The 72,026-nt window shown below is 42.3% G+C and overlaps 1 pseudogene; it reads left to right on the forward strand.

The window, feature by feature from the left end:
* The first annotated feature begins 36,733 nt into the window (after window positions 1-36,733).
* On the forward strand, window positions 36,734-52,129 carry LOC143415130 (uncharacterized; annotated as a pseudogene).
* Window positions 52,130-72,026: the final 19,897 nt, after the last annotated feature.

Here is a 72,026-nt window from a genome sequence, read left to right on the forward strand (position 1 = left end):
GTGTTCCTGTCTCTGCGTCTCTCTGCCCCGCACCCCTTTTGTATGGTCTCAGGTTTGTCATTTAGTTCTCCCAGTTTAGGTTTCTTCAGTCGTTTTGTCATGCCTCACTGCCTGTTTCTGCCATTGTCACTTTGTAAATAAACATCACTCGTATCATCAGTCACTGCTGCATTTTGGGTCCTCCCTTTCCTCCACGCCACACGGCTCATTCCGCCAGCCGTGACAGTACGAGCCGACCAAACATGGACCCAGCAGCTTTGTCTGGAGAGAGCGACCTCGCACGCATCCGACGCCTTATGGACTGGGTAACCCACACCACCAACGCAAGGGCACAAGTGGTGGGGTTAAAAGCCATCGAAGCAATCCTGGAAGAAAATCCCTACCTCTGCCAGCTTAAGGGAGTTTCAGGCTTAATTTGCAACCTGCATAAAGCCCGGGGGGTGGTGCGAGCTCGGGAATCCACAGACTTTGTCCAGCAGCAGACGACAAGGAGAACTGTGTGTTGCTTGCTCATTCTCCTGCTGAGCTGTCTTTACCTCGTTTAGCTGCACAGCCGCAAGCAACTCGGACTCTGGTATCTCCGCTAGCCCAGTCATTCATGCCGTCTCCGTCTTCACAGACTCCCTCTGTACGGGAGGCTGCGTCCGTGCCTCCCATTTTTGACTCTTTTTCTAGTACGTATTATTTGCAGAGAGACAAACACGTTAAAAATGCAATCGTTCCTCAACAGCTGGCTAGTTTAGAGACTGTTACTTGCTCCAGGGCCTCCCCAAAGGCTGGGTTCCAGCCCCCAGCCGACTCTGGACCCCTGGAGGTTAAGAAGCCAGCTGAGGACTGCACCGGACTGTCGCTGCCTGAGCTGAGTCACTGCTCAGTGCAGCTGCAGTCTGCTTTGTGTTTGCCAGAGGCCCGTGTGCCTGCTGGTTCTGTTGCGTCCCTGCCAGAGGCCCGTGTGCCTGCTGGTTCCGACCTGTTCCTGCCAGAGGCCCGTGTGCCTACTGGTTCTGATCCGTCCCTGCCAGAGGCCCGTGTGCCTGCTGGTTCTGTTCTGTCTCTGCCAGAGGCCCGTGCGCCTGCTGGTTCCGTTCTGTCCCTGCCAGAGGTCTCCGTGCCTGCTGGTTCTGTTGCGTCCCTGCCAGAGGCCCGCGTGCCTGCTGGTTCTGTTGCGTTCCTGCCAGAGGCCCGCGTGCCTGCTGGTTCTGTTCCGTTCCTGCCAGAGGCCCGTGTGCCTGCTGGTTCTGTTCTGTGTGTGCCAGGGGCTCCAGTGCCCACTGGGTCTGAGACTGTTTTTGCTGGGGGGCCCGAGGAGCCCGTCCAGCCTTCTGCCTCGTCAGCTGGGGGGCCCGAGGAGCCCGTCCAGCCATCAGCTGCAGTCTCATCACCAGCTGCAGTCTCATCACCAGCTGCAGTCTCATCACCCTCGCCTGCTGCGGCCTCAGAGTCTTCGGCCTCGCCTGGTCCGGTTTCAGCATCTGCTTTGGCTTCATCCTCGTCGCCTGGTCCAGCGTCTGCTTTGGCTTCATCCGGTCCAGCCTCTGCATCCTCATCATCTTCGTCTGGTCCAGCCTCCGCTTCATCCTCGTCTGGTCCAGCCTCCGCTTCATCCTCGTCTGGTCCAGCCTCCGCTTCATCCTCGTCGCCTGGTCCGGCTCCAGCGTCTTCATCCTCGTCGCCTGGTCCGGCTCCAGCGTCTTCATCCTCGTCGCCTGGTCCGGCTCCAGCATCCTCATCCTCCTCGCCTGGTCCAGCTTCTGCTTCAGCGTCCTCATCAGCTTCGTGTGGTCCAGCCTCCGCCTCCGCCTCGTCTGGTCCAGCCTCCGCTTCGCCTGGGGCTGCAGGGGCCACGCAGCCTTCAGGTCCCCTACTACCACCTTCACATCGTCGGTCATCTGCCAGGCCGCTTGTTGGGCATCTCCGCCACCGTGGACGCCCTCCTGAACGCCCTCCTGAACGCCGCCACTGCCTTCCACATGGCCGGCCTCCGGACTTGTTTCCACGCTGCTGTTGCCGTCCGCACGGTCAGCCCCCAGAGCTGTTTCCACGCCGCTGTTGCCGTCCGCACGGTCGGCCTCCAGAACTGTTTGCCCGCCGTTGCCGTGTGCACGGTCGGTCCCCAGAACTGTTTGCCCGTCGCCGCCGTTGCCGTGTGCACGGTCGGTCCCCAGAACTGTTTGCCCGTCGCCGCCGTTGCCGTGTGCACGGTCGGCCCCCAGAACTGTTTGCCCGTTGCCGCCGTTGCTGTGTGCACGGTCGGCCCCCTGAACTGCCTCCACTCCGCCACCGCTGCCTTCCGCTCGGTCGGCTTTTGGATCTATGTCAGCCTCCGGGCCGGCCTCCTGAACTGTGTTTTGTCCTTGTGCTCCAGCATGTGTGTTTGTTTTGGAAAGGTCACTTGGTTCGCTGGGGCTTGTTTTTGTTCGGTGTTGGTCCCTCCGTCCTGGGCCCCCGCCGCCCGCCCTAGGTTGGTCATCTGTTTTTGTTTTGGGCTGTCTGGAGTCAGCCCTTGGAAGGGGGGTACTGTCATGGTCCTGGGTCATTTTGGCCCAGCGTTTTGTGTTTCCTTGAAGTTCATTTTTGTGCTTTGTGTTTATTCTGATTTTGTATTGGTTTAGGGTTGAACCTGTAGTTTGGTGTGTGTATTCAGCCCTACCTGTGTCTGTCCTTGGTGTTCTGTTCATGTCCCCGTGTTGTGTTGTAAATCAGTCTGTGTGTTCCTGCTTTACTTTGAAGGCTCATGTTCTGGATTTCCTATTCTATTTTGAAGGTCTGTGTCTGTTGTCATTGTGTTCAGCTTGTGTCCTCCGGTCCTCATGTGTATTAGGTTCAGCTGTTCTTCCCTCCTGTGTGTGATTACCTGATTACCTTGTGTGTGTATATTTAGTGGGTGTCGGTCTGTGTTCATTGTCGGCTCGTCTGGGTTCTATGGTGTTCCTGTCTCTGCGTCTCTCTGCCCCGCACCCCTTTTGTATGGTCTCAGGTTTGTCATTTAGTTCTCCCAGTTTAGGTTTCTTCAGTCGTTTTGTCATGCCTCACTGCCTGTTTCTGCCATTGTCACTTTGTAAATAAACATCACTCGTATCATCAGTCACTGCTGCATTTTGGGTCCTCCCTTTCCTCCACACCACACGGCTCATTCCGCCAGCCGTGACAGCATCTGGCTTTAAGTGTAAAGATATGCCCTGACTGCAAAATAGACCTTGGTGAAATGCTTAACACACTTTTGCACACACACACACACGCAACCAAAGTTTATTTATATACAAAATACTATTGTATACTCAGTTCCGCATGAAATTTAACAACTAGCCTGCAAAACTAGAAAACAACCAGCAAACATAATGCAAAAACAGAGCATATATAGGGTTATTGTATATAGATTATATAACATATTAGTAGTTATGCGTTTTTCTGCTTTCCTGCCATTTACATATACAACTCTGGAGTTTATTTCCTGTTGTCACTGTGGTAGAAATGTAGTGTAATTAACTAAACTACATTCTTAAGTATTTGTTGTATTACATAGCAGTGGAATTCACAGTGTACTTTTTTTAAAATATATTTTAACTGTTATAAGATCTTAATACTTTGTGTAAATGAGCTGCGGAAAAATATTTTAACCTTTGTGAAAAAATATTTCACAGGTTGAAATGTGCAAAAAATCATGCTTTATAAAGAACTAAATAAAGGCAACTAGGCATCAGGAAAACATGCAGTAACCACATCCGATATATTTGATATTACCAACTTTGGTACATTTATAGATCGCTGTGCAAAAGTCTTGAGACACCCTTCCATTCTTTCCCACATGGAAAAGAAATAGAAGAAACTTATAAAAGACTTGCATCAGGTTTAGCTTACTTCATATAGTGAATCATATAAGGCTTATATGATTTACTCATCAAAGTGGCCACTTTCTCATTACTTTCATATATTGTTTTAGGAAGTATCCAAAGCATAGTTTCATTTATATAATTTTTCAAGGGACCTTATATCTGTTTTCACTCTTGTATGCTTTTCATACAAGTTTCACACAAGACAGATACAAACTTTATGAGGTTTATAAATATATTTTCCATATGGGTTATATTTTACTTCCAAGGAGCCACAACTTTGTACTCTTTAAGTTGGTCTTGAGCAATATTATTCCAGACTTTCTGAGGTCCTTCAAATTTTTCTGTGGCTGATTATTTACTTGTTTCCTTTCCAGTCCTTGTACAGTATCTTAGACCATTTTCCTAAGAAACATCAAAGAAATGGATCAAGTGGGGCACAAAAGAAGATGTGGCAGGTCTAAAAAGAGTGAACAACCAAATGAACAGTACCTCAAAAACATGCCCCCTCAGACAGTGGTTCCCAAACTTTTGTGGCTGGGCCCCCCTTTATTTTCAAGAAAATCTTTGTAAAACTTAGTTTTTGCGTTTACGAGGACGAGGAAAACGGAGGTCGTTCTGCAACGTCAAAGGTATGTGCCTTTTTTCACATCACGCTGTGCACCACGTTATTGTTTACATGAGATTAATTTCTACAATGACAGATAGAGACAAAATACTGTTACTGTTAATCTTAAAATCTGAAGGTTTTACACCCTTACATATGCACACACAGTTACTGTCGCTCCATTTAGAAAGACGGGGGCGTCATGGTGTAATTATTTTACGTGTAGTTGTATTTTTTTCCTGTGTAATAATATTCAACATTGCTATAAATCCATTTTTCACAAAATGCCTCTCTGTGAAAAATGAGTCCCACTGTAACTTCACTGTATAAAGAGCTAACATCTCCAAAATGTCAGGAATCAAGAATGTTTGTCCGTGCTTCGGACATCCCAGCGTGTGCTCCCGACTAGGGATGGGTACCGGTATCCGGTGCCATTATGGCATTATGGTTCTGACATAAATGGTAGTAACCAGACCGAAAAGCAGCGCACATTTCGGTGCTTTATTTCAGTGCTTTTTTTCCCTGAGATGTCATACACTTTGGATTCTAGCCAATCATTTTCCCTTTCCAAGGACAGTAGGCAGGCACAGGTACGTACGTTCTTTTAGAGCAGAGCTACAGATTAAAAATGCCCAAGGCGAAGCGGTCAAACATCTGGCTGTACTTCACAGCAAAAGATGCAAACTTAGCAGCCTGCAACAAGTGCTTTAAGTGATACTGTGCAAAGGAGGTAACACCTCGAATGTGGTGAAACACCTGAAGATGCATAGCGTTTTTTTTTAAAAGCCGAGAAATGCACCGTATTTGATAGCTTGCTGCAAGACCTCACACCGAGCACATCTACTGCGGGTGTGGTGCCTGTTATCGGACCCGGAGTTAGCAACATCCCCAAAGAACCTGAAGAGGAGAGTCCTGGCCCCTAGCCCTGCCAGTGTAGCAGAAATGATGACGGATGATGATGCAGCAGCAGCCGTTCTTCTCTGGGTGAGTAGCTTAATGTTGTTTGTGTGTAATTTTAGGTTAACCACGTTATTAAATTAATGCACGTAAGGTGAACTAGCAAACACTGTCGTAGTTACATGCGGGTGTCTTCTTGTTTGATGGCAGATATTCCCTTCACCCTGGCTAAAAAGGCTAAAATGACCAAAGAAAAAGTGGAAAACAGCTAAACATGAGAGGTTTTTGGACAAAGTTTGTGTTTTTTCCATTGTTTAAGCACTGCTTCCAGCCAAGAGTGATACCATATATGCCCTATAGCTGCAGAAAAGGCTAACATTGTTATCTTTTTACCAAAAAACAGCTAAACATGAGAGGTTTTTGGACAAAGTTTGTGTTTTCCATTATTTAAGCACCGGTTTGAGCACCGTTTAAGCACTTGCACCGTTTCAAAAGTACCGGTTTGGCACCGGTATCGGATAGAACCTATTCTGTAGGGAAGATCTACCTTGGTGCTTGTGTAGGTGAAGCCAAAGGGAAGATATGCTTCACCATATTTTCTAGTATTTGACTTGGAAGGAAGTTGGTTCGGAAACATATTTGGCAATGCTTCATCTTTTGCTTTGCGTTTGTGTTTGTGTTTGCATTGTTTGTGGGAGCCCCGTCAGAAACCTGTCCATTATGCTAGCAGTATCCAAGCGTTTTTTTTTTTTTTATTCATACCGCGCCTCCCTTGCAATGGCTCTGCGCCCTCACCCACCCACTTTGGGAACCTCTGCCCTAAGAAATCATAAAAATCCACCCCCTGGAGAGACCTTGCACCTGGCACAGGTGAAAGGTACACAGTGAGTGTCTACAGCCATCTCTAAAACATGGTGATGGAACTGTCATTGTTTGTGGTTACATGTCTTGTTGAAATTGTTAAAATTATGCATAAAGAAATACTGTCAGATTTTGATTCACCATGTAATAACATATGCCTCTGGTTGGCGAAGGCTTTATTTTTCAGCATGACAATGATCCCAAAAACATCATTGTTTTTCCAGTAAAAGCATACCTGAATAGAAAAACACATAATGGAACATTATAGTTCATGGATGATCCTACCCAGAGCCGGGACCTAAACATCATTGAAGCAGTGTGGGATCATGTTGACAGAGAACAGAACAAAAGGCAGCCAACATCCAAAGAGGAGCACTGAATATCCTTCAAGAAGCCTGGAGAACTATTCCTGAAGACTACTTAAAGAAATTACCAGAAAGCTTGCCTATATGAGTTCAGGCTGTATTGGATAATCAAGGTGCTCTGTTTTATGTCTTCAGTACTGTATATCCATGTATTTATGTACATATTTCAATAAATCACTGCACATATTTCCCATTTGTCTCAAGACTGTAAATGCACAGAAATGTAGATATCAAGCTATTTTATGATATCATTCTGACTTCCTGTTAATATTCTATTTCTGGCTTTGATGGGAAATCCATATCTCTAACAAGGCTTTGTCTTTGAAGTATCTTATTATCCAGTTCATGTCACTTACATTGTACCATGAATAGAGATGAGAATATGTTGCGAGAATAGAAATTGACACTTTTTAGCTATTCTGTTCTGGGTGCTCGGTAGACTTTCTTTTTCCATCTTCAAAAGTTCGGGCTCACTATACAAAAAGAGCATAAGGACTGAATGGCAACCAACTTTGACAGAAGGGCTCATCTCATTTTACAATTTATAACGGTGATTGCATTTCTGGAAATATCTGCAACTGCACATAAATGAAAGCACTGATGTACAGCTCTCTGTCATAGTTTATTTCTTTTATGAAGCAGTACAAGATCTGTTCTACTTCCGATAAGACATAAAGAAGAACCTCCCAAAGTCTGACAGGAAAGTGCAGGCCCATATGCTCCTAAATCACTGAGGTAGACATCTATCTCCATCATCCACTTATCCCTGGTCAGTGTCGTCCTCAGTCATGCTTGTTACTGTTATTTGCAGATGCATCAAGCTATTATTAGTTAGTTAGTTTCAGCTGATTGAAAATGACTTGTTACTGTGGGTGGTTAAGCGATGCCGCTTGGTAATGAAATAATTTAGTTACAGTATTGTGTGTTGTGTTGTTCTTTATTTCTTTATACTTTATATGGAAAATTGGAGATAGGTGTACTGATTTCTTTGAAACATGTGCAAGCTCCCATGGAAAAAACAATATATAAGCCAAAACCAATCACAGCTCGATCTGCATTTACCAATTTTATCCATTAACACAGCCTGAACTCTCTTAGGCAAGCTTTCTTGCCATTTCTTTCAGCAATACTCCATGCAACTTGATGGACATTCAAAGCTTGTCTTGGAAAGTTGGCTGCCTTGTGTTCCATTCTCTTACAACATGATGCAGCACAGCTTCAATAATGCTGAGGTCTGGGCTCTGGGGAGGCTAATCCACAATTAATAGTTGTACCTTTGTGTGTTTTTCTATCTGGGTATGCTTTTACTTCATTGTCAGTATGTTTGGGAAACTGTCATACCAAAAACAAAATGAGGCCATTGCCAGTAAGATGCTTTCCACATGGTACTCCTTGCTGGATGAAAATCTGTAATAGTATATTTTTGCATTCATAATTCCATCAATTTTGACAAGCTCCCCAACATTACTCAAAAATTGATCGCCCAAGCCATGACAGAGCCTCCACCATGATTTACAGATGGTTGTAGGCACTCACTAGTGTACCTCTGTACTGACCTATTGAGAATGACTTGAAAACCTAAACTTAAAAATTTAAGTTTAGATTAATCTATTCATCACTCTACAAAACCGATTGCTAGAGGGTTTTTTGCATATTGTTTTTACTATTTACTATTGACTTAACAACATAACTTTACTGTAACTTTACAGCTACTGTTCATCTGCTGTAAACAGATTTTATTTACTCTTATCCTATAACTTTTTTTTTTTAAGGAAACACAAACTATGAGATATTAGACCTTTAGATAGCCTGGAGAGCTACTATTCAAGACCACTTATTAGAGTGGATAAGAGATTAGAAGAAAGGCTGACTCCCGGGAAGCAAAATATAAAGAAATAAGTGGTGACTCGAGATTTGTACACAGTTCTGCACAGTAGTGTATACAAGTATTGCAAAAATTCAGCACAATGGGAACATCTTTTGGGGATGGGACTGGACCAAAGCCAGTCTGTAACACCAAAATTATTGTGCAACTGGATTTCAGATTGCACCATCAATAAATAAATAAATATATACACTGTTGCTTTAAAGAAATCACTAACATACACAAATAGTTCTTTGGTTTAATCAGCGGCAGTTGATTAATCACTGTGACAGACTAACCAATGACTCTATCCCCTCCATACTTGTGAGTAGACGTGGGTACCCTGCAGAAACAGGCCTTTATGCCATTCCGGCCTCCAAGCCTCAATTTTGTCAACAGGCCATAAAATATGCATAATTCTTTGAATCACAATTATGTACGCAGTTTGCAATCTCTACCAAAAGGGGACTGCTTAATCACACCAGAGAGGTGAGATATCACTGTCACTGTGTTTACTTTGTTGGTAATCTATAGCCTCGTTCCCAATCATGATAACTTTATAATCCACACATAGAGACAAAGGGGACACAAATGTTTTTCACGCTCCTCATACATTTCCTTGATTAAAATTTCCATAACATCCTGAGGGGGAATCTTTGTCATGTATTATTCATATCAAACAACCTTTAAGCATTTAATAGAATCTTGTAAGAATGCACACATATGCCCATGTTTTAGATTAGTATGCATGTATAAAAAAAATCAGATTTTTGTTTTTTTCATTAAACAATGTTAATGGCTGAAAAAAAAAAACACAGACAAAAGAAATAAACTGGCCTGGACTTTGATGTAAGGTTTCCCCCCAACAAACAGTGCACTGATATGCAACAGCCTTTGGCAGAGCTGTCAAGATTACTCAAGGCTGCACTGACACAAGGTCATGATGCAAAATAGCATGAAAACAGCATCCTTGTATACACCACAATATAGCGCTGACCCTGCCCTTAAGGGTACCCTAAGGAGGATGTGTTAATGTGACCAACAACAAACAACTCTTTTTAAATCAGCTTCTACTTCTGAAAAGGAAAAAAAGTGCACAAAGAAGAAAAAAAACTATAAATACATAGCCACGCAGTCATTTGTAACACAAAGTAATCAAAATTGTTGCCAGTTTCTTTAATAGTAGAACTAGGTCGGTATACTGATTGGTAGACATCCATGTTAACAATGAAAACCAAACGGTCGACAACGTATTTAACACTAATAGTGATATTTTCCAAAACCTAACCAAGTAGTAAACCAAACCACATAGGGACTGATAAAAGGTCCCTATGCAGTGAAACCTACCTCTTAGTATAGAGTTTTGTGGGCTTTTATACTTCCTTATCTCAAAATAGTTATTCTTGAGCATTACTCAGCACATTGCAAATTATGCTAACGACTACAGACCTGTCAGATAAAGCTTGCCAATGTGCTGCTGCTAGCCCATCTACTAGCATATATCATCACAACAATGATCAGGACGAGTAACTGAATATATCGAAATAGGTCAACAATGCTATCATATGGCAACTGCATTTCAAAAAGTACCAAAGAAGTCTGTGTTGACATTTGTGTCTCCCTCATAGTCTATAGACTATATAATTATATTATACAATGATTAGTCAGAAACACTGCAACATTGGAAGCCAATCATAAGTTCCACTGCTAGTTGGGAGAAGCACTTATAAGTAGGTTACATCTTTGTTTACATTGTTGGTCATGGCCAAGGCATTACATTTTAACACACTAGGTAGTGTTAATGCCATCAACACATGTATTTTGAACTTAGCCCTGAGCTACGATCTGCCACTTACCAGCTATCCTCATCCCTTCATATTTCTTCTTTCCCTTCTGGGTGACAAGTTATGTTTCTTTGGAGTCTTCAATGGCCTGAGAGACTACATTTAATTTTGGGGGAGGACTGCAGCTGGCAAGGGTGGGTAGTGGAACAAGGATTGTTGTGGAGTTCAAGATCATAGAGTCCACCTATGAGGCAAAAGATTCACCAAAAAGACTGTTACTCCATTATTTATATGTCACAAAGTACTTGGCAATTAAACTATTTGCAAAGATGCTCATTCTCGTGCATGCATACATAGGTGCACTGATTAAATGACCTTAAACTCTGTTTGCTATTGTAAAACATTATACTCAGCTAGTGTAAAGCAGATGAGAACCACATGTAATAATACTTCATATTTCCTAGGTCTGCACAGACTTTGTGATCGTAGATTGGTGTCATCTGAGATAGACTCCAGCTCTCTTTTGCTTGCAAGATTGTAGCATTTGCTTTCCCACACATAAATTTGTGTTGACTACCTTGTATTTTGTGTTTTGTCATCTTCTTACCTTATCTAAATGTATGCTGTTCTCAGCAAGAAGAAAAAGGAACTGTTAATCTTCATATTGTCTTGAAACCAGTAACATTATTGATAATATAATTATGTATTTATGATATGGAAATGTAAAAGTGTAGCTTAAATTACTCCTTTAATAATAAATCTGATTTCAGAAATCTTTAAAAGTTCAGTGAAAGTTACATGTGGATTATACAGACGTACTACAAACCCACTGTGGGCTATAATTATGTAAATTAACAAGTTAAACAGAACATTTGGTGAGGGGCATTTTTTCCCCACTCTGTGTGGATACGACATGCATGTGAACGGTAGTTCAGCTGCCAACCTCATGCACAGGTAGAGGTAGGCAGTGTGCAGTTGACACAGAAGGGTCATCAGCTCATGCAGTTCTCCGGTGCCTTCAAGCTACAACAGCTGGGCCATGTGTCAGTTGTGTCTCTCTTTTCCATCCACCTGCGTACTCCGGTTTGTTTCAGGAAGTCCAGTCAACAACCAGCTTTCTCTGATGAGGCTTTAGAATGCTCTTCCTCCAAAATCTATTCTTCTCCCTTAGCCCGCAGTCCCTGCATCAGCAGTTTACCCATGACATATTTGTTCCGTTATCCCAATCGCTTTCCCTGCTTTATGTTTATACTCTCACACTACCTTGACAGTTATTTTGTAATTTCCACCACTGAAGCTGCTTAAGTGTAGCATTGTGAAAGCTCCATTAATTAAAAAAAAAAGGCGCGCGTGCACAAAAGGGTCCAGACGCAGACTCAAGCGCTAGCAGAAAATGACACTTTATTATAACAACAAAAGGCGACCCGGGAAAACCAGAGGAGCAAAAACGAGGAACTAAAAAACCCGAGGAAACAATGAGGCGAGGATGCCGGAATCGGGACCGTGGGAGGCTGCAACAGAAAGGGGAGAAGATCACTAGGGGGCCCGGAAGCAGGGGAAACACATCAAGACTGAGTTAGACTAGTTGGTTTACGATTAGAGCGGGACAGTGGGAGCTCAGAAGGGAAGTCCGTGAGAAGGGAATCTGTGGAGGTAGTGAATGGGCCAGATGATGCACTGTGTGATCCAATTGAGCAGGAGGACAGGCAGGTGGCAGACGCTGAACGCCAGATCGAAACCACAGAGAGGTGATTAACGGATTGGCGTGGAGCATCCGTCAGCGCCGGGTTTAGTAGCTCTTCAGGCAATCACCCCGATGGAGAGCAGGTGTGCCGGTGATGGCCCAGCCTGGGGGTGTGGCTACCCGAGCATCACACATTCCACATACACACACAGGACCACGGACCATGATAGTGCCGCCCCCCCTCAAGGGTCGCCCCCTGGCGACCGACCGGACTGCGGCCTGCGTAGAGAAGCATGGAAGTCAGCGACGAGGGATGGATCCAGAATGAAGGACCGTGGAACCCAGAGGCGGTCCTCAGGACCGTACCCCTCCCAGTCCACCAGGTACTGCCAGCCCCGCCCGCGCCGGCACACATCCACGATCCGCCGGACCGTATAGGCTGGGTGGCCATCGATAAGCCGGGCGGGAGGAGGGGGCTCAGACGGAGGGCACAATGAGCTGTGACGAACAGGTTTGATCTGGGAAACGTGGAACGTGGGATGTATGCGCCAGGAAACAGGGAGTTTAAGCCGAACTGCCGCCGGGTTAACAACCGCATCAACTTCATACGGGTTGATGAAGCGGGGGGCTAGTTTCCGGGATGACACACGCAGCGGAATGTTTTTGGCAGCCAGCCAGACCTTCTGGGCGGGGATGCGATGGCGGTTGGCATGGCGTGTGTGCTGTTCCTTTGTCCGCAGGAGAGCTTGGCGGACCCTGAGCCGGTCTGGCAGCGCCGGACATGATGCCGTGCGGAGGGGACTGCAAGATCGAGTTCATTCTCAGGGAAAAGTGGAGGCTGATAACTGAGGGAAGCTTCGAACGGGGACAAACCAGTGGCAGACGAGGTAAGTGAGTTATGTGCGTGTTCCACCCAGGGTAAATAGGTGACCCAGGAGGTGGGGTTTTGGGACGCTACGCATCGTAGCACAGCCTCAAGCTCCTGGTTAAGCCGCTCGGTCTGGCCATTAGATTGCGGATGGAAACCCGAGCTTAAACTAACTCTCGCGCCCAGAATGGAACAAAACTGCGGGCCTCGGTCTGAGACAATGTCAAGGGGAATACCATGGAGCCGGAAAACGTTCTCAATCAGGGCTTGGGCTGTGTCAGAGGCGGAGGGTAGTTTTGTTAGCGGAACGAAGTGAGCGGCTTTAGAGAATCGGTCGATGATGGTGAGGATGACGCTCTTTCCCGAGGAACGAAGAAGACCTGTAACGAAATCTAATGAAATATGAGACCAAGGCCAGTGAGGCGTGCTGAGCGGGTGGAGCAGGTCCGCTGGGTGCTTAGTGGATAATTTATTGCGGGCGCAAACAGCGCAGAGAGACACGTACTCCCTAACATCTTTTCTTAAAGTCTTCCACCAGAAATTTCGTTTGAGAAGATCAATGGTTCTACTCACGCCATGGTGACATGAAAAACGTGCGGTGTGGATCCAATGAATTACCGCTCCACGGGCAGCAGCGGGTACAAAATGCCGTCCGGGGCGGTCCGGTACCTGGGTCAGGGTCTCCTGGGAGGGCCTGGCGGATAACCTCCTCAACATCCCACGAGAGGGTGCCCACCACACAGGTGGGGGGGGGGGGGAGAATGGTGGTTGGTGACGATGTTTCCGTGTCTGGGGAGTACTGACGGGAGAGCGCATCTGGCTTGACATTCCGTGAACCTGGGCGATACGAGAGAGTGTTAGTTAAAGCGGGTAAAAAACAGAGACCAGCGGGCTTGTCGGGAGTTTAAGGTAAATCAGATTCTTATGTTCCGTCCATATGAGAAAAGGCTGCTTGGCTCCTTCCAGCCAGTGGCGCCACTCCTCCAAAGCAAGTTTTATGGCCAAGAGCTCCCTATCGCCTACGTCATAATTTCTTTCAGTAGGAGTGAGCCGGCTAGAGAAGTAGGCGCATGGCTGGAGCTTACCTTGAGGCCCAGACCGCTGAGAGAGAACAGCCCCGACTCCGGTGTCGGACGCGTCCGCCTCAACAATGAATTGTTTGGTGGTGTCGGGGTGGAGTAGAATGGGTGCCGCAGTAAACAGTTCTTTTAATTTAGTGAATGCTGTGTGGGCCTCCGGGGGCGAGGTGAAAGGTACCTTAGAAGAAGTGAGGCGAGTGAGAGGCGCGGTGACTTGACTGTAGTTTCGGATGAAACGTCGGTAGAAGTTTGCAAACCCGAGAAAGTGTTGAAACTTCTTCTGCGAATCTGGGACTGGCCACTCCAGAACTGCCTTGATCTTAGCTGGGTCCGTCTTCACCTGCCCTCCTGCTAAGATATAGCTCAAAAAGGAAACTGATGAGGCGTGGAACTCACATTTCTCTGCTTTGACAAATAGTCTGTTCTCCAGTAACCGTTGCAGGATGCTCCGGACGTGAATGGGATGCTCCTCCATTATCCTGGAAAAAACAAGGATGTCATCCAAGTGTACAAAAACAAACACGTTCAGGAAGTCTCGAAGCACATCGTTCACTAGAGTTTGAAAAACTGCAGGGGCATTTGTTAAGCCGAATGGCATAACCAAATACTCAAAGTGGCCCAGTGGAGTGTTAAAAGCGGTCTTCCACTCATCCCCGTCTCTTATCCGGACCAGATGGTATGCGTTTCGCAGATCCAACTTCGTGAAAACGGTGGCTTCCTGGAGAGATTCAAAAACAGAGTTAATCAGCGGAAGAGGGTATTTGTTCTTTACAGTGATGTCATTTAAGCCCAGGTAATCTATGCATGGCCGCAACGAACCGTCTTTTTTCCCCACAAAGAAGAAGCCTGCAGCGACTGGGGAAGAAGAGGGCCAAATAATACCTGCCGCTAGTGATTCTTGGATGTAGTTTTCCATCGACTCCCTCTCATGGCGCTCCAGGTAACAGGTCAATGGCGCAGGGAGTGAGCCTTGTCCTTGTTAAACACTTCCTGTAAATCATGGTACTTGGGCGGGATGGAGGAAAGATCAGGTGCTTGTGAAACAGGTGGGGACAGATTCGCTGGTGGAGCAGGAACTGCTGATCTCAAACAATTAGCTAGGCAGAATAAGCTCCAACTGGCGATCTTGCTCCCTGCCCAGTCAATGTGGGGATTATGTCTTTGTAGCCACGGGTAACCTAAAATGAGCGGGGTGTCGGGGGACGAGAAGGTAAAGAATGAAAGTGATTCATTATGATTCCCAGAAGTGACTAATTTTCCAGGCGCAGTCTGATGGGTGATGAAAGCAAACACTTGATTATTCAGAGCAGAAGCAGGAATGGAAGGTTCTAACGGAGTGAGTGGTAATTCTAGCTCTTTAGCCAGCTTCTCATCCATAAGATTCTGCTCCGCCCCTGAATCCACTAATGCGCTGCATGTAACAGTCCTTTTGTTAGTCACTATGGCAACGGACAAAACTAATTGGGGTCTGATAGAATTTAATGTGCTGCCCACCTGTATCCCCGAACCTACCGGTGAGCTGGTTCGTTTGGCTGAACCGGGCAGCTGGCGATGCGGTGTCCCGGCTTCCCACAGTATAAGCAGTCCCCGGCCCGAAAACGGCGTTCCCTCTCCTCCAGCAAGAGCCGAGAGCACCCGATTTGCATTGGCTCTGGCGGAGGAGGTGATGGTGAGCGAGTGCACACCGCTGGAGAACTAAATGAGGACAGGGACGGTGACATGCGAAACTCCGGGTGCAACACGGGTTTCGGCCTCTCTCTCCCGCAGACGCTTATCTATTCTACGGGCGAGTGACACCAGATCCTCGAATTATTTAGCTGCTTCATGAAATGCGAGCTGATCCTTCATTTGTTCATTCAGGGAGCGGAAAAAATTCCCCTTAGGGCCAAATCGGGCCAACGGCGGCTGCCACGGTGCTAAACTCCACCAAATATTCTGCAACACTATGCTGGCCTTGGCGGAGCGCCAATAGCTTTTGAGCGGCATTGTCCTCGGAAACCGGAGGAGAGAAAGTTACTTTGAATTCTTCGAGGAAGTAATCGAAGTCGCAATTATGTATCGGGTTGGAAGATAAATAGGCTTCAGCCCACGCCAACGCTCTTCCACTCAGCAGTCCCACAAAGTGGGAAATTTTGGCTGCGTCAGTGGGGAAGGTGAGTGGCGAGCGACTGAAGAAAAGGGTACACTGAAAAAGGAACCCCCCACACTGGTCCAATTCACCGTGGAAGGGTTCCGGCGGCGGAGACGTCACACAACGGTACGCCGGGTCGGGTTGTTTAGCGCGCATCTCTCCCTGTGTCTCGCTAAGCTCTTGATACTGATCCTGAAGTGATTAAAGTAACTGATCGTGTCGGCCGAGCATAGCACCCTGCTTATTAATAGCTGAGCATATTGAGTCTGTTGGATCCATTCTGGCCAGTCTGTACTGTCATGAGCCGCCGTGCACGTGCACAAAAGGGTCCAGACGCAGACTCAAGCGCTAGCAGAAAATGACACTTTATTATAACAACAAAAGGCGACCTGGGAAAACCAGAGGAGCAAAAACGAGGAACTAAAAAACCCGGGGAAACAATGATGCGAGGAAGCCGGAATCGGAACCGTGGGAGGCTGCAACAGAAAGGGGAGAAGATTACTAGCGATCCAGGAAGCGGGGGGAACACATCAAGACTGATTTAGACTAGTTGGCTTACGATTAGAGCGGGACCGTGGGAGTTCGGGAGGGAAGTCCGTGAGAAGGGAATCCGTGGAGGTAGTGAATGGGCCAGATGATGCACTGGGTGATCCAATTGAGCAGGAGGACAGGCAGGTGGCAGACGCTGAACGCCGGATCGAAACCACAGAGAGGTGATTAACAGACTGGCGTGGAGCATCTGTCAGCGCCGGGTTAAGTAGCTCTTTAGGTAATCACCCCAATGGAGAGCAGGTGTGCTTGGCATTCAATATCTCCCCACTGTCCCCATGGCAACAGGCCATCTTCAAGAGATATACATAAAGAGGAATCTGAAACAAAGTTGATGGAAATGGAAAAATGATAGAAAGTCAAGAGAAATACATTTACTTAAGTAACAGGAAGCTTGGTTGCTCAGTGTTTCTTTGTATGTATTTGTTTAGATTTTGAGAGTTATTAAATTTTAATAGACAACTTTTCAGTGAACACCAAAAATGAAAATCATCTAAAACAGCGGTCCCCAACCCCCGGGCCTCGGACCGGTACCGGTCCGTGAGTCGTTTGGTACCAGGCCGCGAGAGTTGAGGCTCAGGTGTGAAATGTATGGTTTTCAGGGTTTTTATCGCTTTTCAGCGTTATTTTGTTATTGTTTTTATCGTTTACTCGGTTTTCCTGGGTATTTTCATGTGTGTTATGAATAAATCTTCTTTTTTTCGGTACCGGTACTAGTTTTATTTTGTTGTATTTATCCGCGACACTTTAAAGGCTGGTCCATGAAAATATTCTCGGCAATAAACGGTCCGTGGCGCAAAAAAGGTTGGGGACCGCTGATCTAAAATGCCCAATCTATGCTTCACTGGTCATTTTGATCTGCCCAAGCTTTGCATTTATATAAAGTAATCTTTATTTAAATGGTGAACTAACTTTAACAGAAATCTTAAATTGCATATTGCATATGCTTTCCATGTTACATTGTGTAGCTTATTTGTCAAAAGTTGTATTTTTTCATAGGACAGATTTGTTTATTTATTTATTTTTTGTAAATACTGAGACAAAAGGCATCCATGTGTAAAGAAATCATTAAATTGACAGAAGGCAAATATTCTAAGTAGTTGGATCTCACCCACCTCCACACACACACTCAACCACAGGCTGAGTTCACAGGCTAAAATTTGTTACATCATTATGGATGCTTATCCTAAACAAGTGGAAAATTCAATATCTATGTATACGTATAAATGAGTCAATACAGCACAAGGAAACCACTTAAATAGAACGATTTATTGGATAATTAAAGCTAAAAAACACATTACCTGTGATTTTTAAAGGGAAAATGTAATATGTTGTGAAGGAGCCCCCCTCCCCCCCAAATGCTTAGCATGATAAATTCACGTTATTTTGCGTTTATAAAACTATAAATGTATAAAATTGACTTCATTTTCAAAACTTTAACTTGCTTTAACTGCAACTTTAAGTGTGAAAGGCTTATTATTGTTATACAATAGCTCTATTGTCACTGTATCAAGCAGTGAGTTAGTCTTTTAGATTGCTGATTTATTTCTTGTATTATCATGTGATGAACATGCACCACAAACACATGGCTTGGGGTCCAATGAAAGTTTCTAAAAACCGCATTCTCTTCAATTTCATGCCAAAACTACATATAATTACCACAAACTTATCTCGTCATCATCTTGCCACACATGCCTTCAAAGCCCTGTCAAAATGCATATATGCTTTTGATCCAATTTATCTACCCCTTTATCAAGTTGCAGCAGGATTATTGGGATCACTGTCTGTCGGAAGCAATCTGGGGCCCCAAGATAGAAGCATGACCAGCCAAACTCTGTTTTTCTGCTTGGTTAATCCGACAGCACCTTCTGAAGAGTTCCAATTAAATCTCTCCTTCAAAGAATATGTGACTGCTGGCGCATAGACAGGATGAGAAGGCTGGGCGGGAGGAAGAGAAGGATAGGGGAGGGGGGACGAGGTGTGCGATCTTCTGTTTTAATCATTCCAGATCAGTGTCACCCTATTTAACTAGGCCCATGCACACCAGAAGAATGAGTTTGCGAGAACAGTGGCGATTAAGCATATTCACTTTGTGCATGTGTGTGTACACAGACGTCGTGTGGATTGGATGCACGCGGTTTAGAGGGCTGAACTGATAAACACATCATATATCTGATGATTAAAGGTGATAAGATAAATAACATCTTAGATCAGATTTGTCAGCGCCTGTAATTACAGGGCTGAACATAAATTTCATTATGACATACTGTATTTGCCCCTTAAATTAAATTAAAATAATAATAATAATAATTTTATATATAAAATTATAATTATTTTGGGGACAAAATCTATAATAATCCTTACTTTTAATATTTCTAAAGTCATAATTCCAGTCTTGCACAGTGTTGGATGGTCATTTTCCTTGGGCACATTTCTCAAATAAAGGAGAAGTAGAATATTCTGGTTTTATTAGTAATACAAAATAAATTATTTAGGTTAACGCCCTAACATTATAGCTTTTGTGTAAGTTCATGACTTACTTTTGTAATCATAAGGCCTTATTTTGCTCGTATGCCCTTCTTTTCATGTCCTGCCTTAACAGTTTTTCCATCTTGGTTAGTCTCTGAGTTCACTTGTAGCTTATTTGTCACGGTCTGGCTGGCAGACCGTGGGGATGTGGGGAAAGGAGGACCCAAAACGCAGACTCTGCGATGCAAACAGTGCTCTTTATTTACAGTGAAAAGGCTGTAAATACAATAACTCCCCGTTGCTTCCTCGAACCCCGTGTGCGTGCTTCCCTCCGATATCTGTGCTCGTGCTCCCCGCTGTAGTGTTTCCGCACCCCCGTGCGTACTGCCTCTCCGGACCACTCCTCCTCCTGCAGGGAAACCAGAGACGCAGCCGTCAACACTAACCCTCCGCGGGCATATATGAACAGCACAGACTTAAGCTAACACACACTGACTTGGTAAGATCACTCAATGATCCCGCGCCGGTGGGAGCTCCAACTCTCTCCTAAGTAGCTCCCCCGACGAGCCCTGATCACCAACAGGTGTGGCATGAACTTCAGGTGTGGCCAGTCCTTCCGCAGGGCCACACCCCTCAGGCCTGCAGGTGGCTGAGCTCCATCCTCCAGCCACACCCGCAGACATACACACCCATACCCTGCCTATACATATGAGTGGGACACAGACTAACACAGCACAGTGCAGAAAAACACATACATCACCAAAATAATAATAATAATAACAACATCAACATCAACAGTCAAAACTGCTCACGGACCCCGAGTCCTCCAGAGCTGGGTCCGTGACATTATTATACTTCTCCTGTTCCTTATCTGGCTCGACTTAACCTAAATTCAACAATTAAACGAAGCAAATCCTCAAACAAAGGTGAGTAAAAACTCGATTTAGTACCAAATACCAGAGCTTCAAATGTGATTGCACAATGTCTATTAATAATTAAATAGATTGGTACATATATACACATTTCTACTTTATATAAATACTCAAGCTTTATCTTACAAGAAGCCTCATTCACCCATCCACACACACACATATCTTTGCCTATCCCTGCACGCTTTTAATCTAACATTCATGCACTCACACTCTGGTGGTTTCAGCATCTTGCCCAAGGATGCAGACCACCAACCAACAACCCGTTCTACCTCCTGATCCACAGCCAGCCCTTTGTACACTGTAATTCAGATGACAGCTAAATGAAGCAAAATGGGCCAGAGACAGAGTATTGGCATTGGCCTTTGCATATTCCCCTTGATACCTATGAGAGAGCGTGACAAACAGAGTAAGAGAGAAGGGGTCGAGGATGGGGCACAGAAATGAGAAGAAACAGGTATGTAGGGCAGCAGGCATTTACAGACGTATGAGGTTTGGGACTGCTTGTGAGCTTATTTACAATAAGTCAGGTAAGGTTTTTCTAGCTATAGGTGCCTTTAAATGAAAGAGGTGGAGGGAGTGGCATGTAATATTACTGCATATTACTCATTAGTTCTCTTAAAAGTAATAAAGACAATGCAGTAATGTAACTGTAAAGTAATTACTGACTCCTAGTACGGTTACCCATTACATTAATGCATTGCTAAAAAAAAATGTAATGTGGAAGTTGTAATATAATGATTACAGTAAAGCGTTACAGAATAACGCCTTACAAAGTAAAGTGTTACACCCAACTAATGACAAGTCACCAACATGGACAGGACTACAGAGCAGCTGACAAAGGCACAAACCTCAATCTGTAATATTAATAACTGTAGTATTAAAAATATAAGTAGAACTTAGACATGTAATGCAGGCTGAAAGCAACACAGCTGCTGAAACCAAAGTAGCAGTGTGTGAGTGTGTTCAACAGGAAAAAGGCTGTGAAGTAGAAAAGTGTTAAAAAGCTCTGTGTGACAGTGTGTGTGTACTCTTCATGGTCTGGTCAGTATGACTAAAAAAGCACTGTAAAAGGACTGCGTAAGTAAGTTAAGTGTGAGTCATTTAATTCACAGCTCTGTAGGATAAATATAAAGAACTATTGGAAAAAAGTGTGCTTAGTCTACTTTATTATTACAACTTTAGTACACCAATTAATACTATTACATGTACTACCTTAGTACATCTCAAAATATTACAACATTGTGAAAAAAGGTATTTTTCATAATTTAAAAAAGGTGTAATATATTCTATATTATGGTATGTAATATTCTGTTACATATATATTATCTTAGTGTGCATCCTCAACAGTCTGTCACAGGCTTAACTCTCGACCTATAATTGTTGTAACGCACTCCAGCATCCCAACTATGACTTATAGTTTGAAAAGTGGAGAGGTTTTAAGACCAATCTAACACCGTTTGCAATATACAAATAACCAGCTTCATTAATGTGTGTTTATTTTAGTGGTCCTCAACTTCAATCTTCAATTTTTGTTGAGTGTTTCTCATCTTGAAAATATCCCAAATATTCTCTCTGGGGTTAAGGTCAGCCTTGGTCCACTGCTTGTCAAGCTTCCCAAAGTTCTTAAATTAATTTTTCTTGACATCCCTCTTAAGGCTGCAGTCATCCCTGTTGCTTGTGACACTTTTCCAGTCAACTTTCCATTACTATGCTTCAGTGTTGGGGAGTAACGGAATACATGTGCCGCCGTTACGTATTTAAAATACAAAATATGAGTAACTGTATTCCGTTACAGTTACCGTTTAAAACGGTGGTATTTAGAATACAGTTACTTTGTTGAAATAAATGGATTACACGGTGGTACTTTCCTGTTTCATATTGTTGCGGGTCGGGACTGTTTGGGTTTTGTTTGACAGTTATGTGCCGTTGTTCCAGGCGGGGCGGCGTTGTGGTTGCTATGGTTACAGGGTGACGCTCTCTCTCTGCATGTTTCCTGGGTGAGAGAGCGCCTTTTTGTTGTTGTTGTTGTTGTTGTGCTAAGCTAATAGGCAGAATGCTACAGGCATAGCTCTAAAGAATGTAGCCTCGTGGGCAATGTAGTCCATGCTGCAAGGAGAATGGACTGCGACACGCTATGTGTCTGTGAGTGTGAGGAGGAAGAAAAAGGAGAGTGGAAAAGTACAAGCTGTCATCGAGCAGAAACGGGAGCTGGAAGCATGTAAATATAATAATAACCACTGCAGCCAAGAAGAGAGCCTGAGGAGCCCAGTTGTAAGTAAGCTATTAAGACTCGACTGTACGCTGTGTTCGTGTTTTCCTCCGAAAACAATAAGTTCCGTTGGAGCAGCCTTTCAACTCCTCTCTCTGTCTCTTGCTAGAAAAGTTGACCCAGACAACAAAGTAAAGCTAGTTTTCAGCTACGAGCCCAACTCGAACCGAGTATTAGCCAGAGGTCTCTTTACTACGGTTCGGAGCCGCGGACCTTCAGTAATAGTAATAAATCACACAGCAATAGTACATTCATGTAGTTGTAAAAAGCATGATAATATATTAAGTAATCCAAAGTATTCAGAATACATTACTCTCATTGAGTAACGTAATGGAATACGTTACAAAATACATTTTGGGGCATGTATTCTGTAATCTGTAGTGGAATACATTTTAAAAGTAACCTTCCCAACACTGGTATGCTTCGATGCATCACTGTGCAAAAGTCAGCCAGCCTTTGCAGCATTAAACTTCTTGGGTGTCAATGACCAAGGTCAGAACTCTCCAACTGAACTAGTATTTATAATGTTTGAATAGCAAGTTACATAAACTGAAAATGAAATATTATATTCTACAAGATTTATTTATTTTTAGGCTTTTTAGGGCAGGGTATTGTTAGATTCAACTGAAATTGGAAGTATAAGGTGTAGAACTTGCTTTGATTATCTCTCTTGCCTGTGATCTTATTCTTCTAATCAACTTCCAAATTATACTTTGATTACACTTCAATACAGGTGCATGCTTCCATGTGAAAGGTGTAGATAATCATCACTAGGGATGGGTTTTTAAATTGTTTTTTTTTCCACAATATTCTTTTTTTTTTCTAAGACCCCAGTTAGTTTTAATTAGTGATGACTTTGGTGAGTTACTCAATAACTTAAACTTAATTCCCTATGTTTCCATTCTGCTTTCTTTTCTGAACTCTGTCTCCCTGCATCTCTCTATTTGGTTTAACAAAGCATGACACTGGCATATAAGGTCACCATGTTCAAGACTTAAGTGCACTATTTTAGGATCATATCACTATTTTAAGGCTGACAGGTGCAGCAAAGTTGCCATGGTGATGTACTCCAAAAGGAAGTGAACCACCTTGCTAACACTGAAAGCTCACGATTAAACCTGAAGTTACCTCACTAACCCCCAAATCCTGCTTTGTAGTACAGGCCTCAGGTGTGTGAGTTTCCTCTTGTTTTCTCCCCACTGGGTTCCATTGTTTATTCTTGGTTTTCCTTTCAGTTACTCCAATTGTTTTTGTTACCTTTGCTCTTTTTCCAAGCTCATTAATGTTGTGTATTTAGTCTGTCTGTTCCTTGATGTTGATTATTAATATCTATCATTTTAAATCTCTTTCTTTTTCATTTACCTCCCTGCCAGTCCATTGGTATTTTGTTATATTTTTGTTATATTTAATATATCAGTGTTGCGCAGTTTCTGCAGAAAAATTTGAAATGTAATCACATCTTTGCCTAATTACTTGTGGATGGTGTGTGAGGGAGGAAATCCTATTGCAATGCAAGACAAAGGAGATAACAATCTCCTTGTTAATACAGATGATATGAATTTTCTCTCTCTGCTATTGTTTTTTTTTTTTCAAAACAAAGAAATGTAATGAACAAAAGAGAGCACTGAAAGTTAGTGTCAGTAAAGTATCTTCAGCTTGTTTCCTTTCCATCCTCCAGTCATCTCAAAGTCAACAGTGCGTGCCAGAGGCAGCCTCTGCCAGAGTGAGTGGCCAGTAATTATAGTACGCATGACAGGTATTTTTCTGCTAATTAACTTTAGGATAAGCAGGCAACAGTGCACGTTTTCCACTTTATTAAGCACTGATGTTAAAGTGGTGGCAGTTTAAAGTGTGTCTTACTGTCCTAAAACTGTCAGTATAGATAGCTGAATGGATGAAGGGTGAAGTCAGCTGACATTAGAGTCTACTGCAGGGTGAAGAGGAGTGGACATCAGGCTCGAATTTGCAGATGAAAGAGATAAATATGGATGAATGGCTAAGTATATACAGAGGACCCTGTGTTAAGCTGAACCCACTAAAGCTGAAATTCCACTACAAAGTATCAAGACTCTAAAGCACCAGAGGTGCTGACACCCTCTCTGTCCTCATCCACACATTTGTGCGGAAAAAAAAAGCCTCTTAGGGTTCAAAACCGATTTAATAGAAACTCCTCAAATTTTTTTGCAAGAGTGTACACAGACACTTTGCCACAGTTAAAGAGATCTAGAACACAAATGTAATGGTCTCCCATCACAGTGTGACAGCTGCTTCAACACCCCACCGTGACATCCCCGAGTGGATTGTTCACAGTAGAAGTGATCCCCCACGAAATCTTCAAATAACCTCTAATTGTCAGAGTGAAGAGTGTGCAACTGCCCCAGCTTTCTGTGGCATGCTGAACCCCTCTTATGGCAGAATTGTATTAATGATACACACACTTACTGTGTGTATCATTTTAGATTTTAGATGTCTAGATTGCTCACAATAAAAGCCTGAAATGCACATAGTACTCTATTTTTAGATGAGAACTGCTTATTTTGTTGTGGTCTTGTAGAGTTATAATTTTAGTTCTGTCTGTCTGAGTTGAATTGTATGAAACTTGGTGGAGTATGGACAAATGAAGAACCCATTAAATTTCTGTGGGCATCTGGAGAGCATTCTTAATGATAAAATTGTGATTGAGGGCTTTGGCCTTGACAGAGTGTGCACTCTCAAAGTGCCCTTGAAGTTTAGTTTTTGTGATTGTGTTATTTAGATATAATTTTAGAGTTATTATTTATACTTTATAAAGAATACTTGTTGTGTTCATTTCCACCTTCCCAGCTGGTAAGGTTGTAAATCATGGAAAGCTGCCTTATTAAATGTATATATTCTTAGTTATCAACTGCTGGGACTTGGTGCAGTTTCTCGGTTCATTGTCTAAGACAACCTGTTTTTGGTTTCATCCTTCTGTTTTACTGAATTGTACCTTTGTAAACAGAAGGATTGGATAGAAGTTCAATGAAACGTCTGTGCTCACATTTTTGTGCCTGAGACGACCATATTGACAATGTTCACTTCCAGTGATAACTTAAAGGGTAAAATATGGTTTATAGTTTATATATATTCTTATTATGGACATAAATTTTCTAATCATTTCTTTGAACTATTCTTTCTCCATTGTTACAACCCAGCTCTGCTAGGCAACAGGGGATGTAACATAAATGAGCCCAGAGACAGGAGGGTTAGATAAAAAGAAAAACAGAAGGTTTATTACAACAACTGAAAACTGTTAGTGAAACAACTCACTAGGCAATGAGGGGATTTAGGCAAACACAGCAAACAAGTCATATATTCAAATAACACTAGTGGAACACTAATCATCTAAACATCTCACAGGCGGCAACTCAAAAACAAAGGTTACAAAGGGCAGCAATACAAAGGAAAAGGTAAAGGCAGGAGGGACAGTCTACACATCAACAAGTCCCCCACGGATGAAGACTCCTCAGCCTTTTATACTCCCAGGTAAATGCAGGCAGCCGCGTCATTGGTCCATCGTATTCAAGGCTCCTGCAGCAGCCAATGATCTGTGTGTGGTCTGGCACACTCTGATCTGCATGAAGTTGGGCGGGCATAGGTCCCTGGCCAGCCAATCACCCGTGAGTCCTGGAACGCTTTGATTTCCATAGAGGAAGGCAGGGCCACATGAGGCCAGGGGCCGTAACACCATCGTGGAGTGATTGTATGTATTACTTCTTTTCTGACTTGAAAAAACAATAATTCAGGTCACAATTTTTGAAGGCACAACTGTATAAATACATGCCAACATTTTAACCATCTAGCTGTTTAGTTGAGGTAAAGTCGAAAAATTGGGAGAAAGTCCTCCTTCTCTATTATTCCATCCACTGTAACATTCTGCCACCACAATACTTGACAGCTGGTACTGTGATCTTAAGCTTGAAACACTCACCTTTACTTCTCTGAACATGCTTCTTGTCATTATGGCCAAATACCTCAATCTTTTTCTTGTCTGACGTTTTTTTCCAGAAGGCATGTGGCTTTTTCATGTGAGCAGTTGTGAATTACCGTGAATTCTAAAGGAGATGATTTTGGAGCAGGGCTTCCTTTTTAGACATAATCATCTTGGTCCATGGCATTGTAAAACTTATTTCACTGGAAACAGTTTTCCAGCAGGTTCCAGATCATGACAGGCTTGAGCTTTGGTGGTTCCTGGGTTGTTAGCTAGTTCTTTCAAAACCACTTAGCAGAAAAATAACATTTTTGCATGAACAGAGCTTCCATGAGGCTGTGTTATAATTGACATACTTTCAGTTAAAGAAATTGGAATAATTTGGTACTGGCAAGTAACTGAAAATAAGTATGTGTTTATCTTTACGATCTTTGTGGGTTTTTTGCAAAGTTTTGGGTTAGATAACACTGCTTCATCCCTTGAGTTTGGTCACCTTTTATAATCGAATAGGTTAGTGTTACGTGTTTTACCCAGCCAAAAAACATTCCTTTTCCTGCTTCTTCACTCCCTTTGAATCGAGTTTATGTACCTGACCATTTTCACTGTTCAAAGAAAATCTTTTACAAACCTCACCAAGCCCAGAGAACTATTGCTCAAGATTACTTTATAAGAGAAAAGTCAAACTACTTTCAAGCAAAATTTAAAGAAATCCAGGGTAACTCAAGACTTTTGTTCTTACCTGTCTGAATTCAACTGATGTGGAACAGAACTCGCTGAAGCACTATGGTACGGTGCATTAATATCCTCATATGATATTACTCATAACAAGTTGTCATTTTTATAAATTGCCATCTCACATTGCACAGTTTATGTAAATGAAAGTAACTTCTCAATGACCAAATGCATCACAGGTATGCAACATTAATTGCTAATGGCCTGTCAGGTGAAATGAACCACAGAGCACACATGAAGCATGGTCAGGCTTTAAGTATGCTCGAGCAATTTTTTAAACTCCTACTTGCTAGCAAACATTTAAGGTGCAAACCAAAAAGGTAAACAGATAGGTCATTTCACAGATTTGGCTTAGTGGCTATATACTATTTATGTTAAACATCTGTGACTAAGACATACTTTACACATACTTTACAGCAACCATGCCCTGTAGCACTGTGCCACACATTAAATATTTTTTATTTGCAAACATAAACACAGTGTTGTTGCTGCATGAAAGAAAATCTTTGTTCCAAGACAGCACACAGTGATGCAATTTTTTTGCCGCTTCCCAACCCAGCAATCCTCGTCTCTGGGAGGCTCTCCCTCCTTGGCTACAAAATGATGGCACATATGCATGACAGAAAAAGAATCACCGGGTCTCTTTGATATGATTCTTCTCTCCATGCCTTCTCCTTAGTTCTTCTTGCAGGCCCGATTCGCTAGGGACAGATAATTGTTGGGAATCTTGCTCACTCTTCTTCCACCTTTCTCTGCTTGGAAGTAATGATGGTAAGCCTTTTGAGGTACAACAGGTCTAGGGAACCAATTACGAATTCCGAGTTTAGCTGGCATCAGAGGGAAGGCAGGAGGACCACACTGCTGAACTTTGTTAGGTAATAAGTCAGAAATAAGCCATTAACAGTGAATTTACTTTGTTTGAGATCTCACCCTGGATGAATTCAAAGGATTCTTTTGTGAACAAATTTGCCAGAGTCGATGGGACCTGCTAATGCTAATTGTTTAATTACAAAGACCACAAAACGAGGAGATGATAGGAAATGAGAGGATTTCTTGTCGTTGGAGGCAATAGATTCATTCCATTTTAAGCTAGATAATCCTTTAAATCAAGTCAAACATGTAGCCTGGACCTCTTTCTCAAAGGAAGAGAATCAATTACAGAAAACCATAATCAGGGTTTCTTAAAAAATCTCTAGAACAAATGGGTCAACATGTTGTGTTGCATGAATAATGGTGCACTCCTTGCACTTTCTGTATTCACTCCCCCTGCTTGCTTGCTCTCCTCGGCTACTCTTGCTATTCAGTTGCTCCCCACCGCCACCCCCCACACACTTGAATGAATGCCTCAGCTGCAAATTTCCATCAGACTTGTGAAATGAGTGCCAAAAACAAAGACTGCAGCTGTGTTTTTAACCAAGGGAAGCCTTTTGTCTTAGGCACAACTTGCAATGCTGTTGCCTCCCCCCTTCATTCCACACTGTTGTCTCATCTGAGTTAGCAGCCGGGTCCCTTTGCTGAAAGATTTGTCTCCTCATGAGACTTTGAGTTTGAATGTTCCATTCTGCCGCTTACATTTTCACCCAGACTTATTAGGTCTGCGATAAGGTCCGTGGCTGCACACACAGGAAATATTGATTATCCCACAAGGCAGAGCAGCAGGGACATGAGAGCTATTGGTGGGGGGTTGACAAAAATCAGTTCAATTTCTCTTGAAACATCAGAACAGAGTAGCGTCAAGCACAATCAGTCTTTTTTCTTTAACTGCAGCGGAGTCAGGGCCCTGGCTGTGTGCTTTGTGAGTTAATGTGAAAAAACTCCCTTGATGATAAAACACTATCTGCCTGCAATAATCACAGAAAGTGCAGTGTTCTACTTCTTCAATCTGCAAACGTGTCTCACTCAAATTCTGTGATCGCGTGCCAGCAGGTGGGATGTGAGGTCAGAATCTTTGAGAAAAGACGCATGCCGACAATCGCGCTCCAAATACCCACAATCTCTTAGTAAATTTGCCAAGAAGGTTTTTACATTTAGATGCTCTGGAACTCTTTGAGGCAAAGCTTCCACTTTGGGAAGATAATAAAGCAAATGCCCCTGAAACCAATAAGAGGTAATAAATGTGAGTAGGCAAAATTTCTCAAAAAAGAAAATTGTTACAAATGTTTTAAATACTATTCCGAATCTCACAAAAGTCCTTAAAGCAATAATTCAATAAACTGTTTTAGATTCGATAGACTGCCAAGAAAGGCATTGCTACATTACAAACTTGGCTAGAGGTTTGGAATGGATCAATATAGCTACACATTGTGATATCAGAGTACAATTTCTGTAAAAAGCTGGTGACACCTTTTGATATAACCCAATTATGCCTGACTTATGAATAGCATAACGAGAATAACAGTTTCAGTATTTAAAGAACTGCATTTGTTTCCCGTCCTTCAACCCATATTAAAAATAAATAGATAAAACTCTTTGCTCGTGAAGATTATCCAGAAAGGCACAATATCATTGTAAGAGAATGTTGCAAGGATCCAAAAATCAATAGCAGCAATCTTAAACATGACTTAACTCATCTACTGTTTTCTTCTGTGGGAGAATGAAAGGGAAGGATAGTGAACTAGTAGTGACAGATGAAGTTATACTGTACATGTGTTGCAAAGTTAAGCATGAAGTTTCATCAGAGGCAGCCGTGTAGACAGTATAAATAGATGACTGCAGCAATTGAAAAATCCTAACTTTAAAGCTAACTTTAAAGTTTGGCCCCTGGTGTACCAGTCACACTGGACAGGATTACGCATTTGATTATGTTCACCGTTATGGTGCAAACTGCTTGAATGCACTTTACCACACAGCAAACCATATTACTGTTACATATTTAAATTTAAAAAGTTTCAGAAGACATCAGCAGGAGAAAGATAATCCAAGTCAAGTTCACTGACTTGAATTAATGGAGGTGAGTCCTACCACCCAGGTTTTTGGCTTACCTGTCAATCATGGCTGCTATGTGCCCAATTTAAAAAAACAAAAAACAAATGAGTGACGCACAAATAAATAAATTAATTAAGAAAACATGACTTATAGGCATGAAGGATTAGGTTAACAAATAAAAAATCAAATAAGTTGCATTTTTAGAACATTATGTATTGGCTAGTGCAGTGGTTCCCAAACTTCTTTTGCTAGGCCCCCCTTTGTTTTACAAGAAAAATGTTTGCGCCCCCCGTGCACGCGCGCACGCACATGCACGAACACATCCTCCAACCACACACACCGATATTTTGCTCCATTGCGGTTTCTTTCACACCTCAAACATTTAGTTAACAATTAAGCAAATACAAGTAATCTGCAATAAACGACAGATAGTAATAAAATAAACTACTAACTCTTTTAGGCTACCTTCAAACATATTTTTGAAAACGCAGCTGTTTCGTCCACACGTAAACAGCGGTTCCTATCACCGAAAACGGAGATTTTTTACAACTCTTTTTTTTCCGTTTACGTGTGGACGAGGAATACAGATTTCGTCACGCAATATCAAAGGTATGTGCCTTTTTTCACGTCACGCTGTGCGCCACGCTTACATGAGATGAATTGCAGAATGGGAGCTAGAGACAAAATACTGTTACTGTTAATCTTACTATCTTCAGGTTTTACACGCTTACACACGCAGTTACTGTCCCTCATGTAGAAAGGCAGAGGCGTCATGGTGTGATTATTTTACTGTAGTTGGTTTTTTTTTCATGTGTAATAATATTCAACATTGCTATCAATGCATTTTTCAAAAAATGCTTCTCTGTGCAAAATGGGTTTGAAAACATAAACAACTCTGGGATACTGTTTGTCCGTGATTTGAAGAGCCGATCCCACATAGCAAGGAAACATTGAAACATCCATCCATCCATTCGCTACCGCTTATCCTTTTCAGGGTCACGGGGGGTGCTGGAGCCTATCCAAATCAAATTCAAATTCAATTTCAAATTTTATTTGTCACGTACACAGTCATACACAGTACGATATGTAGTGAAATGCTTGGACAACTGCTCGTGACCTAAAGAAAACAAAAAAGGAAAGGCTATGAATAAGATAGGAAATAAATATGAAAAATTAAAAAGGGTAAATGTAACTAGGAAGGAATAAAATATAAATTAAGGTTAAAAATGAAATAACTGTACAACACAAATTAGAATGAAGGGTAAATTTAACTGGGAAGAATAAGATAAAATATATAAATTAAAGTCTCAGTGAACACAGGAGCTAGCTGGTATGCGCAGTCTCTGAGGATACGACCTGGGATGCCGTCTGGTCCTGCTGCTTTCCTGGTGTTCACTCTCTTGAAGGCTCTCCTTACTTCATTCTCGGAGATGACGAGCACGTTTCCAGTGCTGGCAGTATCTTCCTGTCTGCAGCCGTTAGCACCGCTAACACTAGCATTGTTGGAGACCTTAGCTGCAGCCTCGAAGCGAGCATAGAAAGTGTTCAGCTCGTCTGCCAGAGTCATGGCCGCGTTCGTCATACCGGTTGTTGGTGCTTTATAGTCCGTTATTGTCCTTAGTCCCTGCCACAGGCTCCTAGAGTCACTCTGTTGGAGTTGTGACTCTAGTTTCCTCCCGTAGCGCTGCTTCGCCTCTTTCACCGCCCTCCGCACGTTATATGACGCGGCTTTGTACGAGTCCATGTCCCCCGTCATGAGTCCCGTGTTGTAGGCAGCGGTGCGGGATCTCAGAGCGTCGCGGATGGTTTTATCCACCCACGGCTTCTGGTTGGGAAACGTAGTGATAGTCTTTGTCTCCACGGTATCATCCGCTAGTTTCCCGATGAATCCCACAACCGCTTCCGTAAACACGTTGACGTCATCGTCGGAGCTGTTTCTGAACATGCCCCAGTCTGCGTCATCGAGTGCGTCCTGTAACGCGGCCACCGATTGATCCGTCCAGCACGCGACCTTCCTCTGAACCGGAACTTCCTGTTTCAGCCTTTGTTTGTATTTTGGCATGAGGAAGATGGCGGCGTGATCAGATTTGCCAAACGGGGGGCGGGATTGTGCCTTGTAGCCGTCCTTGACCGTAGTGTAGCAGTGGTCCAGTGTCCTTTCACCCCTGGTGGGGCAGGTGATGTGTTGATAAAAGTTCGGCGCTGCGCGTTTGAGGTTGGCGCTATTAAAGTCCCCCGCCACAATAAGCGCAGCGTCCCGGTGTTGTGTCTGGTGCTGTGTGAATGCCTCATGCAGCTCGCATAAGGCGGAGACCGTGTCCGCTTGTGGTGGAATATAAACGGCACTTATAATGACCGATGTAAATTCCCGAGGTAGATAAAAAGGACGACACATGATGGACAGTAGTTCCAGATTTGGTGTGCAGGAGCATGTGAGAGGAACAACGTTCGCACTGTTGCACCAGTTGTTGTTCACCATTAAACACACGCCGCCTCCCCTTGACTTCCCCGAGTCCCGTGTCCTGTCCATGCGGTGAACCGAGAAGAACTCGGCCAGCTGGATGGCGTGGTCCGGCACCGCTGGGTTCAGCCATGTCTCGGTGAAGCAGAGGAGATTGCAGTCCCGAATGTCTCTCTGGAACTTTATCCTGGCCCTGAGGTCGTCAAGCTTGTTCTCCAGTGACTGGACGTTGGCGAGCAGGATGCTAGGCAGAGGTGTGCGGTGTGCACGAGCTCTCAGCCTGTTCCTGACGCCGGCTCGCTTCCCTCTAGGCCGCCGCCGCTTCCCTTTGTTCTCCCTCAAGATCTCACTCAGCCAGCTCGGATCCGGAGTTAAAAACTTCGAATTGTGAGTACATTGTAAACCAATAGAAACAAGAGTGTCACTGTCACACCTAATGTACCCAATGGTGATGATTTTGCCGATTTAGAAACGCTGAAAACTAACTTAAAAAACAAAGACAAAGAAAAAGTGGTCGGAGCAGTCGTGACGGCAGCCGACCTCACCGGCGCCATCTTATCATCAATCCCAGCTGTCCCAGCAATCCCAGCTGTCCCAGCAATCCCAGCAATCCCAGCTGTCATAGGGCGAGAGGCGGGGTACACCCTGTACAGGTCGCCAGTCTGTCGCAGGGCTAACACACAAGGCCAAACAACCATTCACACTCACATTCACTCGCACATTCACACCTAGTGGCAATTTGGATTATCCAATTAACCTATCCCCACAAACTGCATGTCTTTGGACGGTGGGAGGAAGCCGGAGTACCCGGAGGGAACCCACGCAGACACGGGGAGAACATGCAAACTCCACACAGAAAGACCCCGGCCTGATGGTGGAATTGAACTCAGGACCTTCTTGCTGTGCGGCATTGCTGTGCGGCATTGAAACAATGTTTAGTCAATATCAGGCGATGTCATTGAATCAACGTTGAGGTGTGACGTTGACCTAACGTCACTCTTGCACCCTTTTTTTATATTGAAACAATGTCGGGTTTTGATATTGAATCAATGTTGAAACCTGACATTGATTCGACGTTATATTTTCTAATACTGTTGACATTGAAACAAGATTCTGATATTGAAACACTGTTGAGCTATGGTGTTGATTTTCCACCTCTTTCGCAGTTGCTTTTTATTAAAACAAGAGTTAAATCATGACTGGAAATCTACCTTTCTTTATAGGTATTTTAACCAATACTAAACTACTGCATGTTTCCATCAATACTTAAACCACCTAAACACATAATTGTACTTATTCCTCAAATTGGACACCCTTTATAAAAAAAAAAAGTCTCACAATGTATCATGTCAATATTAATATCCTAAAATTTAGGAATTCATGGCACCGAGACAAAAATGTGGCGCACAGTGTGACGTCAAAATAGGCGCATACCTTTGACGCTGCGTTTTCTCCGTTTTCCTCGTGTGCATGAACTTTCTCCGGTCAATTCCGCTGAGAGTAAATCTAATGTCCCGCTCTACTGTACAAGACAATGGTTACCTGGAGGGATGTACCACTGTGAGAGGGGTGCTGCGGAATAGTCCAAGTGATCGCTGTTTTAATTTCCCAGTCAACTATACATAAATTGCACGTCGACACGATTTTTTAAAGCTGGTGAACTAGACCAAAGTCATTGATAACAAAAGAACAATAAATCTACTTTCTCTGGTACTTTATACCCTCTCAGTTGCAATGCAATTTAACGCTCAACTACAAATCGATGGGTTTTTGATGGTGACCGGCGCCGAATGATGGTCAACTATAAATAGACATTTTCTCTACGTTGTTGTTGTCACCTGGTCGACTACAAAAAGATCAAATATCAATGACAAAAAAACAACGGTAAATCAACATCATTACAACGCCCCTATAGTAAGACCGTCGGTTTACCACAGTATTTCAATATTGTTACAACATTGGCATTTCAACCCTGACCATAACGACGGATCGGATGAAAAATCAACATCAATTCAATGTTGTCTTGCCATCTGGGCGTGTGCTCCCGACACAGGGAAAACCAATTTTGCAGGGAGACCTACCTTGGCACTTGTGCAGGTGAAACCAAAGGGAAGACATGCTTCACCATATGTCTTTGGCTTAGAATGAAGTTAATTTGGAAACATATTCAGCTATGCTTCATCTCCTGCTTTGCGTTTCTGTGGGTGCCCTGTGCTAGCAATGTCCAAGCGTTTTGTTCCCCCCCTCCCGCCCTTTTCATACCGTGCCCCCCCCCCCTGCAATGGCTCTGCGCCCCCCCTAGGGGGCGGGCCCCACACTTTGGGAAGGTCTGGGTTAGTGAATTAAGCAACATGATTAAAGTGGCATTGGCAAATGCATAAAAGTATTATGATAGAGAGAACTTTTTTCAGCCATATAATAGAAATACTAATTGAATAAATACCCCACTTCCCCGTAGCCTGATGTGGAACTCTTGGACGTTTTTTCAAGATTGGGAGGTCTTCACTCAGTTAATGAAACCCTCATTCATTAACTTTTAATGAAAATTGTTTCAGAGTTGGGCAATTTTAAATCCCTGATCCGCTTTATTTCAATTTGTTCAATTTGTTTCAAGGTAAGTTAGACACCAGGAATATCTTCAGGGGCATTTTATAATTACAGTCAAATGGGAGATCTCAATTTATTAAGGAATTCTCAAATAACATTGAACATTTAAATTTAATTTGATTAGAAATATTCTCTCTGAGACACCAACGATAAGCTGTTGTTTATATGCCAATGAGCAAAAACTTGGTTTATTGGTGAGGTTGTCAAGTTTCATGCATTATATCAATCACACTTAGAATCAATGTCAGTCCCCGCTGTTCTGTCTCCTAATCAACATACCGCAAAATGTGTGGCCTTGCTGTGGGGAAGGTGGCAGAGGGGACAGCAAGGCTTGGAGCACAGACAGAAAAGAAGTGAAAGATCTTCAAAGCATCTGCTTTACAAGTCTGATGCATTCTCACTAGCTGTGTTAAAATCCTTTGTGTCTCATTAGGCTGCGATTTTGGGACTGTGCCTTTGTGCAGTGGACAAATTCTGTTTGAAATGCAAGAGGGGAGAGCGATCTTTCTGCTTTCAGCAAACCCATGGGCTAAGGCTTTGTTAGTGAAAAGATGAAGATCACTTTTTTCAACAGTAACTAGATTATTCCTTCTTTTTTAGGAGGGGTAAGTGTTTATGAAAACATAGTTTTAAATATGATGAAAATGTGTGATTAAAATGAGCGACATCAGGGTCATTGGTTGATTTGGATAAGATTTAGAATTACTATCCAAAAAGGGCAAATTGCTGTACAATGATTATAGCACATCCAAGAACAAGCTCAAACAACCTCAAGAGTAAACGAATGTACTGTATAACCATCATGTCAAATGTGAAGAAAACAAAAACACCTATGGTAAAGGTAGCAGCAACAGTAGCAAAAATAAAACAGCCATACCAATAATGACTAACACCAAAAATAGAGTGATTAATTTCCATTACTCCAACAGAAATTGTGGATGTCTGTTAATCCAGCCTTCGAAATGGATCTTTGTATTAAGCCTTTCTGGTAGGTTTTTAATATCAAAGTTTCAGAATCAATATGAATAAAGTTTCCTTTTTCTCATCTGTACACACACAAAACTCCACCATGAAAAGAAAAATAACTGGCATCATAAATATGAAAGATTGTACTTTGTCGTTGCTTTGCATAAATGTATTAAGATTATTTAAACATTATTTAAACCCTTTGTTCAAACATTCACAACTCTGTGTTAGAAAGACCCAGAGATACCTATACTCTTTCACTTGAGAATCAGCACTTCTAAATCTGATGCTGCAAACATGTGGAGTGTCCACTCTGGGTCAAAGAGAAATTGTTGACCAATTTCCACCATTTTACACTTGGCTGTGAATCGCTCCAGTGCAAGCTTGAGGTCACCACCTGATAAAGCCAACAGAACCATCATCTACAAAAATCAGAGGTCTGATTCAGAGGCCATCAAATTGTAAGCCTCCCACCATTTGTCTACACCTGTAAATTCTGCCCATAAAAATGATGAGGGACACAGTAGAAAACCTTCTTCAGGTTAACAAAACACATGTAGGCTGGTTGGACAAACTCCCACGTACACTTAAATATCTTTGAGATAATAAAGATTTTGCTCTCTTGACTCTTGGTGGCGCTGTCACTTGGTGTTTGCTCGCTCTGCGGTAGAGTATCACTTCCTGTTCCTGCTCAAACACAGTGGTGTTTCTGAGTAGCTTATCTACTTAGCAATTTAATTAACAACTTTTAAATACATTCTTTTTTCATAGTATAATCTTCACGTGCTTCATCCGAAGCACACTTTCTGTGTAGTCACTACCTAATTTATAGCCAAAGTATTCACTCACTGTGTCTGTACTGTTGCGCTAGCTTAGCTTAGCTCATAGCCGACTCATTAGCACCATGGTTACTTCAACTGTCCCTCCTGCACTTTCCTGCTCGTTGTGTCAGATGTTTAGTTAATCCTCAGCCTCCTTTAGGAGTAATGATACTTGTAACAAATGTAGCCTATTTGCAGCTCTGGAGGCCAGGATTACTGAATTGGAGACTTGGCTTCACACCCTTCATTCACCTATAGCTAGCCAGGCCCCTGTAGCTGGTGCAACCGAAAATAGCGTAGGCCCCGCTAGCTGTTCACCAGCAGACCCCAAGCAGCTGGGGAAAGAGGGCGGCTGGGTGACCACCAACCTGTTCATGTGTCAAACCATTTTTCCCCACTCGACGACACACCCGCCGGGGGTCAAACTCTGGTAATTGGTGATTCTGTTCTCAAACACGTGAAGCTAGAGACACCAGCAACCATAGCCAATTGTCTTACAGGGGCCAGAGCAGGCGGCATTGAGGGAAATTTAAAACTGCTGGCTAAGGGTAAATGTAAATACAGTAAAATCATAATTCACGTCGGCAGTAATGACACCCGGTTATGCCAATCGGAGGTCACTAAAATCAATATTGAATCGGTGTGCAACTTTGCCAAAACAATGTCGGACTCTGTAGTTTTCTCTGGTCCCCTCCCCAATCAGACCGGGAGTGACATGTTTAGCCACATGTTCTCCTTAAATTGCTGGCTGTCTGAGTGGTGTCCAAAAAAACATGTGGGCTTCATAGATAATTGGCAAACCTTCTGGAGGAAACCTGGTCTTGTTAGGAGAGACGGCATCCATCCCACTTTGGATGGAGCAGCTCTCATTTCTAGAAATATGGACAAACATATTAACCCCCCAAAATATGACTATCCAGAGTTGGGACCAGGAAGCAGAGTTTCAGTCTTACACGCTAGTGTTAGTTTAAATGAGTCAACACCCCCGAGTCATTCTAACTACCAGAAATCTCGAAGCACAGGCCGAGGGGGCGGTGTGGCAGCAATTTTTCACACCAGCTTATTAATTAATGAAAGACCAATACAGACTTTTAAGTCATTTGAAAGCCTGATGCTTAACCTTGTCCACCAAAACTCAGAAACCAGTCTTATTTGTTATCATATATCGTCCACCTGGGCCTTACACAGAGTTTCTCTCTGATTTCTCAGACTTTTTGTCTGATTTAGTTTTCAGCTCAGATAAAATAATTATTGTGGGTGATTTTAACATCCATGTAGATGCTAAAAATGACAGCCTCAACATGGCATTTAATCTGTTATTAGACTCAATTTGCTTCTCTCAAAATGTAAAAGAACCCACCCACCACTTTAATCACACTCTAGATCTTGTTTTAACATATGGCATAGAAACTGAACTTTTAACAGTGTTTCCTGAAAACCCTCTCCTGTCTGATCATTTCCTGATAACATTTACATTTACAATAATTGATTACACAGCAGTGGAGAGTAGACTTTATCACAGTAGATGTCTTTCTGAAAGCGCTGTAACTAAGTTTAAGAATATAATCCACCCACTGTTATCATCTTCAATGCTCATAGAGCAGAGCAGCTACCTGAACGCTACCCCAACAGAGGTCGATTATCTTGTTAATAATTTTACCGTCTCACTACGTACGACTCTGGATACTGTAGCTAAGGTCTCAAATCAGAAGTACCTGACTCCGTGGTATAATTCTCAAACACATAGCCTAAAGCAGAAAACACGTAGGCTGGAGAGGAAATGGTGTGTCACAAATTTAGAGGATTCAATTCAATTCAATTTTATTTATATAGCGCCAAATCACAACATAAGTCGCCTCAAGGCGCTTCATAGATACAGAGAAAAACCCAACAATCATATGACCCCCTATGAGCAAGTACTTTGGCAACAGTGGGAAGGAAAAACTCCCTTTTAACAGGAAGAAACCTCCGGCAGAACCAGGCTCAGGGAGGGGCGGCCATCTGCTGCGACCGGTTGGGGTGAGAGAAGGAAGACAGGATAAAAGACATGCTGTGGAAGAGAGACAGAGGTTAATAACAGATATGATTCAATGCAGAGAGGTCTGTTAATACATAGTGAGCGAGAAAGGTGACTGGAAAGGAAAAACTCAATGCATCATGGGAATCCCCCGGCAGCCTATGTCTATTGCAGCATAACTAAGGGAGGATTCAGGGTCACCTGGTCCAGCCCTAACTATATGCTTTAGCAAAAAGGAAAGTTGAAGCCTAATCTTGAAAGTAGAGATAGTGTCTGTCTCCTGAATCCAAACTGGAAGCTGGTTCCACAGAAGAGGGGCCTGAAAACTGAAGGCTCTCCCTCCCATTCTACTTTTAAATACTCTAGGAACAACAAGTAGGCCTGCAGAGTGAGAGCGAAGTGCTCTAATAGGGTGATATGGTACTACAAGGTCATTAAGATAAGATGGGGCCTGATTATTTAAGACCTTGTATGTGAGGAGCAGGATTTTGAATTCAATTCTGGATTTAACAGGAAGCCAATGAAGGGAAGCCAAAACAGGAGAAATATGCTCTCTCTTTCTAGTCCCTGTCAGTACTCTTGCTGCAGCATTTTGGATTAGCTGAAGGCTTTTCAGTGAGTTTTTTGGACATCCTGATAATAATGAATTACAGTAGTCCAGCCTGGAAGTAATAAATGCATGAACTAGTTTTTCAGCGTCACTCTGAGACAGGATATTTCTAATTTTAGAGATGTTGCGCAAATGGAAGAACGCAGTCTTACATATTTGTTTAATATGTGTTTAATGTGTGATCATCATTTAGCCTAGGTTAGGTTTCTCTTCAGCACTGTAGCCAGGCTGACAAAAAGTCAGAGTTCTATTGAGCAGAATCAGAATCAAAATCAGAATCAGAATGGGTTTTATTGCCAAATGTTGAGCAGGTTTACAACATTAGGAAATTGCTGCGGTGCTTCAGTGCAAACATGCTGTCATAAATTGCGCTTAAATAGACATGAAAAAATAAAAGTAAGAATAAGAATTAAATGTGCTACGTAGAAAGATATATGCATGAGATATACATGAGAATAAGAATTAAAAGTGCTACGTAGAAAGATATATACATGAGTGCAGGTGGTGATCAGTGCCAAAACATGGAATCATGCAGTGAACACAGCGTAGGGTCATGAGTTAGTGGTGGGGACAGTCGTACGTTTATTGTTCATGTGTCCAACAGCAGAGGGGAAGAAACTGTTCTTATGGCGAGAGGTTCTGGTGCGAATGGACCGGAGCCTCCTGCCTGAGGGGAGCAGGTCAAACAGACTGTATCCAGGGTGAGAAGGGTCAGCTGAGATCCGAGCTGCACGCCGCAGTGTCCTGGAGGTGTACAGGTCCTGCAGAGATGGGAGTCTGCAGCCAATCACCTTCTCAGCAGAGCGCACAACACGCTGCAGTCTCTGTTTGTCCCTGATAGTGGCTCCAGCGTACCACACGGTGATGGAGAAGGTGAGGATGGACTCGATGATTGCGGTGTAGAATTGCATCATCGTCCGTGTTGGCAGGTTGAATTTCTTCAGCTGCCTCAGGAAGTACATCCTCTGCTGGGCTTTCTTAATGACGGAGGTGATGGTGGGCTCCCACTTCAGGTCCTGAGTGATGGTGGTACCCAGGAAGCGGAATGAGTCCACAGAGGTGATGGGGGTGTCAGTCAGGATGATGGGGGGGAGTGGGGCTGTGTGCTTCCTGAAGTCCACAATAATCTCCACTGTCTTCTGGGCATTCAGCACCAGGTTGTTGTGGCTGCACCAAGACACCAGACGTTCAACCTCCCTCCTGTAGGCAGACTCATCCCCGTCCGAGATGAGCCCAATAACGGTGGTGTCATCTGCAAACTTGATTAGCTTGACAGACTGGTGGGTGGAGGTGCAGCAGTTGGTGTACAGGGAGAAGAGCAGAGGAGAAAGAACACAGCCCTGAGGGGAGCCGGTGCTGATGGTCCGGGAGTCTGAGACATTCTTTCCCAGCCTCACATGCTGTTTCCTGTCCGTCAGGAAGTCAGTGATCCACCGGCAGATGGGATCAGGCACATTCATCTGGGAAAGCTTGCCTCGGAGATGGTCTGGAGGGATGGTGTTGAAGGCAGAGCTGAAGTCCACAAACAGGATCCTGGCGTAGGTTCCTGGGGAGTCCAGATGCTGCAGGATGAAGTGTAGGGCCATGTTGATGGCGTCATCTACAGACCTGTTGGCTCTGTATGCAAACTGCAGGGGGTCCAGGAGGGGGGCCGTGAGGGTCTTGAGATGGGAGAGAACTAGGCGCTCAAATGACTTCATGACCACAGATGTCAGAGCCACGGGTCTGTAGTCATTTAGTCCAGTGATCCTAGGTTTCTTGGGGACAGGGATTATGGTAGAGGACTTGAAGCAGGCAGGCACATGACATGCCTGCAGTGAGGAGTTGAAATGCCAGAAAACACTGGGGCCAGCTCGTTTGCACAGTGTCTGAGGGTGGCAGGAGACACACCGTCTGGGCCGGGAGCTTTTCGAGCATTCAGACTCTTAAACTGCTTCCTCACATCTGCTTCATGAATATGAAGAGTTGTGGTGGGAGGAGGTGGTGTGAAATCCTCTTTTGTGTGGGGTGAGGAGGGGGGTGTTGTAGGTGAACAGTTTGAAGGTGGTGATGGCTCTATGGAGGGGGGAGAGGTGGGGGAATTAGTGTCTAAAGTGCCTCTATTGTTGGGGCCGTTGGAGGTGTGAAGGCTGCCTGATGGCTCGTCAAAACGGCAGTAAAAGTCGTTAAGGGTGTTGGCCAAGAGCAAGTCGTCAGTGGAGTGGGGGGTTTTAGGCTTGTAGTTTGTGATATTCCTAAAACCTTTCCACACAGAGGCCGAGTCATTCTCTGAGATCTGCTGCTGCATCTTCTCAGAGTGCTGATGTTTAGCAATGTCCACTTCTTTAGTGAACCTGTACTTGGCCTCTCTGTAGCAGTCCCTGTCTCCGCTTCTGAACGCCTTTCTCTTTTCCAGCCACAGCTTTTTGAGTTTAGGAGTAAACCAGGGTTTGTCATTGTTATAACTCACCCTGGTGCGTGATGGCACAATGCTGTCCTCACAGAAGTGGATATAGGAGGTGACAGTGTCCGTAAACTCATCCAAGCTGTTAGAAGCAGCCTTCATTGTGTCCCAGTCTGTAGACTCCAAACACGTGCGAAGCTCCTCCACAGCCTCGTTGCTCCACAGTTTTTTTGTCCTCACGACAGGTTTGGAGAGCTTCAGCCTCTGTCTGTACGCGGGGATTAGGTGGATCATGACGTGGTCAGAAAGTCCGAGTGAAGCGCGGGGCACCGCGCGATAGGCCCCGCTGATCGTGCTGTAACAGTGGTCTAATGTCCTCTCCTCTCTGGTCGGGCATTTAATATACTGCTTATATTTTGGAAGCTCATGGCTCAGATTGGCTTTGTTAAAGTCCCCAAGAGCAATGATGAGAGAGTCCGGGTATGTCCGCTCCATGTGGAGTATCTGCTCCGCGAGTGCGCACTGAGCTGCCTGCGCATCCGCGTCTGGCGGGATGTAAACAGCGGCCAGGATGAATGAAGCAAACTCCCGCGGAGAATAAAACGGTTTGCAGTGAATAAAAAGGTATTCCAGAGAGGAAGAGCAGTGCTGACCAATCACTGTTACATCTGTGCACCAGCCACTATTAATGTAGAAGCAGACACCTCCACCTTTGGTCTTACCAGAGAGAGAGGCCTGCCGGTCCGCGCGCAGCAGATGAAAGCCCTCCAGCTTGAGCGCGCAGTCCGGGATGTCCTCACTGAGCCACGACTCCGTAAAACAAAACAGAAGTAACGCACCGAAGCACCAGGGCATCCATACGCGGCGCCATCTTGGAAACCATCCAGTTAACATTAACTAGTACTAACTAACACGCACATCTTCAACCTTTCCCTCTCTCTGTCTGTAGTCCCAGCCTGCTTCAAAATGGCCACCATCGTCCCTGTACCCAAATCCTCCACCATCTCCTCATTGAACGACTGGCGACCTGTAGCCCTGACGCCCATCGTAAGCAAATGCTTCGAGAAGCTGGTCAGGGACTTCATCTGCTCTGCACTACCCGACTCACTGGACCCTCTACAGTTCGCATACCGCCACAACAGGTCCACTGATGATGCCATAGCCCTGACACTACATACTGCCCTGTCACACCTGAAGAAGAGAGACACGTATGTGAGAATGCTGTTTGTAGATTACAGCTCAGCATTCAATACCATCGTTCCCTCGAAACTGGACAGGAAACTGCAGGATCTAGGACTGAGCAGCTCCCTCTGCAGCTGGATCCTTAGCTTCCTGTCTGACAGACGCCAAGTGGTCAGACTGGGCAGCATCACCTCATCCCCCGTCACACTGAACACTGGTGCTCCACAGGGGTGTGTACTGAGCCTTCTCCTGTACTCACTCTACACCTACGACTGCACAGCCACTATCAACTCCAACATCATTGTGAAGTTTGCGGACGACACTACAGTGGTGGGTCTTATCACCAACAGTGATGAGACAGCTTACAGGGAGGAGGTCAGCGCCCTGACCCACTGGTGTCAAGACAACCATCTCACCCTCAACGTCGCAAAGACAAAGGAGTTGATAGTGGACTTCCGGAGGTGCAGAGAAGTACACACCCCCATCACCATCAACGGCGCTGCTGTGGAGAGAGTGAGCAGCTTCCGGTTCCTTGGTGTACATCTGGCTGAGGATCTTACGTGGTCAGTACACACAAACAAAACAGTGAAGAAGGCGCAGCAGCGCCTCTTCTTTCTCAGGAGACTGAAAAGATTCGGCATCTATCTATCACTGTGCCATTGAGAGCATCCTCACTGGATGCATCACCACCTGGTATGGTTATATTAAGGGCCATCTGTCAAAAAATATTGTTTGCTCTGGGTCTAAACAGAGCGCGTTGTGTGTGACATCTTCTTTTGCGCATGCGGGCCGCTTTGAGCATTCACACTAGAGCACGTTTGCTGTCGCATTTTGTTTGTAGTGTGAACGAGCAGACAAAAAAATCGGATTTGATAAAAAAATCGGAATTGAGCATTAAGACCTGCAGTGTGAACGTAGCCTTAGACCAGCGGTCTCCAACCTTTTTTGCGCCACGGACCGGTTTATGCCCGACAATATTTTCACGGACCGGCCTTTAAGGTGTCGCGGATAAATACAACAAAATAAAACTACCGGTACTGAAAAAAAGATTTAGTCATAACACACGTGAAAAGACCCAGGAAAACAGAGTTAACGACAAAAACGATAACAAAATAACACTGAAAACCGATAAAAACCCTGAAAACCATACATTTCACACCTGAGCCTCAACTCTCGCGGCCCGGTAACAAACGACTCACGGACCGGTACCGGTCCGAGGCCCGGGGGTTGGGGACCGCTGTTTTAGACCCCATTCCTACAAAACTGCTCAATGAAGTCCTGTCATTAATTAATGCTTCAATCTTAAATATGATCAACCTATCTCTAATAATCGGCTATGTACCACAGGCCTTCAAGTTGGCAGTAGTTAAACCGTTACTTAAAAAGCCATCCGTCCACCCAGCAGTCTTACCTAATTATAGGCCAATCTCCAACCTTCCTTTCATATCAAAAATCCTTGAAAGAGTAGTTGTCAAACAGCTAACAGATCAGAGGAATGGCTTATTTGAAGAGTTTCAGTCAGGTTTCAGAGCTCATCACAGCACAGAAACAGCTTTAGTGAAGGTTACAAATGATCTTCTTATGGCCTCTGACAGTGGACTCATCTCTGTGCTTGTCCTGTTAGACCTTAGTGCAGCGTTCAATACTGTTGACCATAATATCCTATTAGAGTGATTAGAACATGCTGTAGGTATTACAGGTACTGCACTGCAGTGGTTTGTATCATATCTATCTAATAGACTCCAATATGTACATGTAAATGGAGAGTCCTCTTCACACACTAAGGTCAATTATGGAGTTCCACAGGGTTCGATGCTAGGACCAGTTCTGTTTACATTATACATGCTTCCCCTAGGCAGCATCATTAGAAGACATAGCATACATGAAAAACTAGTTCATGCATTTATTACTTTCAGGCTGGACTACTGCAATTCATTATTATCAGGATATCCAAAAAACTCGCTGAAAAGCCTTCAGCTAATCCAAAATGCTGCAGCAAGAGTACTGACAGGGACTAGAAAGAGAGAGCATATTTCTCCTGTTTTGGCTTCCTTTCATTGGCTTCCTGTTAAATCCAGAATTGAATTCAAAATCCTGCTCTTCACATACAAGGTCTTAAATAATCAGGCCCCATCTTATCTTAATGGCCTTGTAGTACCATATCACCCGATTAGAGCACTTCGCTCTCGCACTGCAGGCCTACTTGTTGTTCCTAGAGTATTTAAAAGTAGAATGGGAGGGAGAGACAGACACTATCTCTACTTTCAAGATTAGGCTTAAAACTTTCCTTTTTGGTAAAGCATATAGTTAGGGCTGGACCAGGTGACCCTGAATCCTCCCTTAGTTATGCTGCAATAGACGTAGGCTGTCGGGGATTCCCATGATGCATTGAGTTTTTCCTTTCCAGTCACCTTTCTCACTCACTATGTGTTAATAGACCTCTCTGCATTGAATCATATCTGCTATTAATCTCTGGCTCTCTTCCACAGCATGTTTTTATCCTGTTTTCCTTCTCTCACCCCAACCAGTCACAGCAGATGGCCGCCCCTCCCTGAGCCTGGTTCTGCTGGAGGTTTCTTCCTGTTAAAAGGGAGTTTTCCCTTCCCACTGTCGCCAAAGTGCTCACTCATAGGGGGTCGTATGATTGTTGGGTTTTTCTTTTTTTTTTTTTTTTCTCTTTTTTTTCTTCTTTACCTTCTATCAGGAACCTTGATGGTACTATTGACTCAGCTCTGACTTTGGACGCTCATGTTAAATCTCTGGTCTGCTCCTGTTTTTATCACTTGAGAAACATTGTTAAGCTGAGTCCCATTGTATCGCGCTCCGAATTAGAAATTGTCATTCGTGCATTTGTTTCATCTCGTCTGGGTTATTGTAATTCTTTGTTTACTTGTTTATGTAAAGCCTCTTTGAAGCATCTGCAAGTTGTTCAGAATGCTGCTGCAAAGCTTCTGACCAAGTCTTCCAAGTACTCCCATGTCACACCCCTCCTGATTGTTGGGTTTTTCTCTGTATCTACTGTACAATATAATGCGCCTTGATTCGACTTATGTTGTGATTTGGCGCTATATAAATAAAATTGAATTGAATTGCATTGAATTGAATAAAGAGCCAGACCAGTGTTCGGGCAACCAGAAAGAAAACCACATTGTTCATCCTTTATTTCAGGTTTGACTGACGGAGCGGTTTGAGCCCCCTGTAGTCGGAGCACAAACTCCACTCTCCCTTCTAGGGTGGTAGTTCCCATCTTTAAGATATCCACATGACGTTACAGAGTCATGCCATTGAAAGCAGCATCAACATCCAGAGCCTTTAGGAACTCAGGGCAAACCTTTTCCACCCCAGGGCACCGCCATTGAGAAGCTGTTTGACCTCACCTCTTCACTATATGTTTAGATTAGCTAGGTCTGTCCAGTAGCCTCCCCTGCCATCTGATCAAAGCTCAGGTCCTCTCTCTCTCTCAGAACATACGGTCGGAAATCCCATGATTCCTCTGAACTAAGGTTCCTGGTGCCATGTTCACTTATGGACATCATTTTATTTAAATATGGTGTTCTTTGTGGAAAAAAAAAGTCCAATAACAAAACAACACTGAGATTGAGATCAGGTAGGCCATGCCTCCAACTAACGTTTCTCCGGGTTGCTTTTTACATTCAGCGTAAAAGCAAAGCTGTGGATAACGTTTATGTCCCTTACGTCCCTTTTGTCATCAATCGTCACAAGCTTTGAGTAGTGACCAAAAGAACAAGATATGGATACAAGTGGGAGAAATCAGCTGTCTCAAAAGGGTGGCTGGCCTCTCAGCTAGAGAGAGGAGCTCAGAATAGACGTATGACCCCTTGATATCGAAATTGCTAGTTCAGTCCTTGCATCTGACAAGGATGCCTCCTTGGTGAGGTGTTCCAGCTGTGTTTCTGACAATATTCAGACAACTCTAGGCAATATACAAAATCTCCAAATTGTCTTATTGTCCAAAAATCTTTGGATAAACTAAACAGCTTCTCTGTGATCTTTGTCTAGCGGGAACAGTGATGAATGACTCAATTTTTCCAACGAAGCGCAGCAGTAACAAATATGTATATCTATATCTATCTTTGGTAGCTACCAATAAGGCTATCCCTGGATAAAACTCCAGAGGCTGTTTTGTTTTTCCATGAGTACTAGCATTGAGAAAAGTCATCCATTCCATCCAGCACTTATCTAGGTGTGCTTTTTAAGCTGATATTATAACTATAAAAAAAAAAAAAAACTGAATCCAAGTCTGAGACATAACAAAAATGGAAAACTGATAAACTTTCCTATGTTTTACATGTTCATAATAGGTTTTGTCCATTAAACTAAAAAAGAGTAGACAGTTTAGGAGAGATATAGTATTTTGTTTAAAATAGAAATGAACTGGGGCTCCAATTATGTTGTGAAGACACTGTGAACCTGCCCTTTACACGTCTTCGCTGTTCATTCGCTTCTTGTCTTCTCTAATTGCCCCAAGGCTGGCTGTTCATTTATTCACATTCAATAATAAGGGCTATAATTGAGCTCAAAAGGAGGACACAGTGAGGTTTATTCCCTAAAAGGATGTCTTCTCTGGTTTTCTGTAATCACCTAATGTAACCACAGCTCGAATGGATGTACTGATTTGTATTCGCTCTGAAGTTATTTGAGGTAGGAACAAGTTCTTCAGTAAACTATCACAGTGTAAAATCTCACTCATCTTTGTGAGCAGTTTTGGCTGTGTTTGGTGAAAAGAGCAAATCTGTCTATTCAAAAGTTTCTTTAAACTGCAGCAGCCAGTTTATTTTTGTGATATTCTTTGTACTTGGCCTGTGCAACAAATGATTATGTCTGAGATGAGAGCTGAATCATCAACATCACCATCCCTCCAAATTAAACAGCTGAAAACATTTAAAGTAAGTATATGCCAGTTTGAGGATATTTAATCTCAGTGGGAGCTGCTCATTTAATGGTATAGAATTAAGGAAACCTGGACAGAAATCAGTATTCCAATACCAAAAACATATGGATGCCAGCTTGTAAGTTAATCTTTTTTAATATGACATCCATATATTACCATAAGACAAGGCCTTAGCAAAAAAAAAAAAAAAATCCATGACATTTCCCTTTTCTTACACCTTTTTTCAGTATATATCAGGTTCAAGGTTCGTTATTTGTCACATGCATAGTTATACAAGTATAACACACAGTGAAATGTAGCCTGACACGCTCCTCGACATGTGCAAAAATTGGGGGGGGGGGTAGAGGAAGAACATATATATATATATATATATATATATATACCCGACTCACTGGACCCTCTACAGTTCGCATACCGCCACAACAGGTCCACTGATGATGCCATAGCCCTGCCCTGTCACACCTGGAGAAGAGAGACACGTATGTGAGAATGCTGTTTGTAGATTACAGCTCAGCATTCAATACCATCGTTCCCTCGAAACTGGACAGGAAACTGCAGGATCTAGGACTGATCAGCTCCCTCTGCAGCTGGATCCTTAGCTTCCTGTCTGACAGACGCCAAGTGGTCAGACTGGGCAGCATCACCTCATCCCCCGTCACACTGAACACTGGTGCTCCACAGGGGTGTGTACTGAGCCTTCTCCTGTACTCACTCTACACCTACGACTGCACAGCCACTATCAACTCCAACATCATTGTGAAGTTTGCGGACGACACTACAGTGGTGGGTCTTATCACCAACAGTGATGAGACGGCTTACAGGGAGGAGGTCAGCGCCCTGACCCACTGGTGTCAAGACAACCATCTCACCCTCAACATCGCAAAGACAAAGGAGTTGATAGTGGACTTCCGGAGGTGCAGAGAAGTACACACCCCCATCACCATCAGCGGCGCTGCTGTGGAGAGAGTGAGCAGCTTCCGGTTCCTTGGTGTACATCTGGCTGAGGATCTTACGTGGTCAGTACACACAAACAAAACAGTGAAGGCGGCGCAGCAGCGCCTCTTCTTTCTCAGGAGACTGAAAAGATTCGGCATCTATCTATCACTGTGCCATTGAGAGCATCCTCACTGGATGCATCACCACCTGGTATGGCAACAGCACCGCCTACAACTGCAAAGCTCTCCAGCGAGTAGTGCGGTGCTCTGAACGGATAATTGGAGGGGAGCTTCCCTCCCTCCAAGACATCTACAGGAAGCGGTGCCTGAGGAAAGCGGGGAGGATCATCAAGGACTCCAGTCACCCCAGCCATAAACTGTTCAGACTACTTCCATCAGGAAGGAGGTTCTGCAGCATCCGGTCCCGTACCAGCAGACTGAGAGACAGCTTTTTCCATCAGACTGCTGAACACTTCATAGACACCTCAGCTTCACTACTGGAACTTTAACATTATGCACTCCACACTGTATATAAATGCCACTTGTTTTGCACATGTCTCAACTCTGTATATTTTATTTTATATATTTTATTTATTGTTTACTCTATTTAATTTGTAAAATATGTGTACACACACACACACACGTAGAAAAATATTTAGTATACACATCCAGAAATGCATATACTATTATATATTGTACATATATTTATTAGTTTCAGATGTAGCCATTCTTGTATTTTGCTTGTTTACATTATTGTATTTGCACAACTCTGTTGCTTGTGAAGCTCGCACACAAGAATTTCACTCACATGTGCTGTACCAATGTACCTGCACATGTGATGTGACAATAAAAGTGATTTGATTTGATTTGATATCAGGAAGAAGGAACACGAGAAGCTGGAGAAATACCAAGGGCTCAGAGAAGAGCTCGAGAGGATGTGGAGGGTGAAGGTAACGGTGGTCCCCGTGGTAATCAGAGCACTAGGTGCGGTGACTCCCAAGCTAGGCGAGTGGCTCCAGCAGATCCCGGAAACAACATCGGAGATCTCTGTCCAGAAGAGCGCAGTCCTGGGAACAGCTAAGATACTGCGCAGGACCCTCAAGCTCCCAGGCCTCTGGTAGAGGACCCAAGCTTGAAGGATAAACCGCCCGCAGGGGCGTGCTGGGTGTTTATATATATATATATATATATATATATATATATATATATATATATAGTATGGGTATGGGTGAATGTGCAGTAGTAGCAGCAAGCAGGTGAATTCTGTACATTAATATGAATAGACATCTGACATCATCTATGAGCTAACACTGCACATAAGTTCCAGTGTCATTTTTCTGCTTTTGCAGACGGTCTGCAGTTCTTTGAGTAATGATTTCATCCTGTTTCACCTCCTTGACTCTTTTTAATGAGCTCTCTTCAGTTGCTTTAACTTTGAGCTTTTCACCTTAGCTCTGTCACATATTCCAAATCATTACTGCACATCTATGTACAGTATATACAGTACTGACAATTATTCACTTTAATGACTTACCCTTTTTTATATATAAAAGCAGTGCACTGAAATCCACGTTGAAATAAAAAAAATCCAGGGCATTTTTTTTGGAAAATTGCTCTAAATGCCAGCCAAATCATGCAACATGGACAAATATTTTAACTAATACATGCGTGAACCAGCAAGGGGGAATGTATCTGAAATATTGATGAACAGAAAAGGGTGCACAAAATGAAATTTAAATGAGGTTATGAATCAAAGATCTGTAGAGGTTTCGAGAAGGCAGTGAGAGTGACCCCCCCATCCTGACCTTGCTAACACACACATATGGAGGCATTTTTACGTGTTTTTTTTTTTTTTTAACTACCAGTACAAACCACAGCTGTAGTGTAAGCAGACCTGTGGCTGCAATCAGACATGACGGGATGCTCAAACAACTGAGAGATGTAGACAACAAGGAATACTAATGCCGAGCAGGATTCCAAAATGAAATAAATCACAGTGGAAAATGTTGCGTGACCAGCTTGACTTATGCAAAATGCTTGCATATCTTTGCTGAGGGCGTTTGTGGTGAGAGTTTATTAAACTTGCACACTGCTCACAGCCATCTCACTTTTCGAGAACATTTTTCTCACCTGTCAGTTTACTGACAGATGTAAATTAGGCAGAAAATGCTGGAGCAATGTCTCTCAGAGCTCTGCCATAGATAGAAATGGTGTTAGGGAAAAATAACAACAAAAAAATCAGATTTCATTATCAGCGACATAGGATGCAGACTAAATGAAATCTATTGTAGTATTGTATTAATATTAGTATCATGTCGCTGCATTAAGTGACCAAATTAAAAGTGACAAAGCATCGTTTGCAGAAGTGATTTCCTATTTGTGTGAGTGATAACTGAATGTTTTCAAAGGGCAATTCTATTGTCTATTTTTTTTTTATAAAGCCAAATCAAATTTTACAAACTCATTGCCTCAGAAAATAAGAAAGTTCAACTTAAGGGGGGATGGGGGCATCATAGTAACTTTAACTTTTGATTTTCCCTGTGCTGTGCTTAAGAGGGAGTTAAGAAGCTAAATACCCTTTATCCCAGAGGTGTTCCAGCCTATACTGAAGTGGTTTACACATTTGCCAGTCAATTAAATGGTTCAGTCTGAGGAGGAGACATAAATCCCTTAGGGGCTGTGTTAAGAAAGGAATCCAGGGTAAAAATCTGCCCCTTGTGAATGAAGTATCAGCTGCTTAGCACACCACAGGTGTGGTGCTAAGCACTGTTGCCTCACAGCAAGAAGATCTTGGATTTGAATCTAACATCTGGCTGGGTTGTTTCTGTGTGGTATTCCCATGAAGACTTCTTGCACCAATACAGATGACATTACATGGAAAAGGTTGCTGGTTTAGCTCAGTTTGTTGAGCAGGTGACCACATGCAATATGGCTGAGAGTAACTGGCCTGGGCTTGAGTCTCATCCGCAGCCTTTTGCGGCATGTCGTCCCCCTTTTGTCTCTCTCTCCTTATCTGTCACCTCTGTCAATAAAGCTGATATTGTCATGGTCTGGCGGTCGTTGCCGGCTGACCTGCCAGTGTGTTTTTTGTCTTCAGGGTGTGTTTACGGAAGTCGCTCTTTCTGATGGCGGAAGTTGAGCGACCTCCGACCTTGAAGCGCCTCCTCGCGAGAGCCGTCACACCGGCAGCTGATTTGGGCTTTCCAGCAATCAGACTCCTTTCTGTGGGACTACTTAACTGAGGGGTTGAGCGCCGACCATCGGTGCTGGAGTATTGCACCAAGCTTGGTAGTGACTCAAGTGTAGTGTTAGGAGAGTGCTGCCGCTTGCTAGCGGAGCAAAGCTAACTGTGTTTGTTTTTGCCTGTCCCCAGAAAGAGGGACGAGACAGAGAGACTGAAGGAGAGATTCACGGAGTTTCGGGAATTTGTTGGACACTGACGCACTACCACGCATCACAGGGAGAAGGGAGAGGATCACAAAAGAAAGACTTGCACTGTGGATTACTGTTTACTTGTTTCTTCACTGTAAATAAAGGCACTGTTCAACTCAGCGAGAGATCCACATTTGGGTCCGTTTACTCATCTGCCATGACAGATATTGACAGAGACACTGCATATCAGTCATGAAATACAAAATAATTTTCAGGCTTTTTACAAAGTGATGAAATGATTATTTAACCCCTTTACCTCAGTAAAAGTCACAATCAACCATCCATCTATCCATTTTTTTCCACTTATCTGGGACCGGGTCATGGGGGCAGCAGAGAAGCCCCCTTTTCCTAGCTGCCTCCCCTAACTTGTTCAGGGCAACACCAAGGCATTCCCAGGCCAGCCAAGAGATATAGTCTCTCCAGGATGTCCTGGGTCTGCCCTGGGTTCTCCTCTCAGTGGGACATATCCCGAACACCTCACCCAGGAGGCATCCTTGTCAGATGCCCAAACCACCTCAACTGGCCTCTTTCGATGTAGATTATCGGCTCTACTATGAGCTCATCCTGGGCCGTGAGAAAAGTAAACATTTGGAGGAAGCTCATTTCTGCTTCTTGTATCCATGATCCCGTTCTTTCAATCACTACCCAAAGCTCATGATCACAGTTGAGGGTAGGGACGTAGACTGACAGGTAAATCGAGAGCTGAGCGTAAAAGCGAAGCTCTCTTTTCACTGTGATGGACCGGTATAATGTCTGCATCACTGCAGCTGCATCATCAATCTGTCTGTTGATCTCTCGTATCCAAAATCTTACTTGAGAAATAGACTTAGTATCTATAGATTTTTTTAAATTGAAAGTGCTCATGAAAGGCATGTTGTGGTTTCCCCATGCATGAGTATGCTAGAGTCCGGCTGATTCAGAGTGATCTAAATTTCATTATCAGATGCTGAAACATTTTGATTCATATGGATGTCTGCATATGATCACAAATAAAGGGCAGCCATGCAGTCATCTTCTACCATAACAAAGTTATGCATGAGACTTTCAAGTAGACATCAAAGTATAAAGTGTAATAGCAGTGATTACTTTTCCACAGTGTTTGTAGCAGTCTCTGAGTATAATCCTTTACTTACACAGCATTGATCTTATCAGAGTCAGTACATTATACGATTACATTATAATTTTTGATTAATTATGTATATTGCTTTAATGGTACAGCAGAAAGATTGTAATAGTACAGTCACATTTTTGGGTAGAAGGAGAACAAGTTCATGCTTTAGACAGGAACCAGGTCTACCTTAGTTGGCACATGGTTAAATGCCATCTAAAAGAGTGACTTCAGTGCATCAAGGCAGCCATAAAACAACAGTATGTTGGAGTCAGTCACCAATCAGTTTGCGATTCAATGCAGTCAGGATGCCATTCTGTCTGAGATAAAGTGGTAATTAACTTGATCAGTCAGTGAAAACTGCCATCTGTTGCAAATTTGTTGCCATCAAAACAAAAGGAAATTCACATTCACTACTTATGTTGAAAGTGTTGCCAGTACAAGCTCAAACTCAGAAATTCCTCAACTAATAGTGATGCCATTACTGCAGGACAGAGTTTTAATGGCAAAAATAACACGAGTACTCAGCAGCTTTGCTTTTATAGCAGAATATTATCAGAGTACAACCTGTTGGAAAGCAGTTTAGTAAAGTCCCCTGTTGCAAACAGATGTATCGCAAGTAAGTTATGCTCATCGGCACCGACAGACAGCTTATTTAGACTTATGTGGTGAATATGGTGGTTTGGTTTAAGATGCAATGCAAACCACAACAGAAACAAATAAAATGGTATGTTCACACTCTTGTTTTGTGCTCATTTTTTTTTCTTTGGTCGAGGCAAGCATATTCATTCCCAAATGTTTCCCCAACTATATGAGCTCATTCAAAAATTGCTGAAAAACTAGCTGAAAATTCATAGCAGGAATCATTGGTACTAAACAGGCCCATCGTTGCTCTGACATGACTTGTAGCTAGGTGCATGACAAGTTGCAGTCTACGTAATGGTTGAGGTTACAAGGCAGAGTTACACAGGGGTCTTTAGCTATGACATATGTATGGCGCAGATTTAACACATAAACATAAATTCCCTATGATTCACTTTGATTGCAATGTGTTGGTAGTCTGCCTGCAAATCCTTGGAATTGTTAGTCTGCCTGCCTATCGATCCGCTTATCAGTTGTTGAACTATCGCTGCGATCAGCCTATTTCAGTTCATGTGTCGGAGGAGGAAAACAGTGGCACAGTTTACAGCGTGGATTTGGACATAACATTTTTGTTGCACAAAGGATGAGAGTCCAATGGTAAAGTGGAGACTGCTCGAAGAGAGAAACAACTGCATCAGACATCATACACAACTTTGCCCTTGGAAGCACCTGCACAGACAACATGCTAACACTAAGTTAGCCAAGTCAGCCGCTGCAGAACTTCAGGTAACAAACTGATGAACAGTCAGGCTGCAGCCTCCATTTCTACCTGTTCATCTTTCTACAGCAGGATCCACATAGTAACATAGTAGTATAACAACTGTCTTTCTCCTGGTTGTAATTGAGTAACATACTGCATTACTTTTAAGAAAAGCGTTTCACTGTGTGTCATACAGTGACGTTACTTTTTGCAGCATTCATATTTCCAATATGCCATACCTTTATAAGATCACTTATTTTGATAATGTTTGAGCTACAAACCTGGGCAGAAACATAGAGTGGATTAATTGCTACCAGTCTCAGTCATGTGCCCTGCTGCTAACTAAACCAACTGCTGCTAGCTAAACATATTTCTGACCACATATACACTTGAAATGAGATCGCACAGTCCATAAAAAAAAGGTCTAAACTAAACATAAGTTATAGGGTAAATTAATGACAGCTGCAATAGGCTCCAATTCATTGATGACCCTGAATTGAATAAGCAAAAGAAGGATGGATGGATAAATGGATGGATGAATTGATGGAAACATTTTGTAGCCAGAAAAATCAAGAACAAACTATACTCGTTACTATCTGAAAAAAATAAAAGGATAATCATTACAAAAAAGTAAACATCGAATAATTAATTTTAAAAAAAGGAACCTGTTAGCATTTTCACTCCATGTGTGTATGACAGGTCACTGATCGTTTCAGTCCAATAAAGAATAGGTGCCCCTACATCATTTGCCTGTTTTCTCAGCTGTGCATGAACCAAGTCTTTTTCTTAGCTTTGATTTATCTGTGATGTGCTAAGTTCATTAGTGGCAATCACTGAGGCTTGTCAGAAGTGCACTAAAGTGATTTTGTTAATGACTCTGGAGATGGATCATCCTGATGTATGTAGGCGTCTTGCAAGGAAAACAGAATAATGTGGCTGCACTTGAAACTCGCGCTTCCACAGGCTCATTGAAAGCGCTATCAGAACAGTCAATACGTCCTCATTAGCTAAAGAAACATCAGGAAAAAAAAATATATCAAAAGTATACTTCATCCCACACTGTCACTACACACACACACACACACAAAGCTTCTTGTTTGATCAGGTCAAATTGCTAAAATACAAAGAAATGCACCTAAAAACCGCACTATGTAGAGGTAAGAAGATTCTTGGAATACGTTCAAAACCCTTTGTAGGTATGAAGTGGTAAGAAGAGGAGAACAAGGTCATAAAGTATATTTTTGTTTCATGTAGGCGTTCTGACCTTCAATGATTATGTTGCATATTTATTCAAATACAAATTGTAGCTGTAATTTTTACATTTCTTGCTGCAAGATTTTGTACATGTTCAGTCATTCACACGCATACAAATAAAAGCACACATTCTCAAGTTCTACTTTACGAGAGGCATTTAAATTCATGTGAATAGATGTAACCAGTACAAACCACAAAATAAATATTGGATGCGACTAGAGAACATATATGACATGTTGAACAATTATGTTCCTCATTTTGTGGCCCATGTGTAATTAATAGACCAGCAACAAGCGTTATGCAGCTGCTATTGATCCTAAACATCAGAAAGAATAAGCATCTTACAGTGATGCTGCCTGCTGAAGTGTTATCACGTATGCAGTGAAGGCCTCAGTGGGCACACAGTGCTCTCAAGGGTCCTACTGTTGAAAGTCGAGCCTTCCCAGAGCTGTATCTCTTACCCATTCACACATGTACCACTGGTTCCCACGGGCTCCACTACACCATCATAACCATTAGGCTGCTGCATTGATATCCGCTCTTCATATAATATGGCAGCAAAACAGACACAATGCAAGCAGCTCTACTAAGGAGCTTAGTTCTGCTGCAGCCAATGTTGATGCATTTAATGTATTATTTAGCAGAATCAGTGATTAGAACACGCACATTTAAACTTTTAGCATGCCACAATATGGGATGCTGTCATTTCCCCTGACTATTGGTGTAAAGGCAGATTACATGGGGAATGGGAAGTCATTGTGAAAGCACACACTGCAGCACAGTCTTCCATCTAATAAATACTAGTGGAAAACAATACCAATTGTGGACAAAATTATAGGGATCCTAAAATACATACTGTTTCTCCGAGTGAGCATTTGCACTAACTGTGGTAGAATCCGCTTTGTCGGAGCTGCCTGACATGCAGTTTGAAGGGTGTGTTTAAGAGGACTGGATAGGGTATTGATTTTAAGACTTCAGAGTTTATCAACTGTTTAATTTCATTGCTGCCTTTTGAAAGGCTCCTTGTTAAGATATTAATTCAAACTTGGCAATAAAAGCATTTATGACAATTCAGTAGTTCCTATTACCTTGTAAAGCCATTGTGGAAATGTGTAAAATGATGAATCAAGTAGGGACAACAAAGTTGCAAACATTTATCTGACTCACTGCGATAAAACGGGTGTGTCATCTTTTTTCAAGCAGCTTTTTCATGGTATGCAGAAGAGCTAAGTGTAAGCACCATTTGTTGCTCAATAGATATAAAAAGTCAGTGTTTGCTGATAACTGGGTAAATGGTGTTATAATCCAATTTTATTTTGAGAGGAAATGCAGTGAATCAAGGATTTGTCATAATTACGTGGCAGCCTCTGAGGGTTGACATCGATGAACCCAACGATCAATTGCCAAAAAGTGAGGTTCTTTCAGTGACCACTTGAGACTGACACCAAAAGCTAACTGGTCCCCACAGGGCCCATCATGCTGAAATGACCAACTTCACAGCATATAAATAAACTAATTTCTCATTTCATTTGTATAAAAGCTTAAAGTTGTACGCAGTAAAGGGTGTTGCAACTTTACCATGTATAACTTGGTATTATGGCTATAATACATGGTATTGTGGCTGGCTCTATGGTTACCAGACCAAGTTAGCACATTTTCTTTTACCCATAGTCTATTGATACTCCTTGCCAATCCAGCGTATTAACATTATCTGATGACTTAGCTGTCCATGTGTCTTCCAAACCAACAAGACAGCCAAAATATTTTCTGTCTATTTACTTGGTTATGTAACCCAGCTGGAGAAACGGGTTAAAACAAGATGAGCTTTATAAGGTATTTGTTTAGTTTCAGAATAATTCTTTTATTTGTTTTATTTTATTGTCACAAGAAGTGATAATGTGAAAAAAAGTTTTATTTTCACACTTCCTGCTGTGCCTAGCAGGAGCTTTATTTTGAAGTTTTCACAGGAAGTTGTGTGTTTACATGGCGTATTGTTACGAGCCATTAGAGGAAAAAGAAAAATCTGACGCTATCTTAATTTGCAGCAGAAACTGCCTTGGTTACGGAAGCAAGGCTTCATAAAAGTTGTTAAAAAGTGTTCAGAAGTTTTCGGCTAACATTTCAATAGTGAGTTGAATGTTAGACAGAACTGTCGAAATCAGCAGAGGTGTCAGCTAAGTTAATAGCGTTCCACATGTCTCTGTAAGCTAACTGATTTACCTTCTATGTTCAATGATCATGACAATGATGCTTATCATAGTAGTTAATGCACATTTCTCTACTGTAGGTGTCATGTCAATGATGAGCCTTTGTGTTATGAGGGAACAAATGCAATTTGATAGCTTTTGTGCCGAATTTAGTGTAACGTATGTTCTGAAAAAATTTAAGCTTTAACATTTGTATTTCATTTGTCTAATAATTGTGTTACATGTGTGTCTATTGCAACTATGTTGGTTAAGCAGAAGTTCTAACACGAGTTACAATTTAACCTGTTAACTGAAGAGTACCACACTTTTTCAGGATGTAAGTAATTGCAAATTGCAGTTATCGTTGTTGAGTTTATGATTAATTTGAATGCTGAAATAAGTGATAGATCAGAGACTGTAAACCTGTTTCTAAATACATGTCAGGTCTTTTAGTAAGCTATGAACTCCATGAGGAAAGACCAGTGATTCCAATTGTTGGCGAGCCTCCCAGTGTGATTTCCAGGATCCAGATCTGCACAGTCAGACGGCCAATGGTTTATCTGATTTCTGGTAGGATTCCACCAGTCACCCCGACTGGCAACAGTGAACAGACAAAAAAAGTGCACTCTAGATCAGCGGTCCCCAACCTTTTTTGCGCCACGGACGGGCTTATGCCCGACAATATTTTCATGGACCGGCCTTTAAGGTGTCGCGGATAAATACAACAAAATAAAACTAGTACCGGTACCGATAAAAAGAAAATTTATTCTTATGCTTTTGGAAGAATACGAAACTGATAAAGTTGATCACCCATTGTATATATAACTATGCTAAATTTTATCTAAATTATATCTATCACTGTAGCTATGTTTATACATGTTCTCCTTGTTTATTGTGTGGGGTAAGTGATGATGGGAATTAGGTGAATAGTGGGATTCAATAGAATGTTGAGCATGGGGTAGGTATTAATAATTATGCTATACTTCTTCCTGCTCCATTTCACACCTAATAATTGTCATTTCATGTCATTTAGACTCTGTTTTATTTTATTTATTTTCTTTTTTTTGTTTTATCTGAGCACATACGTGTGTGTATTTACATATATATTCGTATTTGTAAATGCAAGTATGTGTACTTGTGTATATATTGTTTTTTTTTCTGTATATGTCTGAAATAAATAAAGATACAATACGATACAATATAATAACACACGCGAAAAGACCAAGGAAAACCGAGTAAACGATAAAAACGATAACAAAATAACGCTGAAAACCGATAAAAACCCTGAAAACTATACATTTCACACCTGAGCCTCAACTCTCGCGGCCCGGTACCAAACGACTCACGGACCGGTACTGGTCCGAGGCCCGGGGGTTGGGGACGACTGCTCAAGACTATAAAAACACTAAGTGTGAAACTTCACTGGACTTTTTTGCTGACTGACGGATCATTACAGATCATTCCCTCATTCGATCTGTGCTTTGACTTGACTGACCCGCTATAAACTCCGAGGAATAAACTGATCTATAAGGTTGCAACCTAATAAATACTTTCAAAAGGACAATTTCAGTGATTAAGGACAATGCATTTTTTTTCTTTTTTTAATTCAATTCAATTTTATTTATATAGCGCCAAATCACAACAAAAGTCGTCTCAAGGCGCTTCATAATTTTAAGGGCCCTAGTTGTTGTTTTGTTGTGAAACTGTTATGAAACTGTTACCTGTTGAAACTAAAGTCACAGTTAACTGAAATTTCTGTGTTATGATTATTCGCACTCATGTCCAGCTCCTCCCCGAACCTAGAGTGAGGTCTTACCCAGGAGTGGGTTACAGTTAGATCACCTTAATGCCTTTTTTTTTAACTGTTACTTTTATTTCCCGTAAGCTTAATAACCATGGTTGTCATACCTTTTTGCCTTTGGCAGGGTTTAGTTTGTAAAATCAGTATAGTATATATCAGCGGTCTCCAACCTTTTTTGCGCCACGGACCGGTTTATGCCCGACAATATTTTCACGGACCGGCCTTTAAGGTGTCGCGGATAAATACAACAAAATAAAACTAGTACCGGTACCAAAAAAAAGAAGATTTATTCATAACACACGTGAAAAGACCAAGGAAAACCGAGTTAACGATAAAAACGATAACAAAATAACGCTGAAAACCGATAAAAACCCTGAAAACCATACATTTCACACCTGAGCCTCAACTCTCGCGGCCCGGTATCAAACGACTCACGGACCGGCACCGGTCCGAGGCCCGGGGGTTGGGGATGTATCTCAGGTTGCATGTTTTCTTGTTTTCTTGTTCTCGTTAGAAACAGCAGCATGGCCTTATTTAATTAAATGTGAGAAATCTTCCCTCCTTTTTCCTGTTCCAGAAAATGTTGATTAATACTTTTTTGTGGAACTTGGAACTACTAAACATGCCCAGCTAAGTTACAGCTGGATTTCTTAACCATCTGTCTAGTGTGGTTTTGAAAAAAGTGAAATCTTTTGAAAGTTATGTCTTTTTTCCAGAAGTTGTATAATTTATGTTATTCTGAAAATACAACATTTTTAAAGTACATATAAACCTAAAGGGAAAAAAGTGCTTTTCCAGTTGGCCCCTCAAGTGAAAGTTTTATATTATGGTTACATCTCTTTTGGCAATTAGATCACTGTTTGAGGTTCATTTTTCCATTTATGGGGACCTAAACCCTATCATTTGCAACATAATGCCAGGATATTATTATTATTGTTATTATTATTATTATTATTATTATTATTATTATTATTATTATTATTATTATTGTTGTTGTTGTTGTTGTTGTTGTTGTTGTTGTTGTTATTAATAATAATAATCATCAGGGGGTCCTTTTGTCCCTCTGTGGGGGGATACTCCCACTAGGTTTATATCTGGGACTCTCCACCATTTGACCTTAGAACTGAAGAAGCTTCTCGGATGAGAGGTGAAACGTCTTCAAGCAACTTAAAGAAGTCCAGACGCTTTTCTTTGCAAGCTCCTTTGACTTCAAAGTTTTCTCATGTGCCTATAGGTTTTTTTGTAGTGCGTTTTGATTCTTTTTCTAATTGGTTCTTTTAATCCATCTTGGGTCACCCTGTGTGTGTCTTCTTGTCTGAGGTACTGTTTGGCACCTTTATAACTTTTAAAAACTTTCAAAATTAAATTCAGTAAGCAACAATGTCATGTGGCTTTTCCATGTTTTTACTTCTCTCTTGTGTACCATGACTCAAGTTCAATATGGACATTTTAATATGAACAATTCCTCAGTTTGTGCAATTTTGACCCTCCCAGCCTTAAAAAAGAGACTAGTAAATTTGTTGCCATATCAAAATGAATTCTTGCTGTTACTAGCTGTTACTAGTTACTTGTTAATCTTGCTTCATAGTTTATGCCACAGATATGTACATTTCTTTTGCTCTTGTTGGATTTTGTGACTTTTTAGCTTTTTGGTTTCTTTACTGCCATCTCAGTGCGCTAGATAAACTTTAAGTTTATAATAAATGGCATTTTACATTACTGGACTGTGCATGTTGCTTTGTGAAAATGATGCATTCTATAAAGTTTGAGAGGCAGATCAATTGAAGCAGGAGCATTTTTATTTATTTAATGAATTTTCTTTACCCTGTTCATTTACTTTTATGGCAGGTGTTATATTTATATGAAAAGCACTGACAGGTGCATAGATTTCATCTATACACTTCAGCTGTGGGATGACTCCTTTTTAAAGAGAATACTTATAAGCATATCCGCATCAAATTAGAAGAAAGCATAATTAAAAGCAGTGGAGCTGTATCCAGCACATCCTCACCTGTCTCTGAGAATGAACACCTGTCAGTGATAGAACACACTCTCTCTCGCTTGAGATGTCTGAACGGTGATAGTCTAATTCAATTGGAGTTGAGCCCAAAGGCAACACGGTAGCCTGGAATGTAATTTGTAATCAGCTTCACAACAACAACTCAATAGCGCATGATTAGAGCTCTTCTCTTAAATGTGCTCAACTCAGTGTTAAATCCACCAATCAGTATGACACCTTAGCTTCTCCTCTTCCGATTCACATTACCTTGAATAAATAAAATCAGGGGTTTTTTTGCAATGCATTGGTATGACACAGTCATTCATTATTAAGGCTTCAGGTCTTTGAAGGCTAAGAGTAATAATCTTGTTTGTTTGTTTTTTTTTAAAATCAGATCCAACACTTCATCTGGACACACAAGTCTGTCACATACAGAGTAGCATGTGGATAGCCTTGACAGAGGGATGTTGACATAGACTGGATGTGTACTGAAAAGCCTCTTGCCTCCCTGTTTGCACTGACAGTGGGTGGATGTAATGAGAGGAATGAGCTTTAGCCGAGGATTCAGTGAAGTTTACCTTGCACTTTTGCGGTGCTCTCACCTCAAGCCTATTGCTTCTTTCTTCCTTATTGACTATATTGAGCTGAATGCTGTAGTGTGCATGCGAATCAGAAGATGAATGGCATTTAATACGCATGAAAGCATGTTATAGTTCTATTAAAATGTTGCACAGGAACACAACACTTCGAGCACAGTGAAATGTCACTTCTTACTACTTATCAAAAAGAGAATGAATGAAAATTTCAATGATCAGGATAAAGGTGGAGGCATGTGTTTTCTGTGCCCTAGAGCCTTTCTTTTTCTTTATATGCTACATATGTATTGCCTTGTAACACTGAATTAACTAGTAGTAATACTGCTAGCTGGCATAGTTCAGACTGCAGTTCGCAAGTGTTACATAGTTCTAAGGGATGATCAATTGAGTTCTTTAGTGAATGCTGATATACATTTAAACAAAGGATGTTCCAGACAACTAGTATATGAACACTAATGATTTCCCTGCAACAATTATCACTGTTCTTTTCTCAACCATTGTTGCTACTCTTCTGTGAAACGGACAGCATAGAAATGCCATGTGTCCATCGAGTTGTAATTTTTGCCACTGGCAGTTACTTGTTACAAGCAAAATTAAATGTAACTTTTTATTTTCTAATTTTGCTGTTCTGCAAGAAAAAAAAGAAAAAAAAGAAAAAAAGAAAAGTTTTTTAAAGAATTCAAATCCAATCTAATATAGAGCAAAGGAAAAATAGGCCAACTTTACCAAAAGAAATTGAGATGGGGCTCATGGGAAACTGTCATCATCTAGCCGCAGCTGGTGGTTTGTATTAAAATAGGGCAATTTTCATGTTCAGGTAAAAATCTTATGTTTGAAAACCACACGTATGCTTAAAATCTTAACATGGCTCTTATATCCAAAATATTTTGTATTTAATGGACATGCCTTAATGAAGTCTATTTGAAAGCTCTAGTGTAAACCGGATGCCATACTACTACAAAACTCAAATAAAAGAAGATGAAATTATTTACAGATTCATTGCTCTTATTTCCCACTAATACATGTAAATATTCTCTTACATATTTAAGTGTACGTGACATCCAAATTACTTTAATTAATTTTCCACCTGATCTGGGCAAATTACTGAGACAATGTATAAACGCTGTGCTATATGTGATGATACTATATACATTTTTATAAAATGTTAAATTTCATATCACAATATCATTGCTACAGCAATGCCATGCATCTGGTGTGCAAAACAACAAGACGGGCATGTCTCATAGCAAGAGCCGCATATCAGTTTCCAGTTATGATGTAGTACCTAACACTGGCGCTACTTCAGCATCACGCTCCAAACAGTATGTTGCCAAATATGCAAGTTTCACTACTTGAGGCCAAAGCACACTATTGAATGCCACTACAACAAGAAACTAGCAGATGGTGATGTAAAGAAAATCACTAGTATTTATATACTGCTTTTCTATTGAATTTTAGCACCCAAAGAAAGAGCTTGCTTACAACAGTCCCCATTTCCTTTTCTTCTACGACTAAGCACTTTTAACCTAAAATTCATACACTTACACTCAATGGATGCATTGGAGTCAACTTGGGATTCAGTCCACACTAGGGATCAAACCACTGACCTTCCATTTCAAATTGCCCCCTGTACCTGCTGAGCCACACCTGCCTAATATGTTAAGAAATTATGTAAACATATGACAAGAAGAGCAAACGGTGATTGAAATTGCCGATGGGGTTCATGATGGTAAAGCAAGGCTTTAAGCAGGTTCTTCAAAAGCTGGACCCAAGATACAACAATGCAGGTAGAAAATATTTTTCAGTTGTATTATGTGAGACAATATTGTGCAGGCTCCTGAAGACTTACAAGATTCATTTACTTTAGTTATTGTTAAGGCATCTTGTTTTAATAGATTTACACTTAGGTTGTCTGTCATCACCGTTTACTCACACTAAATGCAAGCTGGAAGCACCAATAAAATGTTCACATTTTTTTTTCTATTGTCAGAAATATTATTATTGCAAATATTCTTGAAATGTTGTCTTATAATTTCAAAGCTATGTTGTCCATGTCTAGAATTTAAAATAGTATTATGCTCCCTCACTTCCCTCAGTGCATGGCTCTGTTGCAATCTGGCAGCAAATGAGACTAATGGAAAATAATTTCAATATGATTTGACTTCAGTTTGACTGAAGCTTGTAAGAACATTGCAGTTACAAATGAAAAAGTTTATCCTCAAAAAGTTCTATTTTTATGAACTGACATGGTAGAAATAGTTCAGTTATTTAAAATTCAGCATGCATTATAAGCCAGAACTAAGTCAGTTAAGCAGTTAGATTATATAAACATGAACTGATGATAATAACGTTGTTTTTTTGTTTTATTTTTTCAAGAGATTAGATCAAAACCTTCAAAAAGCCTGAACTTGCTGTTATAGATATTATTTCTTTGTTCACTGCATTAAGCTGTCAAGATGAAGAGGACATTGTAATTGAAACCATACAAAACATTTTAGTATTTCTCCTACTGTGGATGATAAAGGTGGGACTTATTGTTTGTTCACTATGAGTATCACCTTCTTGGAGTATTTTGGATAGTATAGCGAAGAAATGGAACCAGATTAATATAAAAAAACACCCAGCACGCCCCTGCGGGCGGTTTATCCTTCAAGCTCGGGTCCTCTACCAGAGGCCTGGGAGCTTGAGGGTCCTGCGCAGTATCTTAGCTGTTCCCAGGACTGCGCTCTTCTGGACAGAGATCTCCGATGTTGTTCCTGGGATCTGCTGGAGCCACTCGCCTAGCTTGGGAGTCACCGCACCTAGTGCTCCGATTACCACGGGGACCACCGTTACCTTCACCCTCCACATCCTCTCGAGCTCTTCTCTGAGCCCTTGGTATTTCTCCAGCTTCTCGTGTTCCTTCTTCCTGATATTGCTGTCATTCGGAACCGCTACATCGATCACTACGGCCGTCTTCTTCTGTTTGTCTACCACCACTATGTCCGGTTGGTTAGCCACCACCATTTTGTCCGTCTGTATATATATATACATATATATATATATATATATATATATTTATTGACTAAAATTGATTGAAACAATTAAACTAATTTCAGTGGTTTTCTTTTGAAAACTGACATTCACTGTTCTATTTCTATTACCAAACCTCTAGGCTAGAACATGAAGTTAATGAGGAAGTGCCAAAAACCTCATCTCCAAACATGAGTCAGTCCACACACACTTGAAATGACCAACAGGACTGAGACATGTTTATCTACTTTTTGACCTAGATAGCTTTCAGGGAATTCTAACAAGGTTGGTTAGCAAGTTGCATTAATAAGCTGTACACAACAGTAAACTGTATTAATGCCATTAATAGTAAAATACATCTGCAGAGAAATCCCCTCATGTGGCTTACTATACATTATTTTATAACTTCACATGTCCCCCCCTAAATTTTAGTAACAACTACAAGCTAACAGAGCTATTATGCATTTCTAATGTACTGAACAATTAGTCACGTAACTCCTAAAAATCCCTTAAAACCAACACAATCATTGTAACTTTTACACAGTTTCAGACATGATATACCTCGCTCCTCTTCAACTTTTCTTTTTAGTTTTTTTTGTGTTGTGTTCCAAAAGAACTGGAATGTTCTGTCTGTAAAGGCCAGTTATGCAATAGAAGAATTAAATACCTCACAAGTTTTCCCCAAGCTCAAGGTGATAACATCCTAATGCTTTATCATTATATAACCCCATACTCTTTTATCACCTGGGCATTCTCACCTAGACTTCTCACTTTCTCAGATAACCGCATAAGCGTTTGCATCTTATATTCCTTCAAGCCATACACAGGAAAAAAGATAATTCAACAAGAGCTACTATAGAGAAGATGCATTGTAATCCACTGATTTTTATGCTGTTGTGTAAAAAAGATATGGCAAGGTGGTATCTTTTTACCCTCTTTCCTGAATCTCAAAGCTCGAAGGTGCCTGAGCAACAGCACCACAGTTATTCTTCCCATATTTCCTGTCATTCCCTGTGTGCCCAAAGTTTGAACTGAGATTATTGTAGAGGGACAGCAAGTCTCCTGTCTTTGTAATGGCTTGCAGAGAGAGTGACAGTACATTAGGAACTGCACATAGGTCTTTTTCGGTGGGTTTAAAGTCCACTGCATCAAATCAATTGAGCAACCAAAGGCTTTGAAACTGCATCAGGTATATATTTTATTGTCAGAGCAGTTTCAGTTTATTGGTTAAGTTGCAAAAACTGCAGGGTAGAAGTTTCTTGTCTGACCTTGGAGTCCCTGCCTTGTTCTGAATCGAAGGGTATCAATTAATGTTATTTTGTCCAACAACAATGATTGATGCTGTTGCTCCTTTATACACAACATATCTCACTTTTTCTTTCACAACTTGGTGCACCTGGTTATGGCATTAGTGAAGTTGACCAAACGACCCGGTGTGTTGTCTTTGCAATGAGCAGGATTAACGTGAATAGGTTGATTTTTTTTTAAAGAGATATATTATCTATTACTAAACCTAACCAAGTCGTTTTAAGTGGTGAAACTTTACCGAGCAGCTTTTAGTGCCCAAATCTATCCAGTAAGTAAAAAGAAAAAATGAACTGAAAGGGAAAAAAGGTAAGTAAAACAAGTTTAACCCAAAAGAAACAAAAAAAAAAGTCCCAGAAAAATTCAAACCACATCCGCTGACTGCCAAATCAAGAATGTATTTATTCCAGAACACCTCAAATCTACTTACGTGGCCATTGTGGGGCTTGAAAACAGGGCTGTTATCGCTCTGTGGGCAAAATTGCTACAGCTGATGTGTAAAGGCATAGAGGGTGAAGGACACTGGCACATTACCTTAACGCAGACCTTCCCAAAGTGTGGGGTCCGCCCCCTAGGGGGGGGCGCAGAGCCATTGCAGGGGGGCGCGGTATGAAAAAAAAAACGCTTGGACACTGCTAGCATAATGGACAGGCTTTTGACAGGGCGCCCACACAAATGCAAAGCAGGAGATGAAGCATCACTGAATATGTTTCCAAACCAACTTCATTCTAAGCCAAAGACTAGAAAATATGGTGAAGCATATCTTCCCTTTGGCTTCACCTGCACAAGTGCCGAGGTAGGTCTCCCCTGCAGAATTAAGCCAATTGGTTTTCCCTTCGTGGGGAGCATGGGCTGGGTTCTTCAAATCACGGACAAACAGTATCCCACATTCTTGATTTTTAGTTCACAAACACTTCTTGTAATGACTAACTACTCATGACATTTTGGAGATGTTAGCTCTTTATACAGTAAAGTTACAGTGGGATACAAATAATATCAGGCTGATCCTGCCACGATTTGTTCCCCCGGTTCAAATCACGGACAAACAGCATCCCACAGCTGTTTATGTTTTTGAACCCATTTTGCACAGAGAGGCATTTTTTGAAAAATGTATTGATAGCAATGTTGAATATTATTAAACAGGAAAAAAAACAACTACAGGTACAATAATTACACCGTGACGCCTCTAGCTTTGTAAATAGAGGGACATTAACTGCATGTGTAAGCGTGTAAACCCGCAGATAGAGACAAAATACTTTTAATCTGAATATCTGCCATTCTGCAATTCATCTCATGTAAAAAAGCGTGACGTGAAAAAAGGCGCATACCTTTGAAGTTGCATGACCAACTCTGTATTCCTCGTCCACATGTAAACGCAAAAAAGGAGTTTTCTCAGTTTTCGGTGATTCGAAATGCCATTTATGTGTGGACGTAAGGTCCAAACACATAGAAACAGCTGCGTTTATAATACCCGTGCAGGTGTGGACGTAGAGTAAAAGAGTTAGTAGTTTATTTTCTTACTACCTGTAATGTATTGCAGATTACTTGTATTTAGTTAATTGTTTACTAAATGTTTGAGGTGTGAAATAAACCACAATGGAGCAAAATATGGGTGTGTGTGGTTGGAGGATGTGTTAGTGTGTGCATGTACGCGCGGGGGGGCACATGCAACAATGTCCCTCTGTGGGACATTTTACTTGTAAAACAAAAGGGGGCCTGGCAAAAAAAATTTGGGAACCACTGCCTTAACGCATTCTTCTTATGAACACCAATACTGCGTTTTAGAATTCATAGGTACTCATTTCAGTAGGACATCATTGGAATCTTGCTCCATTGCCCCCTTCCAACAAATGTACCACATATAACAATCTGCAATGTATAAAACATGTTTTAGAGAAAAAATGTAAAGACAATAAAAAAAGTTTTGTGTTTTTACTTTTAAATTCATGTATACTACAGCATTGAGTTTATCTTCTGTATGTTCTGGGCAATGCTTAAAAAGCAGAAGGGTCTGTGTAAGACTGGTAGCATCACACATGAAGTATATATTAGCCTTCACAGCTGTGGTCGCTCTGTGTGTTAAAAGATGATTTACAATGATTCCTTATCCGGAAAGTAAATTGCAAGGGGGGTATGGGGTCCTTTTGTGATGATTCTGCCGCAATTTTCCCCTTTACAATGCGAGGCCAATGGAGCGTTCTCTCCTTATCTCCATGAGTCCTGGTTGGAGTTTTTGAAAGATGTTCCCTTTCCTCTATCTAGTTCTTGTTCAGCCATGAAGATAACAACCCCATACCTCCTCCCCACTGCCCACACCCGCTGACACATAATCACAACCCCGACTGAAGTGTGTATCTGTAAGAGCAGATTCTCACACTTATAATTCAAGGGCATAGTGCAAGCAAGGGTGGATGCGTGTTTTCCTGTGAATGTGTCCTGGTCAGATGCCATGGCTCCGTGTGCCGTAATGTATTTTCAAAGCAAAGGGCTTGTGCAACATTCAGAATGTCCGAACTCTGAGATTGAGGTGAAAAGGAATACATGCTTTTACTTTTTGGAGATGTTTTTCATAAGAAGCCTTGCAACACCTTCAAAAGCTGGGCAATAGAAGCTGTAAGATTACCAAACAATTACCTGACATAATAAATGGTCAGAATCTTCAGGGATCGGACCAGATGCTGCTAAATGGGAAGCATTTGGTTGACATTTTCCTTTGACTCCCTCACTGTGCAGAGATGCAATGCATGGGGGGGCAGACACAGCTCTAGGTAATGCAATAACACTCACAGCGAGCTTACAACCACATTTCCCTGCTTTCCTATGTATGTATTCTCTTTCAGCCACCCATGCTGGCATGGCATTTCGTCTTCAACGAATCTCTTATTCTGTTTGTGAAGTGACAGCGTAGCTTACTGTGACACTTAACCACTTGGAGAGAACATCAGTACGACATTATTCTTGCTCCTGCTGCAGATTCCCTATTCCTTTTTCTCCCCATGAGTCCATAAAGATGAAAAAGATGAGGGTGGTTACGATTACCATATTACATAGTGGCCCACGTCATTCCTGAACCATGCAATCTTATAGGTGAAAACTTTTCAGGTAGCAAAAAAAGTTAAACTGTGTTCAATCAGCTGGATGCCCAGAGTGGCATCATTTGAGGATTAGCTCTAACAGCTTGAATCTATTGATGAGCAGGTCTTTATTATACTGGGATTATATCTGAGTGCCAGACAAGATTTAGAACAAATATGTGAGGAAGATCAGGGTAATATATAAACCACTCTTGTGTGTGTGTGTGTGTATCTTTCACAAACAATGACCCCTGTTCTGTAGAGGGAAATCATCAGGGTGCAGATGAAAGGCACATGGGCCTGTCAGTACAGAATTCTGCTGGCTCGTTCTGCTGGAGTGCAATGAGCTTTGTTACTCGTTTGCTCACTTTAGCTTGCCAGGCACTTTAGGCCCATGTCCAGTGGCTCCAACATGAGTGGGTGGATTGGCACAAAACTTGGTGCAAAGAACTGTGGTTTCCAGACAATGTAACCCAATGACCTCTGTGATCCCCTGACTCTTTCCAAAGCCCAAACATAAGGTGACAATTCAACGTGTACCATCAAATTTGATAGATATGTACAGTGGGGCAAAAAAGTATTTAGTCAGCCACCGATTGTGCAAGTTCCCCCACTTAAAATGATGACAGAGGTCAGTAATTTGCACCAGAGGTACACTTCAACTGTGAGAGACAGAATGTGAAAAAAAAATCCATGAATCCACATGGTAGGATTTGTAAAGAATTTATTCGTAAATCAGGGTGGAAAATAAGTATTTGGTCACCTCAAACAAGGAAAATCTCTGGCTCTCACAGACCTGTAACGTCTTCTGTAAGAAGCTTTTCTGTCCCCCACTCATTACCTGTATGAATGGCACCTGTTTGAACTCATCATCTGTATAAAAGACACCTGTCCACAGCCTCAAACAGTCAGACTCCAAACTCCGCCATGGCCAAGACCAAAGAGCTTTCGAAGGACACCAGGAAAAGTATTGTAGACCTGCACCAGACTGGGAAGAGTGAATCTACAATAGGCAAGCAGCTTGGTGTGAAAAAATCAACTGTGGGAGCAATCATCAGAAAATGGAAGACATATAAGACTCTCCCTCGATCTGGGGCTCCACGCAAGATCTCATCCCGTGGGGTCAAAATGATCATGAGAACGGTGAGCAAAGATCCCAGAACCACACGGGGGGACCTGGTGAATGACCTGCAGAGAGCTGGGACCAAAGTAACAAAGGTCACCATCAGTAACACACTACAACGGCAGGGAATCAAATCCCGCAGTGCCAGACGTGTTCCGCTGCTGAAGCCAGTGCATGTCCAGGCCCGTCTGAAGTTTGCCAGAGAGCACATGGATGATACAGCAGAGGATTGGGAGAATGTCATGTGGTCAGATGAAACCAAAGTAGAACTTTTTGGTATAAACTCAACTCGTCGTGTTTGGAGGAAGAAGAATACTGAGTTGCATCCCAAGAACACCATACCTACTGTGAAGCATGGGGGTGGAAACATATTGCTATGGGGCTGTTTTTCTGCCAAGGGGACAGGACGACTGATCCGTGTTAAGGACAGAATGAATGGGGCCATGTATCGTGAGATTTTGAGCCAAAACCTCCTTCCATCAGTGAGAACTTTGAAGATGAAATGAGGCTGGGTCTTCCAACATGACAATGATCCAAAACACACCGCCCGGGCAACAAAGGAGTGGCTCCGTAAGAAGCATTTGAAAGTCCTGGAGTGGCCTAGCCAGTCTCCAGACCTCAACCCCATAGAAAATCTGTGGCGGGAGTTGAAAGTCCGTGTTGCTCGGCGACAGCCCCAAAACATCACTGCTTTCGAGAAGATCTGCATGGAGGAATGGGCCAAAATACCAGCTACTGTGTGTGCAAACCTGGTAAAGACCTATAGTAAACGTTTGACCTCTGTTATTGCCAACAAAGGTTATGTTACAAAGTATTGAGTTGTATTTTTGTTATTGACCAAATACTTATTTTCCACCCTAATTTACGAATAAATTCTTTACAAATCCTACCATGTGGATTCATGGATTTTTTTTTCACATTCTGTCTCTCACAGTTGAAGTGTACCTCTGGTGCAAATTACTGACCTCTGTCATCATTTTAGGTGGGGGAACTTGCACAATCGGTGGCTGACTAAATAATTTTTTGCCTCACTGTATGTTCTTCCTAGGAGGGATTTTAATTTCTAAGAAATCAGTCTGAAAAATTTGTGGAAAAACCTTTTCCA

Source organism: Maylandia zebra, linkage group LG23 (genome assembly GCF_041146795.1).
Source record: "Maylandia zebra isolate NMK-2024a linkage group LG23, Mzebra_GT3a, whole genome shotgun sequence".
Lineage (NCBI taxonomy): Eukaryota > Metazoa > Chordata > Actinopteri > Cichliformes > Cichlidae > Maylandia > Maylandia zebra.